At 41.3% G+C, this 72,089-nt stretch overlaps 1 protein-coding gene across 1 annotated transcript; it reads left to right on the top strand.

Annotated features, from left to right (window-relative positions):
* The first annotated feature begins 45,530 nt into the window (after window positions 1-45,530).
* Window positions 45,531-48,865, top strand: LOC113019441 (E3 SUMO-protein ligase ZBED1-like). The gene is made up of 3 exons (XM_026163169.2): window positions 45,531-47,119; window positions 47,305-47,924; window positions 48,012-48,865. The coding sequence occupies exons 1-3, from the start codon at window positions 46,648-46,650 to the stop codon at window positions 48,405-48,407; spliced, it is 1,488 nt and encodes a 495-aa protein (XP_026018954.2). The 5' UTR covers window positions 45,531-46,647; the 3' UTR covers window positions 48,408-48,865.
* Window positions 48,866-72,089: the final 23,224 nt, after the last annotated feature.

Raw genomic sequence — 72,089 nt, 5'->3', positions numbered from 1 at the left:
CTTTTACTTGTTCCCATGTTCTTGTGGGTCCTGTTGTGGCTCTAATGTGAAAGGGGATATAATATAACATATTATAATATAATATAATGCCATATGATATTGGACAATATAGTGTCATATGATAGATCTACCCTACCGCCTACTGGTGTTGGCCAGAGGGGCCGATGGCGCGATATGGCAGCCTGGCTACAACCGTAGCTGCCTCCACCAGTGTGTGAATGTGGGAGTGAATGAATAGTGGTATCGTAAAGCGCTTTGGGTGCCTTGGAAAGCGCTATATGAACCCAATCCATTATTATTAGTATTATTATTAAATTACCTACGAGTTTGATTTGTCAGCAACTTTCTGCCAGCCCTCTCTCCTTGCTTTTGCAGCCTTTGCAGTGTTCTCTTGCGTTTTAATTAAACTCTGAAACTCCTGAAATCCCGCACTCATGAGTTCTTGCTCTGCTGCCGGAAAATACCGAGCACGCCCCTTCGACATTTTCGCCGACCAATCAGCGGGTTGCCGATCAATGTTTCTACTATCGATGCGTAGCCCCTTTTACGACACCCAGTGATGTCACATTACTGCGTCCAGCTGTACTAATCGTCAACAGCAGGCGTGTTCGGGGAACCGGATTAGCGAGCTCACGGTTAGCGCGATGATTTGATCTTGGATGTAGTAAGCGACGTACGAAGAACAGGCCCCTTATCTTCTCTATTGCCTTGTTTTCTTAACCACCATTCACTGTTCTACGTCCTTTTTATCTTCTCTATCTCCTATTTTGCATCTTTACGTACCCTTTTGTTTCCCTAACTCCTTATTTGAATCTTTACCTCCTTGTTTCATTTCCTGCCTCTTTGTTTCCTTCCTCACTTCATTGTTTCCTTTTCTATACATTGCTTCTCTACCCCCTTTTTCTCCTTCAGTATTACCTTTCTGCCTCCTTTTTTAAAACTTTCTTTCTCCGTGTCCTTGTTGGTGTATCATCTTGTAACTAAATGTTATTTTCGTTTAATCTCAGTTAAACTACTTTTAATCTTTAAGATTTCCTTTCTTGCTGTTTTTATGAGTTTGATGTTTTAGTTCTGTCGGCTTTTCACTGCATCATCCTGACGTCTGTATCTGCTGTTCACTGTTTACTGACATCTGTTGTTGCTTTGTTGGCTGACACTCTCTTTTATTTCCAGCTGTTAATTTCCTCTATTTGAAGTGTTGCAAAAGCTTCCAAGATGTTAGAGCTTTTAATATATGCAAAGATTCATAAGACTCATCAAACAACCTGAATATATTTGGATGCTGTATAATAACATTTTTACTGCAAATTAAGAAGTCTGATTGTAAGTTTAGGCTCTAAAAATACTTTGTCAGGTTTAGGACCAGAAAAATACTTAGCATGGATTAAAATACACTATGCAAGTTGGAAGTGACAGCACCTGTTATGTGTGATCCCAGCTGATTTTCAATAACACTTACGGATTATTTTACACCACAGGAATGAGAATGTTTGCAGTGGATTCCTGCTTCACAGGAGTTCAGCTGTAATATCTGCAGCTCCTGAATGTCAGGTTTAGTGCAGAATAGCATTTCCTTTGACACTGGAAAGCTTTGATGGCAACAATAGATGAAGGTGTTTGTGACAGACACAAAGCTACAAACAGCAGACGCTTGTGCCTTTGTGAAAAAGATAACTTGAAGTGCATATAGAGAACTTTTTTTTTTATCCCTCAACCACACCGGTGTTTCTTTTGCCAGAGTTTCCACAGTTCAGTTGTTCACAAAAAATGTTTTTCTTTCTGTTACAGTCAAGTTTTTTCCTAGAACATTTCTTAACGAGTCTCCAATAACTTGTTAAGAAAGTAGCTATTTAATGATGAATATGACGCCTGTGTTGATATGACTGCTTAGGTTAAAACAGCACATAATACGGAGACACCATGAAAAGTAAAGTAAACATCTTCAAATGTCTTTTCTAAAACCTCTGGAAGAACTCAAGAACAGTAGACATCAGACTAAAAGTACTGTTAAATATTTTATTTCAGATGTGTTCTTGCCTTTGCTCCATAGCCAAGAGCACATTTGAAATAAAATAGAAGAGAAATCAACCTGGAAAATAATGTTTTACTAAATGACTATTTAATATTTAGTATTTGCCTTACCTGATGGTCTTACCACCTGCACTCATGTATATATCATGTATATATCTATCCACTTAGCACTTTTAATTCTTATTCTTATTTTTATATTTTTATGACAGTATGTTTGCACTGAAGCACCGCAGCAATTTCCTAATGTTGTAAACCTGCTCAACATTTGGCAATAAAACCCTTTCTGATTCTGATTCTGATTAAATTACTTTGGAAAGTGTATATAAGGGGCGATCGTGGCTCAAGAGTTGGGAGTTCACCTTGTAATCGGAAGGTTTCCAGTTCGAGCCCCGGCAGTCTCGGTCGTTGTGTCCTTGGGCAAGACACTTCACCCGTTGCCTACTGGTGGTGGTTAGAGGGCCCGGTGGCGCCAGTGTCTGGCAGCCTCGCCTCTGTCAGTGCGCCCCAGGGTGACTGTGGCTACAATGTAGCTTGCCGTGAATATGTGTGGGTGGATGACTGGATATGTAAAGCGCTTTGGGGTCCTTAGGGACTAGTAAAGTGCTATATAAATACAGGCCATTTACCATATGAGTGCTAATTATTACTGTCTTTAAATCTATGGATGACAGGAACCCAACATATGAAATCCTTAACATTATCGGAGTAGCCCATATGGTTTTCACTGCCTTATGCATAGCCAAGAAAACTGTCCTCATGAACTGGAAAAATAAAAACAATCTTAATTCTAACATATATAGAAATTATCTATTAGATTACATTAGTCTTGACACAGCCTCTGCCACCACATCAGATCAATTGCTCTGGGCTCCTTTGATCAGCTCCATCACCTAGTGGGGATGGGGGGGTCATTGTTTGGTCCCGTCTTCACTGTTGTGATTGGTGTGGGGGTAGGGACAGGCTTAGGGCGTCGGGGGGTTCCCCGGAGGCATCTTCCTTGGGGGGCTCAACCCGGGGTAGCGGTCATGTCCGGTTGGGGGCTCTTTTGGCTCTCGGGTGACTGTTCTCTGCGGCCTGCTGGAGCGGGGGGGCTAGGAGGAGTTGGCCGTCCGACTGCGGTCTGGAGTGTGGGGCCTCCCTGCTGCTGCGGAGTCGGGGCGGTCTGCCTCTCCCCACCGCAGAGAAAAGGGTAACACCACCTGGGTCTGGGTGCAGTTCCCCCCTCCAGGGGCAAGGGTACCAATCATTTTATTTTTTTGACATTTTACATTTTTATGCTGATTTTCTTTCTTGCTAATTCAGATTAAATGCTTCTGACAGCTTTATTAGTTAAAGGTGTGCAGTAATGGCACTCACCTCTATTTATCATTATGTTTTCACAGATGCTAGACCCGGTTCGTAGAGTACGCTTGGGGAGTGTGATCGTGTGTACAGCGTCTCTTTATGTTTGTCTCCACGTTGGTTGAGTGTGGAGTAAGTGCATATGAGAGCATGAGGGTGGGAATGGATGTTTGTGTCTGTGTGTGCCTGTATGTTTGTGTCTATATGTCAGGTTGGGTGTCAGACGCCACCTCTCTGGGGACATCTCAGGCCCTCCAAGGTTTGGAGGCCTATCTCCACCCACCACCACTTCCCCTGCCAGTGGCGGACTCCCTCAGACATCGGTGCGTTGGTGGTTCTTTGTGTCTGAGGGTGGGCGTCCGGGTACACACCGGCTCACTCCTTGGCGGCCGCTTATCGGGGCCTGGAGCCTGGGGTTCGCTCGGGCCACTTCGGAGGTGGGGTGCCCCCGGCCTCTCGGCCTGGGGCTCGGTCACTCAGGCACAGCTGGCTGCCGGCGGAGCTCACGGGTGCGTCACTGCAACTCCTCCTGGCTTCTGCTCCGCGGCTGCTGAGTGAGCCCTCATCTGGGACTCTCCTCGGCTCTTACTGGGACAGTGGCGTGGCTGCCCCTCTGTTGGTCTTCCTTGGTCTCTTGTGTTCTGGGGGCCTCTGGATGTCTGGAGTTTTGATCTCCTCCATACCTGCTTCATACCCTGGAGGACGGGGCTGTGGCCCCCCCACACACTCCCTAGCAGATTGTTACATGGAGAAACCTTTGGAATGCAAGCATGCTGATCCACACAGGTGTGCACACAGGTGTACACACGGGTATTCACAGACGCGGACTACAGCTTTATTGGCTGCTGCCTCAAAGCACATTGTGCGCTGTCTATCTTGCATGCTGCACAATGTCGTTTATTATTTAGTATCTACTGATATATACTGCTAGCTAGTTTATTGTGATGGTGCCGTTTTTTTTTTTACTATGTTGCTCTTTGTTGTTTGCTTTCTCTTCTGTTTTTTTTCTCCATACAGGTGACCCAGGTGTTTTGTTTTGTCTTTTGTTTATTTTTTTTCCCTTTCTTCCTCCCCTTCTCACCATCTCTTCTCCCCTTTGGTTTTCTTTCTCTCCCTCTCTTTCTTTCATTCTTTCTCCCTGTCCTATCCCCCAGTCATGTCTGTCCCGTTTGTAGCAACTGAAAATAAAATAAATTCATAATTATAATAAAGGTCAATCAAATGGACCAATATGGCAAGGCCATGATGATCCACTTGGTGAAATAAATCTGCTTGGCATCTTTCTTGGCCTTAAGACAACAATTCTGATGGCTAAAGATCCAAACGGGACACAACCCCCCCCCCCAAAAAAAAAAAAAACAAGAAAAACAAAACATTATCGGAGTTCAAGAAAATAACAAAAACAAGAACTTCCAAAGATTGAACAGAAAGAAGGAAAGAAGACTACTGTATTTTCTGCGCTATACGGCGCACTTAAAATCTGTCAAAAATCTTCTCAAAAATTGACAGTGCGCCTTATACTCTGGTCACCTTGTGTATGAAGTCTGGTTGTGCTTACTGACCTAGCTTCCACCTAAATGTAAAATATCATGTTCTGACTGAGAGATTTCTGAGAAAATTAAAATTTACAGCTCTGCTGTCACTTCCAACAGAAATGAAGACAGAAAACTAAACAGCAGTGACATTTGTAGGGTTACTGAAGTTGGGCTAGCTGGTATATAATGATGTGCTACGTGGTCACTAGCAGCACAGCTACAGGTATGTTAGCATAACAACATAAACACAGTGAAGCTGGAGGATGAACGCTAACTTTTTTTTCCACTCGATAAAAGTTAACCTGAAAGTTCCTGATGGTTAGGAACAAATGCAATCGCATGTCAGGATGCTACACACGGACCAAACTTCAGTCAGGAGAACAACTGAGAGAATTCATCCACAATACGAGGTTAGTTATTAATATACTGCAACAACATGGGAATAGAGCAGCTGCCAGAGAATTCAACATTAATGAATCAATGGTATGAAAGTGGAGGAAGCAAGAACAGTTCACTGAGTAAAGTTTGATTTATCTGACTGTTTTGTTTCGCTTATAATTCGGTGAGCCTTATGGTCCAAAAAATACGATACCATAATAACAAACAAAGAGTGTGAGCTGACCATAAAATAAGTCACTCAATTCAGGACTCCCAACTCCACTAATTAAGGAGGGAAACGCAGCACTCCATTATAACTGGACTGACTGCAATCACTCTCAGACAAACTGGTGAAGGTTTGCTGTGTGACTAATAAAAGCAGACAGATTACCAACATGTTGAAATCCATCCAAGTCGGTTTACGCAGATCAGTGCATTAGTTCGTTTGGAATTATTCTCTTTAGAATTGGTGGCAAGATTCAGTTGGAGGGCATCTGGTTGTATCCCGGTCATATTGCAAAGGCTTTTTCATCTCTGTTCGCAAGTTTCTGGATTTCTGTTTTTTTTTAAATAAAACAGACTGAACTTGATTTTTCCATGTTTGGCAATGTTCACATTCTGTTTTAACTTGTTGCTTTTTTGAAGAAGTGCTGCAGACTAATGAAGACGACTAGTGACAAATATTACAAATATTGCAGTTGTTTGAAATGAAAGTTGTCTGAAAACTACTGAAGGATTCATTGTGAATGAGTTTATTATCTAAATAAAGTCACAGATTTAGATGGGGCGTGAAAATATTTCTTCCTGCCATGTGGGGAATGATGTAAAACGTTTGAGAACCACTGGCTTATTATGATCTACCAAACTTAACATTTGTTACCTATTCTACAGTAAATCTGTATTGCCTAATATTGCTTTTCCTTTTATTAGAAAAAACAACAAAACATTGAAAAAATGCTGGCATTTTATATTGAGCAGGTTGGAGTTCATAGTAAGGCCCTGTGAGTAAGTCTGGATAAGGTAGATGTATGTGTATAAATTCTCTTTGGGAGTCATCAATCTATCTCTGCTACAAAACAAGCTCAAAAATGAAGAGTTGTCAAATATTTAGTTTAGAATTTTATAGCCTGAGGCTTAACTTGGAGATAACAACAAAGACATCTGTATTCCAACCCCTGACAAGTCATTTACGAATTGGTGTTGGTGGTGAAATCATGAGTCCGTTGAACCTGCGTTTTATTTTCATCGAGGAAGGGCTCTGATGACTTCCTCTTGTGGGAATCATTCAAGAGTTTAACAAATTAAAAGAATGTTTGCAGTTTCATGGTTTCAAAGAAGAGATTTCATGTTGTTTGCTGTTTCAGGATAAGGCTATTTAACAAGCATTTGTTCTGCTCTACGTACTTTGAGCAAGACACTGAGTCATTCTGTCTGCTAGCTCAGAAATTAGCTTTCATTTTATGGCCGTCTTTGCTGTTTTAATCAGGTTTTATGGATAGTTTGCTCCTCTGTTTCATATTTTTATTGAGTCATAAAATAAGTTTTTTTTCCGTGCCTTGTGGCAAACACAAAAGCCAGTTTTATTTGGAATCATAATAAGCCACTCATGTGAACAGGAGCCATTTTATTCAGCTTCAGGCTGTGAAACTCAAGCAGATTTTAAAGACAGGGAAGAGACTCGTGGAGCAAATATGAAGTTGAAAATAGTGTTAGAGCCTCACATGGATTCGGTTTTGGTAGATTATGAAAATAAGATAATATCTTTTGGCAGAGATAATATTTCCTTAACGCCTTTGCTGTGTTTGCCATCCAAGAACTATGATAAGATGAACTTAAAATTACAGTGATATGGTTTTGTGAGGTCTTTATGATTAGCCAAGAGCTTGTATATAAGGATTTTGAATTTGATTCTAGAGTTAGAAAGAGAAGCCAATGAGGGAGAAATATATTCTCTCTTTATAACCCCTGTTACATCTCTTGTTGTAGCAATGTGGATGAACTGAAGGCTCTTCAGAGAACTTTTAGAAATCCATGATAATATTCAGTGGCGGTCCTAGCCTTTTTGGCGCCCCGGGCGAACACTCCCTCTGGCGCCCCCCCACCACCCCCCACCCACACACACACAAAACATATTAAATATTATACATTAACATAAAACTGTTGTCAGAACCATACTGAATTTCGCCAGAGAAACACACACACACATGAAGAGAGAGAGAGTATGCATTGTATGCAAACAGCTACCAAACAGCCATTATAATTCATCATACATCAACTCAGGGTAGCCAACAACTGACAATCACTAATTAATATTAAAATCTGTAACATAATGTATTGTTTGGAGTTTAGTCTGTTACTGTTACTGTTTTTACCATTTCTTCTTGGAGCAACTGTAATCCATATTATTTCCTTAGTAATAAAGTATTCTGATTCTGGTTGTTTCAGGATGACCTGCCATTATAAAGTGACACATCTGCTTACCTGCATCTTTTGCTCGTTTCTCCTCCTCTTCTTTTCTATTTTTGCTAAACTGAGCTCCTGATGGCTTTGAACTTTTCTTGTCCATCTTCCATTGGTTTTAATTTTGGACTGCAGTATGAACACCCATCCCAAACCCGAGGATCACCACAACATAACCTAACAGACCTACACCTTAGTTCACAGATTCACTTTGTCTAAGGTGTATTTCTGGGATTTCACACAACCCAGGATTCAAATCATGAATGGATAATGGGCTTGGATTTACAACATTATGAATGAAATGTGCTCTATCTGGAAGCAGCAGGGTTCTCCTCCCCTTTCGACGGTTTGTGTGTGAGACTTTAAATCATCAAACTGTAAATTATAAATTTTAAATTGTTATTGATCCCTTTACCCCTGGTCCTAAAGTGTATATTTATTTTCTTCCTCTTCTTATATTTATTGTTTGTTTATTTGCACTGCTGTAACTGGAGCCTCGTCGTCTCGTCTCTCTATATACTGGACTGTATGTAGCGGAGATGACAATAAAGTTTACTTTGACTTCAGCAGCGAGCAGGCGCACCGAGGGTTCTCGCGCTCACTTTTCGTATATAGAATTTCGAAAAAACATCGGTGCAAATTATAAGTCTGTATCATAATGTCTGGTGTTTTCGTGTTTGTTGGTTTGTTTTTATTTTGTTTTATTATTATTGTTGTTATTAGGGTGCTGCTCCAGCCAGCCAGAGAATCCCCCCTCGCCCCGCCCTCTCCTCCGTGTGCCGCAAGCAGCAGGCGCACCTCGCAAACAGAGGGCGCCCTTACTCCCAGCAAATGGGCAATAGAAAACCGATCGGTGCCTATGCCATTCCCAATATGCGCCGGCTGATGTCGGGGCAGCATGAGTACGAGCAATTTTTTTTTTGCCGATGCCCGTGACGCCGCCCCGGGCAACCGCCTGTATCAAAAACCGCTACTGATAATATTGAATTCTGACAGTAGACGTTCTAATACATGAACTAGTTTTTTAGAATCACTCTGAGATGTGATGTTTCTAGTGTTGGAAATATTATGCAAATGTATGAAGGCACCCCTAATTGTTCTTTGATGTGCTCACTGAAGGACATATGTTGGCTTGAAGTGACTCCAAGATTCATCACAGTGTTACTGGAGACAAGATTAGAGTACAATAACCTCAGTTTTTTTTTCAATTTAGAAGCAGGAAATTAGAGGTCATCCAGGTCTTTATGCCTTTAAGACATTCCTGCAATTTAACCAGTGGATGTGTGATGGTTATCTGGTTTCATTGACAGACAGAGGTATTCCATGGGGGGCTGTTCCAGGATAGAAATGAAAATGCATACTATGACTTCAAATGCGGCTTAAGGAAGCATGTATAATATAAAAAGAATTGGTCCTAGCAGAGAACCTTGTGGAACTCCATATTTGATCTTGGTCTGTGAAGAAGACTCCCCATTTACACGAACAAATTGGAGTCTATTTAGCATAAGTGACTTAAAAATTTAACCAATGGGGAAGAGCCAAAAAACTGAAATTCTACAGACAGTTTCCCCCTTCATAACAATAGATGAGTGCTACACTGTAAAACCTGACAAGTTAAGTTAACTCAAATGATTTGGGGAAACCGATTGCACCAATTGATTCAAGTTTTGTAACTTAAACAGTTGTGGGTTATTTAAGTACTTTATTAGAGTCCCAAGAACCCAAAGCAAATATGATAATGTAACTCAAATGCATTATGTTTATTTACTCATTGTTTTTAGTATGTTTTAACTTAAACCATTAAATTTGTTGTACTAAGATGCTGTATTTATTCAAACTTATTTAAAGTGCCAGTCTTGGCAGCCGGGGGTGAGTCCGCCAGGGCCTCCGCTCCTGGCCGCCACCCGGCACACAATGCACCCGACCCCTATGGCGCCTCCTGCGGGTGGTGGGCCTGCGGGAGGATGGGCCCATGTCTCCTCTTCGGGCTGTGCCCGGCCGGGCCCCATGGACTAAGGCCCGGCCACCAGACGCTCGCCCTCGGGCACCCTCCCCGGGCCTGGCTCCAGGGCGGGGCCCCGGTAACCCTATCCCGGGCAGGGTAAACTGTTCCCTCGGTGTCCTTTTCATAAGGGTCTTATGAATCGCTCTTTGTCTGTTCGCGAGTGATGGGAGAAGGGAGCCGGAGATCGACAGACGGATTGGGGCTGCAGCTGCAGTAATGCGGACGCTGCACTGGTCCGTCGTGGTGAAGAGGGAGCTGAGTGTAAAAGCGAAGCTCTCAATTTACCGGTCGATCTACGTCCCTACCCTCACCTATGGCCACGAGCTGTGGGTAGTGACCGAAAGAACGAGATCGCGGATACAAGCGGCGGAAATGAGCTTCCTCCGAAGGGTGGCTGGCCTCTCCCTTAGAGATAGGGTGAGAAGTTCGGCCATCCGGGAGGGGCTCAGAGTAGAGCAGCTGCTGCTCCACATCGAAAGGAGCCAGCTGAGGTGGTTCGGGCATCTGACAAGGATGCCCCCTGGGCGCCTCCTGGGTGAGGTGTTCCAGGCATGTCCCACCGGGAGGAGGCCCCGGGGCAGACCCAGGACACGCTGGAGAGATTATATCTCTCGGCTGGCCTGGGAACGCCTTGGTATTCCCCCGGATAAGCTGGAGGAGGTGGCTGGGGAGAGGGAGGTCTGGGCCTCTTTGCTTAGGCTGCTGCCCCCGCGACCCGGCCCCGGATAAAGCGGATGAAGATGGATGGATGGATGGATTATTTAAAGTGTTACATGCTCATATTCAAATTAAGTTAAATTAACTTAAATAGTTGTATTTAAACAACTTAATCCAATTGGGGAAACCGATTGCACCAAATGGTTCAAGTACTATTAACACAAAACCAAGCTATTATTCTTTCCATTCAGTCTTTATTAACTTTAACTGCAGAGAAAATACAGAATGAATACAACCATACTTTCAGTCATAACCTATGACTGCTAAAGCCATTATCAAATAACAAATAATTAGGCATTTTAAAACTTGCGCTTTTAGGGAATTCTGAATGTTTTTTGTAGCATTTTGAAAATCGATTAAATGTACAAAACACAAATTTAGTAATGTAGACCTGATACATAGGTGCACATAAAAAACAATAGTCTAGAGGCAATTAGAGCCATAACAATTACAATTTTAAGTAACATTTAGTATAATAATGAAATCGCATGCACTACAGCAATGCAACTATAGAAAACAGCTGAACTAAGGATGTCACTAACAAAAAGTATTCTCAAAGGTATTTGTGGCTTCGCAACAGTTTTGCCCAGACCTCGAATCAAGTGAACTGGCACTCATCATACAATTAAAAAATAAAGCATGAAAGTATACTGTACATATTGACTAATTATCAGTTATCTCGCAAAAGATTTCCATGTAACTAAAATGTGTTTTTAGAAATAAGCTTAAGATTACACACTATGTGAAGATTTTTTTCAATCACAAACAAAACGTCAAATATGGATTGTCTCCTTATTCTTAGCTTTCTCCACATTGCCTTTTAGAAAGCTAATTACCCAGAACAAATAAAACTATTGAAGCCATTCACAGATAACTGAAAAAGCACAAATATAGTGACCAGTGAAAAACAAACATCATCTGCACAAGCTCATTTTTTAGTGTCTGCAATTTTGGTTTTAGTTGCTTTCTCTCATCGTCTAGCTTCAGCAACACTACTTGAATGAACTCAAAAAAGCCAGTACACTTCTTAGGATAGCTCAGATTAGCCCAAACAAACACACCAGAGCATCAGTCCATGAGTGATGAGTCATAACAACCTGATCTTCAATTTCTATGAACACTTGGCGTGGTGAGAAAGGAACTCCTCCAGGCACCTCCTCTTCATCAACATCAGCAACCAGAGCAATTGTGGCTTCATAGAACTCAATTTCACCCTAAGATATAATACAGAGTGCACAATTATTCATCTGTAATATCTCTGTTAAAAGCATAAATACAAATGGTCAGGCACCTTTCTTCAGTTTTTCAAATTCTATATATCATAACATGTTTTAAGTTGACAGTGAAGGTTCATTTTTCATTCATCCAGGTAGTCAAATCAAGGATGAAAGAAGTTTATAAGTCATTCAACTTCACGTCTTCAACTTTCAACCCAAGTCTAGATGACTTATAAACTCCTTTCAACCTTTTTTAAATTCAAATGTGCAAATTATTGTAATACCAAAGTACCTTGCATGTTTTGAAAATCTCTGAAGAATCCTCTTTGAGGTACATTGGTAGGCCGGCCAGAACTGCTGTTCTAGTTGCATAGATGTCATTTTTGTCCTAAAAAATAAATAAATAAATGTATATATATATATATATGTATGTATATATATATATATATATATATATATATATATATATATATATATACATACACATACACACACATATATACTGGGCAGGGATAGCTCAGTAGGTAGAGTGGTGGCCCCATGATCGGAAGGCTACCTTGGCTACCCTGAGGTACCCCTGAGCAAGGTACCGTCCCTACACACTGCTCCCCGTGTAGCAGAAGCAGTGGGTGAATGGGTTAAATGCAGAGGAACTGTTTCCCTATGGGGACTAACACGCACACATTACATTACATTATAGCAGCTGGATAGCGTAGTGGAACACAGGAACATCTGTGCTGAGTATAACCTGGAAGTCCCGAGGTCAAAATGGGAGACGCCCCCAAGGGTGGTGGAGAATGACCGAGCTAAGATCCTGTGGGACTTCCAGATACAGACGGACAAAATGGTGGTGGCTAACCAACCGGACATAGTGGTGGTAGACAAACAGAAGAAGACGGCCGTAGTGATCGATGTAGCGGTTCCGAATGACAGCAACATCAGGAAGAAGGAACACGAGAAGCTGGAGAAATACCAAGGGCTCAGAGAAGAGCTCGAGAGGATGTGGAGGGTGAAGGTAACGGTGGTCCCTGTGGTAATCGGAGCACTAGGTGCGGTGACTCCCAAGCTAGACGAGTGGCTCCAGCAGATCCCGGGAATAACATCAGAGATCTCTGTCCAGAAGAGCGCAGTCCTGGGAACAGCTAAGATACTGCGCAGGACACTCAAGCTCCCAGGCCTCTGGTAGAGGACCCGAGCTTGAAGGATAAACCGCCCGCAGGGGCGTGCTGGGTGTTAAAAAAAAACATGTTGTCTCGTGTTTTTATATATGTATTTGTATATGTATATGTATGTTTTTATATATGTGTATATATATATATATATATATATATATATATATATATATATATATATATATATAAACATAACAATGGCAACTGCCAAGCAAGCAGAATAATAATTAGTATTTTTTAAATACCTGTTTTCCATATGCCAACAAAAGCTTCTCCATCCTTTCACCGACCCGTCCAGTTTTCCTCTTTTTGTAAAGTCCAATCAGCTGAGGAGCATAATCATCCAGCGCAGCATAAAACACATGTGGTAGATTCTTATTGGTGATCCGATGAAATTCAAAGTAGAGCTGAAGAGAATTCCAAAAATATTATAAGCAAAACACAGCATACTATATGAACAGCAAATGTTATATATGTAGTTGTACTTACCTGTGTCTCATGAAAGAGTGCTGGCCATGGTCCCTCGCCTGGCAAAATTTGAGGTTATTGGATGAGGGCGATTAACTTTGTCAGAATGTTGGTATGGAAAGCGCAGAATTGCTCTGTTTAAGTCTTCTAAGTTAAAATATCTCTTAGAAATCAAACCTTTACACAATGTGCCAACTCCACTGAAACAACACCTTCAAACAGGTCGTGTAGGAAGTCAGGTGGGAAGCCTGTGACAGGATGAAAGAAAGAGAGATGGTCAGAAGGATAACAAAAACAATTGATCAATATGCTCAATAATCTCCTGTGTTGCTCTCTGGGACACATGGAGAAGGGTCTGCATTTTCAAGAAAAATCCAGCCAGATTGTATTGCAACTGCTCTTCTAAACCCTCAATTCCACTGATTTCACTGGTGGATGCCACTTGATTGTCATCTGATGACTCTATTGAATCAAGCTGCATGTCATCTTTTTGTTCTACATTTATAACACTTTGCACAATGCCTTCATCGTAACTTGTTGAATTTTGGTGGTCTCTGCATTTGTGGGCATTGAAGGTTGAATAGACATTGATTTTAAAATTGCAGTTCTTGAAAGGACATGGGACAGTTTCTTTTTGTTTTAAATGCCCCCTCAGATGGATAAACATTTGGCTTTCAATAAATGGCTGCTTAAAATTACACATAGAGCAACAAAATCCATAATTATTCAAATCTAGATAAGAACCGTCTTTTCTTTGCGTGGGAGTGTGCATTGTTGACATGTATATCTTTAATGAATTAAATGTACTAAATGTACACATGCATGTGTTGTAGAGACAGGGTAAGGGTGAAATTGTGGAGTACTGACCATGGTTGAGCCGATAATGCTTCAACAACATGACTTTTATGACAGTAGAAAAACTAGACAAACTACACAACTTGCAATTCCACATTTTGATACCAAATTGTTTTAAAATCACCTTTACTGGCTGTCTTTAGTGCCGTGCTGGATGATCTCTTGGCATGCTACTGCTCCTTCAATCGTCAGACTGTAATAACACAAAAGCCATGAGGACAGAAAGCTAGCAGAACAGTTTTTACTTTTAGACTTTTACTTCACTTAAAAACAGTCAATCTGAATAACACAAGCTTGGAAAACAGTAAGATTTATTCTTGCACTACAGTTCATTTTCAATTCAGGTTGGTCAACTACTCTATACGTTATAAAATAATAAAGCAATTTTACACAAGTGAAGTACACAATAGGCTAACCCTTGGAAAGTACAGAGTCAGAAACGTTTAGGTTTGGTGCAGTGCAGCTTTGAAAAGGTAAATTATTTCACGACTAAAATGCCACTAACCATCATATTCAAAATTTGTGAAGGCGAACTTGTCCACTAGACTCTTAAAATTAACACTAAATAAATTTTCTACTATTTTCACTGTGTCAAAAGTAGGCTACATTTGAACTTGATAAAGGTCAGAGTCAGAAAAGTCTAAACACTGATTTTACCAAAGGTTTTGTGGCATGCAGTTTGCAAAAATTAGACTACTTACCAACTATTGATTGAAACAAGCCACCAACCGTTAATTTTTTAAATTGTGAAGGCAGACTTCATATAGCGCTAGGCGGGAATTGTGTGCTGGCAAGCTAAGTTACGAGCTACTACAACAAAGTAGTCTGATAAATTACAACGAAGTACAACTAAAACAAAGCAGTCTGATAAATGTACGTTTTGTATGCTAGAAGTAAGCATTAACAAAAAAACATAAAAATAGCTTTATCTTGTACTTTCCACTCTCTTGACGAGGCTCCTGTCTCATGGCCGACAAGTCCAGGCAAAACACTGGGGGCGGGGCTGTGGATGATGAATTAGCATAACTTAAACAGTTTAAAGCAACAGTACTTAAAACGTTACAAAAACATAATGTGTACTTATTACAATAAAGTTATTATATCATATGTATACTTTTGGGTCTACCTAACACACTTCATGAAAGTTACTTTAACTATTTTTCAGAACTGAGTAAGAACAACTTACTTCTTTTAGTAAGATGCACTGTTGGGTTTTACAGTGTAGGCTTCATTTCATCAGATTGGACTCACTGAGCTGGACCTCTCAACCTTATTTGTTCTTTTGTTGTCACATGTAGGATTTTTAATGGTAAAAAATGGCTTGAGGTTTGAAAATGTGCAGTCAAACCCAAAAGGTGACACCATCTTTTATATACTACCTGTGGTTGTTCCACAAAATAGCTCAGTTAGTGTACACAGCCACAATTAATGGGTTTTTGTGATGAACATTTAGCAGGCTGTTATGTCTCTTTCACAGTCATTGCTCAGGCTTGTTTGAAAGTCTTTCTGAACTTCACATTAAATGCCAGCGGCAGAGCTCAGAGTAAGTCTGTTTACTCTTACTGTCTGACATGAAACTGTGCTTGTTTGTGCTGTTTGTGGTTTGAGTGACTGCTCGCTGAGTGTCCAGCTCATTACTGATGCTCAGAGGCTTTAATTTACCCCATTTCAGTCTGACTAACCTCCCCCCGTCTGCACACCCAGTATGGAGCATCTGTCTGAGTGCCATCATTAGCTCCGTCTCCATTTACTCTGTGGTGGTTCTCAACCTGACGATTCATAAAATAAGAAAAATTTAAAAACCACATACAGAGCAGTGATTTCTTTTTTTCATCACCCCACGCTGCCACCTTTTATTGTTTTTTCTTTTTCCCTTCATGGGAACATTCAGATGAGAAATAACATTTTGCTCCGCACCAAAATGGAAAGGTGACACCTGGGGTTACATAATGATTGGTGACAGGAAATTGAAGTCAGACTGGTGTAGACGATTTTTATTTTATTTTTTATTTTTTAAATTATTAAGATAAACACAGCTGGCATTTTTAAACTCTTATTTACTGGAAAAACAGAAAGTATATTTTATTAAAAGTTAGTTCCTGTTTTTGTTATCGATAATTAGCTCCAGAAAACAAGCCTCCAGTTATAAAGTCTGACAAATATTCTGCATTAGAGTATATTTATCCATCCATCCATCCATCTTCAACCGCTTATCCGAGGCCGGGTCGCGGGGGCAGCAGCCTAAGCAAAGAGGCCCAGACCTCCCTCTCCCCAGCCACCTCCTCCAGCTTATCCGGGGGAATACCAAGGCGTTCCCAGGCCAGCCGAGAGATATAATCTCTCCAGCGTGTCCTGGGTCTTCCCCGGGGCCTCCTCCTGGTCTATCCTTTTTCTTAACCACTGATCCAATTCAGGGTGCTCCCCCACAGTGGGGCTGGAGCCTATCTCAGGTCATCAGACTATCACAGGACTAACAACAAGAGACAATCAGTCTCAGTCAGAGTCAAAACTACAGCCAGTTTTGAAAAACCAAGCATGTCTTTGGACCTTATACTCACAAAAAAGGGAATCATTCTCACAACACATAACCTGTCTATATATCTGCGTTTGTGTGTATATATATATATATATATATATATATATATATATATATATATATATATATATATATATATATATATTAGCAGCACAGGAACAAGCTCTGAGCACAAGATCCATAGAGGCAGGAGTCTATCACACCAGGCAAGACCCCAGGTGCAATCTGTGGTGAAGGTGGTGGTAAAGATACACTTTTCATTTTTCTGTGTGACTTTGTCTCACACATCATTGTGGAGGAATTCTAACCAACTCTTCTTTGGAGGTTTTAAACCCAGAACTTTCCAAAGAGATTATATATCTCATGTGGCCTGCGAGTGTTTCTTGTTTGCCCAGGAGAACAGAAAAATATTTTTTGGGAAAAAGGTCATTTTGACTGCACTGTTACAACCAAAGTGACCCACCTTTACATGAGTGGGAAAAAAGGATGCTTTTATTCAATCAGGTTAAAAGATTAGGATAAAAAAATGAGGAAGGACTTAATATTTACCAACTTTTTCATATAAAGTTCTATTGTAAGATGCTTTCCAACGAATTAGTCGAAAAATGTTTTGTTGAAGGTAAAAATAATGAGCCTCACGAAAAAGGATCAATAACATTATATTTGTGTTGGGATGAGGGTTTTTTCTGGAGAAACAATCAGTGCCACTATAGATATGTGAGTTTTAAGCATAAAAGCAGAAGATCTAAAATGTAGATAATTGTCAAAAACCAACAGATGATATCACACTGGATACATCCATGTTTGCTATATAGTCACTGTTTTTGACTCATTTTGCTGGGAGCCTAGAGCCTTGCATATATGGTGTGTGTGCATATGCTTGAGTCTTACTGCCATCTCTTTAAAAAAAAGTGTGTTTGTGTGTAGCTGATTTCCATTAAAAGTGCTTCTTCCTCTCTTAAGGGAAAGTCCATCTTTCAGAAACAAAAGGTCACACACCTTAAAAACCTTGGCAATAAAAACACACACATGCACACGCACACACACCTCCACACACAGAGTGGGTGAGCTGTGACATTAAGACAGCAGTGAAAGCTGCCTTTGCCCTCATGAATGCTAACCACTCTTAATCCTCCTCCTCAAGAATCCAGCTGTGCCTGAGTTTCACGATGAAACAAACATTTTTGGATTTAATTTTCCACAGTGTCTATTTTTGAGAGAAAAGGAAATTAAGGCCGTTATACAGATTTGCAAGCTGAATTAAATTTCATGTGTTAATATTGCAGGTAAACAAACATTTTAATTATAAGTATTTATAGTTTTTTTTTTTGTTTGATTGTTTTTTTGTAGGCTATAATTTCATGTTTAAATATAAAAACTAACATAGTGTGATCCTGCTTGGTTTAGAGGACTGTCTGTACTAATGAAAATTAGTGTCTTGGTGTCAGTATGTTGACATGCCACCAAACTCTGGAGATTCAGGCAGGTTTAACAGAAAATGCTGAACTGTTTTGAGAGATGACACGATTGTGATGACACAACTTGCACACTGAATCCAGTCCTCACCCAGTGCTTCAGTCAACTGACAGAATCCAATTCTGGATACACACAGTTGAAAGAGGAATTCTGGCTAACCCTTAGAGATTGGATAGGGAGTTAAGCCATTCAGGATGCTCCTTCACATTGGAAGAAGTCAGATAAAGTATTTAGCGCATGTCAAACTAAAAGGAGATCTTGGGGTAGATTTTGGGAAATGCTGAAGAGATGTCTTTCACCTTGCTTGGGAAGGTCTTAGTATGCACCAGAAGAGCTGGAGAAGGTGTTCAGGCAAAGGAAGGGCTGGGGACTTCTGCTTAGATTGCTCATTGACACTAAGAGAAATACGGTGCAGTGGCTAAATAACTGCCCCTAAACCTAAAAACTTGGTTGTGCTGCCCCTGGGAGAAAGAACTGCAATCAAGCATTTGTGATAATTGGCAGTAAATGTTTCACATCACTGTGGAAGAATTTTGGTCGATATTGGAGGTTTTTCAAGTATGAATTGTCTGAACGGTTAAAAAAATGCTTTGACATGACCTTAAGCAAAGGTGGACTTGCTGGTGTCCCGCTAGATAACCCAAGTATGCTTGAGCTTCAGGGCATGAATTGAGTACAATGATGTCCTTGACGTAGCCGTAGATTCTCCTTCAGGATTTTCTGACAGAGAGCAGAATGAAGTCATTCAGGTCATGAAGCAGCAAAACAGCCCCAGACCATCACAGTATCACCAACATGTTTGCCTGTTGGTATGATTTTCATGAAATGGTGTGTTAGTTTCATGTCTGATGTAACGGGACTCAAACCTTCCCAAGTGTTCTTTACAGACTGATAGATATCAGTTATTTTGTTTCTCAGGTGTCTTTTTAGATCGAAACATGATGTGTTGCTTTTTGAAATCTTTTAGCCTGCTCAAGTTTTTCAGACAGGTTCTATATTTCTTCTTTCAACAGGTCCAACGATAATGAGGCCTGGGTGTGGCTAGTGACATCAAACTCACAACACCGTATCTTTAGACAAACACTCCTTTTGGCATCGAGAAATTCACATGCAGACTTATATTCTAAATTCTTGAAGTGTCTTTGCCATGTTATGCCTCTGAGATGCCCATAAATGAAACAGTGTTAGTTCTGACTGGTGGAGATAACTACAGGCAGGCATGTTGACAGCAAACAAAAATATAACCAGCAGAATAAAAGAATTAGTAAGGACTTCAGGTATGGGCAGAAATCTGTGCCATCAGAAACTGAATTTGAATACCGTATTTCCCGGACTACAAAGCGCACCTGAATATTAGCCGCACAAGCTAAAATCAGGGGAAAAATCCTGTTTTGTACATACATTAGCCGCACCTGACTAAAAGCCGCAGGTGTTTCAATGTTGACTTATCATATGTAAGAGAATATGCACAAAGGGAATTGTCAGGAAAGAGATGGCTGTTTGGAGACACATCCCTTTTATTTAAATTTTGAAAAACAAGTTATGGGTACATATTTGCATAACTTTTTAGGTATATGTACAAGTAGCGGTAATTACAAGTAGGAAACATGTGCTGTGCTTCATAAATGAGTAACAAATGTAGTACATAACAATAACCTACAGCACGCCAGAAAAATAGATTGGACTACCTTTTAGGCTCAGGTGCAGTGACACGGCTTTAACAAGAAGAAAAGTCAGTCATTCACCACCATCTTTCTCTTCTTCCTGCACACTAAAACCACCAAAGTCCTCTTCTCCAGTGTCGGATACGAACAGGCTCAGGATGGCTACGTCATCCACTCTCAGCTCCTTTCCTTTGTTGTCAGTGTCAGAGTCGAACACCCTCAGAAGGGCCGTGGCGGTGTCCTCCTCTCCATCATGCAGCAGTCCAGCCCTTCGAAATCCGTTGGTGATCATGGATGTTTTCACACTTTTCCACGCTGTCAGATTCCACCGGTGGAGTTGAGCATAACTTGCTTTTCGCACGTTTATCGCCGCACATCATCCACGACTCATATTTGCACATATTCAACTCTGTATATTTTATATATTTTATTATTATTATTATTATTATTATTTTATTTTATTTTTTTACTATTTAATTTGTAAAAATGTGTACACACACACACACACACACACACACACACACACACACACACACACACACACACACACACACGTAGGAAAATATTTAGTATACACATCCTATTATATATTGTACATATATTTATTAGTTTCAGGTTGGCCATTCTTGTATTTTGCTCGTTTGTGTTGTTGTGTTTGCACATCTCTGTTGCTTGTGGGGCTCGCACACAAGAATTTCACTCGCATGTGCTGTGCCAGTGTGCCTGCACATGTGATGTGACAATAAAAAGTGATTTGATTTGATTTGACTCCCGCTGAACGCATAGCGCTACTTTGAAGTTTGTTTTTCGCGCTACTTGTACGGCACTATGTTGCCTGGCGGATGGACATGTGACCACTCTTGAACCCGATACTGTGTGTCTGATCACATGCCCTTCCGCCAGGCAACGTAGTGCCGTACAACACCGGAACAAACAAAACAAATCGTCTTACGATATGACAAAAATCACGGACAATCCATAGAAAAGCCGCACCTGACTAAAAGCCGCAGGGTTCAAAGCTTGTGCAAAAAGTAGCGGCTTATAGCCCGACAATTACGGTAAGTTCAATTTGAATTTGAATTGCTCAGATTGAATCTGAATTGTAACTTGAATAAATGCTTTTGAAAACTGAATTTGAATTAGTCTAATTTGAAATTGAATTTATGGTTTGAAAATGATCATCACTAAATTGAAATTGAAATTTATATTTTGAAAATGAATTGATTTGCTTTGAAACTGCATTTTATCCTTTAAAAATTCAGCTCTCAAATAATTTCAGTTTCACTTCTCACCATTCAGTTTCAGTTCTACAATTCAGTTTTTTGGAACTTACATCCGGTTCCGGTTCAAGAGCAGATTAATAGAACTAGGTTTTACTAGCGGACCGAAAGTGTTACTGACGGGAATCTACAGCGTCTTGAGCTGAATTAAGACTTCAGAAGTCATTCGTCATGTCGAATGACCAGCGGATAAACTCTCAGGTTGGTAATAAATGTATTACATGTATAAGAACAAGCGTCATGTTAACAAAAGATAGCCGTACAGTAACTGTTATGCTTATTGTAGCTGTTAGCTAAAAACGCTAATTTAGCGTAGTTTGCCCTGAATTCAGCTTTGACAAACAAATATGATCGACTGTTTCTAGTAGAATTCCAAAGTTGTCATCTTGGACTCTCTCAGAGTACCCCCTCTGTATGCTTGCAGAGACCCCTACAGTAGGGAAACATGCAAAACGGTGTCCAAACCTTTGTATTTTAGCTTTATTTATGCCTTACACAGCATCCCAACTCTTTCGCTAAAGTGAATAGTTAGTCTAATTCATTAGTTCAGCATTACTGGATCACCTCTGTTTGAAGTGATATAATGTGATATACAACTATCACTGTGTTTAACTACTATAATAATTCTTAGGGTACTCAGTGCATGCTTAATTAGATTTTTTTTTAAAGCATACTGCTCCATTACTATGTTTGACAGGCTGAAGTTGTCGGGTCACCTCCTAAATCGACCATCTTTTACAGGTGTTTTGTGCCAGAAATGGAGTGTCCACTGAAGACTGAAGATACTGAATCTCTACGCCTTGCCATTGATCCCTCTTGTGCCTTCATCTAGACAAGAGACATTAACTTAACCACTCTCATATGCTCTGTACCTACATCACCTTCCCTGACAGTCGTAGCTTGGCTCATCTGAGGGTGAAATTATAAGAATGTGTTATTTTGCAAAGTGTTCTCTAGGGTTCCTAAATAAAATATGGCATTGAGGTCATTTCTTTTGAATTAATCCCTTCTTCTGAAATATAAGAACCTCTCCTGGTTTTAATGGCACTTTGGATTTCTTTACTTTCTGTTCCACTTTCAAACCCAAATAGATGCTGACAAGCTGACACAGTAACATGGAAGAGGGAAAGACGTTGGAAAGGACTACTACAAATAAACCTAATACCTAACAATGAAAAGTGTAAAATAAGAACAATAATAATAATAATAAAGACAACAGATGAAGTAACAAGTTTTTAGTTTTTTGTTTATTCCAAATGATCATCCAGATGTCTGTGACATGTGATGACAAACACCATAATGGAAGGCCTTAGTCATCACATGCTTAAACTCATCATATATTTTTGCATATGCTGAACAGGAAGTCAGACATGCTGTAACTGTGGGGTAGAAAACAGCATGAACACCATACGGCAGGGGTCTCAAACTCCAGTCCTCGAGGGCATGGAAAAGTTGCATGACACTTTGACCCTTGAGGACTGGAGTTTGAGACCCCTGTCATATGGAATATGACAGGTGTGGTTGAACTGAATAGAATAGCCTTTATTGTCATTGTACAGAGTACAACAAAATTGGAGTGCCGCTCTCTTGGTGCAAGTTTCAATAATAAATATAAATGTAAAATATAAAAAGTACAAGAAAAAAACAAAAAAAACAATCGTAAGTACTCAAACAATAGTATGTACAATATATATATTGGTTTAAAATGGAGCACTGTAACAAAAAATAATTTCCCCCAGGGATCAATAAAGTATTCTGATTCTGATTCTGATTCTGATATACAGGATAGCAGCATTAATATAATGACAGTATGAATAGCAGCATAATATAATGACAGTGACGGTATGGAATAGGTTCAATTGTTTTTGTGCTTATTTACTACGGTGATAGCTCTGGGAAAGAAGCTATCCCTGAATCTGTTTGTCCTGGTTTTATGTGACCTGTACCGTCGGCCTGACGGTAATAGTTCAAACAGTTGATTGCTGGGGTGAGAGTGGTCCTTGATGATATTGCCAGCTCTGCTGAGGTACCGAGAGTTTGCAGTGACCTCCAGGCTGGGCAGAGAGCAGCCAGTGATCTTCTGGGCTGTGTTGATGACCCTCTGCAGTACTTTCCTGTCCGCAGCTGAGCACCCTGCATACCATGTTGTTATGCCGTACGTTAGGATGCTCTCTATGGTGGCTCTGTAAAATGTCACCAGCAGCCTCTCCTCCACGTTGTTCCTCATGAGCACTCTCAGAAAGTGGAGACGCTGCTGGGCCTTTTTAACCACCGCCGTGGTATTTGCAGTCCAGGAGAGGTCATCAGAGATGTGCACGCCCAGAAACCTCATGGAGTGTACCCTCTCCACACAGTTCCCGTGAATGTAAAGTGGGGCCGGGTCTGCTCTGCCCTTCCTGAAGTCCAAGATAAGTTCTTTAGTTTTCGTGGTGTTCAGTTGGAGGTTGTTAACTGAACACCACTCAGTCAGTCTGTTGACCTCATCTCTGTAGTCCGACTCATCCCCCCTTGAGATGAGTCCAACCACTGTGGTGTCATCCGCGAACTTTATGATGGTGTTTGAGAGATGGGTAGGGGAGCAGTCGGATGTGTAGAGCGTAAACAGCAGGGGACTCAAAACACATCCTTGTGGAGACCCGGTGCTGAGTGTGATGGTGCTGGACAGGTGGGGGCCGAGTCTGACAGACTGGTCTATTTGTCAGGAAGTCCTTGATCCAGAGGCAGATGCATGAAGACTCTGAAGTTTCTCTTCTCTTCTGGCAGGACAGGAATGTAGCCTTGTCCTGTGAGCCACTGTAAGGATGTACTTAGAGTAGAACTGGACTGTCTCAGGCTCTTCACCCTTTTCAAAGACAAAGCAGTCATTTAGATAAAATATTAGATATTGTTTACCTGTAAATGCACAAAGTAAATTTAGAAATGTTATTATTGTCAAGAGTGAACAAGCGCTGATAGTGTAATCTACAGCTGTGGCCAAACGTTTAGAGAATGAGAAGTGTTGTTTGCTTATTTACAAAGTTTGCTGTTTCAGTGATAGTTGTATATCATATTATATCACTTCAAACAGAGGTGATCCAGTAATGCTGCACTAATGAATTAGACTAACTATTCACTTTAGCTAAAGTTATTAAGTTAGCGAAAGAGTTGGATGCTGTGTAAGACATAAATAAAGCTAAAATACAAAGGTTTGGGCACCGTTTTGCATGTTTCCCTACTGTATGCAAGCATACAGAGGGGGTACTCTGAGAGGGTACAAGATGACAACTTTGGAATTCTACTAGAAACAGTCGATCATATTTGTTGTCAAAGCCGAATTCAGGGCAAACTACGCTAAATTAGCGTTTTTAGCTAACAGCTACAATAAGCATAACAGTTACTGTACGGCTATCATTTGTTAACACGACGCTTGTTCTTATACATGTAGTACATTTATTACCAACCTGAGAGTTCATCCGCTGGTCATTCGACATGACGAATGACTTCTGAAGTCTTAATTCAGCTCAAGACGCTGTAGATTCCCGTCGGTAACACTTTCGGTCCGCTAGTAAAACCTAGTTCTATTAATCTGCTCTTGAACCGGAACCGGATGTAAGTTCCAAAAAACTGAATTGTAGAACTGAAACTGAATGGTGAGAAGTGAAACTGAAATTATTCGAGAGCTGAATTTTTAAAGGATAAAATGCAGTTTCAAAGCAAATCAATTCATTTTCAAAATATAAATTTCAATTTCAATTTAGTGATGATCATTTTCAAACCATAAATTCAATTTCAAATTAGACTAATTCAAATTCAGTTTTCAAAAGCATTTATTCAAGTTACAATTCAGATTCAATCTGAGCAATTCAAATTCAAATTGAACTTATTCAAATTCAGTTTCTGATGGCACAGATTTCTGCCCATATTCAGGGCTGGGATGACGCAGAGTAAACCCTTTAGAAGCTGACTCTGTGCCAGGCAGGAGGAAAAGAGGAAGACTACAAAGAAGATTTGCTGATGTAATGAAGAGATTTGGTGTGACAGAGAAGGATACTAAGGACAGGGTGTGATGGAGGAAGATCATCGACTGTGGCGACCCCTAAAGGGACCAGCTGAAAGAGGAAGACATTGTTTGGGGTGAAACACTGGTTACCCAATATTGGACTATATTACTACCGATAGTTTGGTTCTTTTAAATAGTCTTTCACATTATACTAAATTAACAAACATAATCTAGATGCTGGTTGAAAGTGCAGACCAGATGCTGTGCACAGATAGATCTGGAATTGTCCACATCAGAACATCTTCTAAAAAAGCAAGTATTAACAGCTGGCTCTTGATCTTAAGCAACACGATTCTTCCTCAAAGAGACACAAAGGAAATACATTTCTGATGCCTCTCTGCAGGTACTGAAGCACTTTGATTGTTACACAGACATGAAGGGGAGTCAGGGGGGAAGACTTCAGTGTGTCTGACTGTGTGGAAAGGTTTCTTTAGCAGATGTGTATGGTACCTCCTCTCCTTCATCCTCAAGTAACCCTAATACTCAAGAAAGATAAATCCTAATTTGTTCTCTGGTTTCTTCTTTTTATCTCCCCTTTTATTTTATTTTCTTCTTCTTTAGCTCAAGCATTCGGCTCTACGGAGCTTACTAAATCTATTTCCACATCTATTTTGATGGGGAATAGGTTTTCTGTTAACATTCAAACTTCCCATTATATCAGTAAATGTACTGCCTGCAGGTCTGAGTGGTATGTTTGTCACCAAGTGTAGCAGAAGATCACATCCAATCCACTATTGTTATTGTTAATAATAATGTCAAGGCAATACAAGGTTTCACTTGACGCACTGTTTAGTGCTACAGCACTTTATGAAAAGCAGAACAATAAGCACGTATTGTTTCCAAACAGAGAGGAGAATGCATTCAGCTGGATTTAATATAGGCACTGACCTTCTGGAAATTGTTTGTTGCTGTTTTATTTAGATCCAATCCTTTTTTGTTTAAGTCAAAAGAGGATATCATTGACATTCAGTGGGCTTGTGTTTTGAAGCAGGAACTTTTTATACAAGCAAAACCATTTTAGTGCCTCATGTTTTCTTTAATGGTTTATGTTAGGTATTTTAGTACCATGGTAGCATTTACTGGATATTGTTTTATAGTGACATTATGCAGGAAAACTCTGTCATTCAATAAGGCCCCTTTGTTTTAGTTATTTTTCTCTTTGACCCAAGAATTGATGTGTGAGAATCACAGGCTGGTACAAGGTTGAAATACCACAGAGATCACTCCCTCAGCTACATTAGTTTCTTAATCTCTTAGGAGACGCCTGTTGAAGGCCAAATGGTTTGTTTCAGATTTCACTAATGTAAGAACTCTTTGTTTTGTGCCTTGAAAATATGTCGCTGAGATAATCACAATTGTAGCTGAACTGATACACTACACAAAGGATGCTTCTTCACCCAAGGGCAGGAAGACGCTGCCTTATCTTGGTCTGTACTGGTTTAAACTGATAAATCTGCTGTCTCATGAATTTTACCCTCTATATAAACTGTTGTACTTGTGAATAAAGTTGAGTCACTTTGGGAAGACAATCTGAAGCAGTCTCTGTTTTCTTGTTCTCCCAAGCTGCTCCCGAGCTCGTACTAACACGCTGAATGGCATGCTTGAATATTACTTGAGAATATATTTGACTGTGTTACAGACTAAGGGACATTCTCTGCTGATAGGTGAAGGTACATTCTCTGCTGATAGACGTCCACGCCTCGAAGGAAGTCGATCCACGGATTAGGCCCTGGAAACCGTTTCCTTCAGTTTACTTTTGTTGGGCTTTAGCCTTGATTTTTTGCTTATGTCCATCAAATCCTCCATCATTTACTACAATTATACCTAACTTAGTCACCAACTATCACATCCAGACTTGAGTGAACATTAAGGTGTAAAAATTATGAATTAAAAATGAAAAAAAGCTCAGTACAGAATATAAATGAACACTAATCTGCAGTAAAAAAAACAAAACTGTGCCGGTGAGAAACTGTAGAAATTAATCCCTGATGAAATGAATCTGATTGGAAGGCGGGTTAAAGATTGTGTTAGCCAGAAGGATGCTGCAAAAGAGGCAATGTGTCTGTTGAGGAAAATTTTCATATGCTCTAATGTAGTTCAAGCCACACTTGACATGAGTTGATGAACCCAGTTAACGCTGAGAGGCAAAACGTCTTTATTTTCTCAATTACTGTATGTTTCATAATGAAGGTCGTTCTGCAACATCTCATTTACTCTTGCACACCCTGGAGATAGATGGAGAAATGCTGCTGACCCAAATAAGGATTGCTGCTGAAAATGCGCAATTTCCTCCTCTGCTTTGTTAAAATGTCAGCGACTATTTGCTTTTCTCCTTTTTAAACAAAAAGGGAATTTCATAATAGTTTTCAAAGATTTATATCTTTATATCTTTAGTATCAATAACTGTTTGGGGCCTTTAAGCACCACAGAAAGCCAGAGAGGTCTTGGATAATGATATCAAGTTGTGACATTTACCACCAAGGCTCATGGGAAATTATGTTTGCTGAAGGTCATTGTGTATATATAAATAAAAATGCAAGTGGTGTCAGACTTGGCTACATGTGAGTAAGTTATTGATTTCTGTTTTACAAACAGGTCTATAGTACAGTTAGTCATTGTTATCTATCCATTCTCTTCCACTTATCAGGGTTGGCTCGCCCTTTGGAGCCTATGCCAGCTATCAAAGGTATTCCGTAAGCCGAACAAGGCAGTCGAGTCGAACTCAGGTAAGAGTGCTAACCATAGCACCACTGTGCTACCCTAGCTGTTGTAACGTGGGCATAAATTGGAGAGCTTCAGCTTTAATTTGAGAGTTTATTTGATCAATTTATGGAGAATTAATTTGTAGGCTGTTAGCTCGGTTGTACTGTGGTCAACACCGTTTGTTCACAGCAAGGACATCCCATTTTTAACTGTCTTTGATTTTGCATGGGTCCTCTCTGGGTACTCTGGCATGCATTTGGTTAAGTAAGTGATTCAAAATTGGTTGTAGTTGTGAATGGTTTTCTGTTACTCTGTGTTAGCCCTGCAACAGTTTGCAAACCTGTCCAGTGTGTGTACCCTGGCTCTTAGCCTCTGACAGTTGGGATAGACTCTAAACCAGGGATGGGCAATCTCAGTCCACGAGGGCCGGTGTCCCTGCAGGTTTTAGATGTGTCCTCGAACCAACACAGCTGATTTACAGTTTTTTCTGAATGCTTAAACCCTAACTGTGATTCCTGTAGCACAATTTCTAAAACTATTCAGACTTATAGCAAAACCACTCACTGAGTTTGCAAAACTAAAAGCACAAAAACTGCTTTGCACTCAGTTTGCAATTTTGTAACACACACTTTGCAAAACTGTAGGCACAATTCACTGCACAACACTCAATTACCAAATTTCCAACACACTCCTAGCAAAAGTATACACATGTATGTCTATCATTAACACTAATTTGCCAACTGTCTGGCACACTTTCACATGTGAAAACTGTTTTAGATAATTAGTCCACTTTGCAATCAGCCTAAGCACTATAATACAGGTAAGCTGTGTGTGCGGAGTACAATGGAGGGAGCAGTAAGAGTGAGAAGAGTGAGAATCAGAGGAGGCCGAGGGAGAGGACGTGGAGGTGAAGAAGTTGGAGGAAAAGGACGTGGAGGTGAAGAAGTTGGAGGAAGAGGACGTGGAGGTGAAGAAGTTCGAGGAAAAGGACGTGGAGGAGCAAGAAGAGGACGGGGAGGGGAAAGAGGAAGGGTAAGAAGAGTAAGAAACAGAATAACTGATGACACCAGAGCTACAATAGTGGACCATGTCATCAACCGTGGGATGACCCTGAGGGAAGCTGGCCAACGTGTTCAGCCTAAACTGAGCCGCTACACTGTGGCAAGCATCATTAGGACATTTCGAAATGAGAATCGGTAAGTACTTTGTAGCACTGCCATACTCTAATGGGAAACACAACAGTACCATACATGCAAAAATACAGAAATTGTTACTTTACAGAATTGCTAGACGTCCAGATGTTGGGGGCAGAGGCAGAATGTTCACTCCAGAGCAAGAGACCCATATAGTGAACATGGTGATTGCCAATAATGCAATAAGACTGCGTGAAATACAGCAGCGCATAATGGATGATGACACCATCTTTCAAAATATACACAGTGCAAGCATTTCTACACTAAGTCGTGTACTTGCGCGCCACAGAATAAGAATGAAGCAAATTTACAGAGTTCCTTTCGACAGAAACACAGAACGTGTAAAGCAACTGCGATATGACTATGTGCAGGTAAGCTAGTGTCATTGGTTCTGAATTTGGAAGTGCATACTGTAGTGTTGTGCATGGGCCTGATGTGTTGCATTTGTTTTGTCTTGTCCAGAGAGTGATGGAACTAGAAGCAGATGCGATGGGACATGAGCTACTTTTTGTAGATGAGGCCGGTTTTAACCTCAGTAAAACCAGGAGACGTGGCAGGAACATTATTGGACACCGTGCCATCATCAATGTCCCAGGACAACGTGGTGGTAACATAACCATGTGTGCAGCTATAAGCCAAAATGGTGTTGTTCACCATCATGCAACCATAGGCCCATACAACACTGCACACATTATTGCATTCCTGGACACCTTGCATGACATGCTCACTGTTCAGAGACCAGAGCAGACCTGATATGTCATCATATGGGACAATGTTAGTTTCCATAGGGTTGCTTTGGTCCGCAACTGGTTTACAGACCATCCATCCTTCATGGCACTCAACCTCCCTCCATACTCTCCATTCTTGAATCCCATCGAGGAGTTCTTCTCTGCCTGGTGCTGGAAAGTGTACGACCGTCATCCTCATCAACAGGTAGCCCTTTTACAGGCAATGGAGGAGGCATGTGGAGATATTGACCAGGCATCATGTCAGGCCTGGATACGGCATTCAAGGAGATATTTTCCCCGGTGCCTTGGACTGGAGGATATCGCATGCGATGTGGACGAAATTTTGTGGCCGGACCCAGAAAGACGACATGATGTAGGCTGATTGTCTTTTTTTTTTCCTTTTATTTGTGGAATTCCTATTTTGTGTTCTGACTTTGTCTTGGTTTTGATGAGTGTGAATAAACACCAATACTTGACGTTTGGTTCCTTGTATGTTTACATGACACTATGACAAAGGTGTGACCTCAAATTGACATCTGTACACAGAGAAAGCAAAAGCCAGATGTGTTTTGTATTCATACCATCAGTGTGCAGTTGGCGCATTGTGTGCTTAGTAGATGATGGCTTGTGTGTACTGTTTGATACGAAAACACCATTTTTATAAAGGTGTGAAGAGTTAATCTAGCTGTGTTCACTTTTGCAAGAGAACTAAAATGTTTTGATAATTGGGTGACAGGTTTTTTTTATTTGTGTGTAGAGTTTTGCAAAATTAGCCAATAGTTACAAAAAATGTGCTTAAGCAATCAGAAAAAACTGTAAATGGCTAAATTAGCTCCTCAACATGTCCTGAAGTTCTTCAGAGGCCTGGTAACGAACTAATCATGTGATTCCGGTGTGTTGACCCAAGGTGAGATCTAAAACCTGCAGGATACCGGCCCTCGTGGACTGAGACTGCCCACCCCTGCTCTAAACCCACCACCCCTCAGCTGACGGGTTCCTTAGTCTAGAACCCAAAAATTAGTTTCAAGTTCTGTCTTTATTGGTGAAATGTAGCTCCATCAAGCTGAAGTTAGGAACTTTCTTTAGCTCTTAAAGGACTTTATGATCATGCACCACTAGAAAATATTCCCACTGTCTAAAGGTTTGCCTTCACCAGTGCAGTGCAGCTGTATTGGGTTGTGGTCAGCGGGTTTTCATTTGCCATCACACACCACTGCAAAATATTCTTGTCACTTATTTTCTCTCAAAATTTCCTGGATTGTTTTCACTCAGTGTCCATTTTAACTGGTAAACACTGTCATTTCTACTTTATTTGGCTTAAAGCTAAAGGAGAATATGATTCAATACATTTAAGGATCATCTGAATCATCAGTAAGGCACCAGCGTACAACATTGTTTCCAATGTATTTTATGTCTTCATGGCTTTTTTCTTCCAGTTATCCTGGCATAAGGTGATGTCACTTATATCTGCCTATCTGGCGTTTCTGTTTTTCCGGCTAATGAATGTTCTTTTGCAACTTGTGCTAAACCCTCAGAATTTCACCTGAGGTCTTGTTTATATGACAGGATTGGATAATTGTATGCCTTCCTCCTGGGTATTGTTCAAAATATGTTGTCTTTTCTTTACCATGACAAGGATCCTGCAATCATCCATCACTTGTGCCTTTTGTTTATTTTTCGCTGAAGTCTTTTTCTGCTGATGAGCTCACAAATGTTTTCTTTGTCTCAGTGTACAAAGAAAACAAGCTTCCAAATTTAAATGCCACGAATGGAACTTTTGTTTAACTAATTGATAAATAGATTATGAAGAACTGACCCACGTCTGTACATTAAACACCTGATGAGTGAATTAAACAGATACATTTGAGCTCTTAAAAAACAAAATGAAATTCTGCAATTTCCCAATGATAAAACCAAATATTTTATTCAACACCCCCAAATAAACCTGAATGTAATACATGTAACTATAGTTTGAAGGTTTAGATAGACAACTATACACATTATCCACACCATAAAGAACTACTGACCTCATTTTGGGTTGCCATTTTGAATAAATAATGAATCCATCAACCAAGAAAACAAAACCAAATCCCCAAAGCAGGAACCTCATTAGAAATCTTTCCAAACAATTCTTAGCAGAATGACAAACGTGCCACCACTGGACTACTAATGATTCCTTAATTAAGAGCCACCACACGAGCAGGTTCATCAGCTCCCTTTTTCACCTTATCTTGATGCCTGCGGTCCCAGGCTTTAATCTATCCAGCGGGCAAAGCAATGTAGAAGCTGTTTGCTTTCTACAAAGAGCCTGAGAATCTCTCACATTGCTGAATATGTATTCAAGGCACGATTGTGGAAAATGGAATTGAGAGACCTGAACGAGGTGAAGAATTCACACAATCAGCGAGGCACTGTTGGTTTATATTACTTTGACACACCCACAAACTCACACATAGAAATGTTAGATGCCTGAGTCCATCCTGAAAAAGTAAGAAGTAATCATAATTTTTTGTTATGCATGTGTTGTTGGCTTCAGAATATAAAACTATTAAAATGTTCAGAGGTTATGAAGATGGACAAGTTTAAATACCCAGGGTCAAAAGAGTGTAGGCAAGAGTGAAAGGGAATGTTTCCATGGTGTTAGTGAGACCTGCTATGCCATATGGCAGACCTGGGCATATTGCGGCCCGGGGGCCACATCTGGCCCTTTGTGTATCCTTTTCAGGTCCGCGTGAGGTCAATAATAAATTACCACTAGATAGATTATGTAAATATATGTAGTGCGTGCAATACAACGGTACTGCTTTTATTGTCTGATGCATTGCTAGCAAAACTGCAAACCCAACAAGGACTTTTCACCAAACTTCACACCACCAGAGAAGCAGCTGTTCAGACAAGTTATGTAATATCTCACAAAATCGCCAGGAAAAATAAGGCCTTTTCTGATGGAGAGTTTATTAAGGAGTGCTTATTGGACTCAGTTGCACTGATATGCCCAGAGAAAAAGGACGCGTTTGAGAACGTCTCACTCTCCCGACGTACTGTGACGAGGCGGGTTGAGGACATCGCTGAGAACTGCAGACTTTGAATGTTTTTCTCTGGCTTTGGATGAGAGCTGCGGAGTCACGGAGGAGCGGGCTGCCATGCAGTCAGCTAAAATAAGAATGATAGAACAGGTAATTGTTTTCTTAATTTATACATGCTTGTGTATCTGCTTGAAATAAATAGAAGCAGTAGCGTTAACAACATTAACTTCTATAATTATTGCATAGAAACCTGGCTAAATTGGTTCGCCAGCTGATCTTTATCTTGCTGTATGCTTTTGATAATTTGGAGTGTCTTTTCAGTCATGTTAAAATCCAAAACCCATTAATGTGTCAGAACTTAGAGCTGTGCCATGTGAAATTTCTTTTAATGCATGTAAATGTAATATGTTAATATATTTATATATTCCATATATCTATTTGACTATTGGACCTTTTTCTGCCCCCGCAGCCGCTTCACTCAGCCCTCATGTCGTTTCTAATCTGAATGAACCCAATTTCCCCTCCACAACTGAAACCATCTCAATTTAACTTTCCTTCCGTTTCTGCTCTGCTGGCTCTTTATTCTATCTTCTCCTGCCTTCCCTGGTTGTCAAACTTGATAATCTGTCACGATCTGGTACAGGGATTCAACGCAGAGCGGTAAGGTATCTCCAAGGTGTGGTTTATTTACAGTGCAGTGCAATATATGTACAGTGAAGGGATCCAAAAACTCCGGGGGGAATCACAGGGTAACTCGCTCACATCTTCTCCGCTCACACTCACACACTTTCCCGTAGCAGGGAGGTCGCAGGTCCGGGGGGGGGGGGGGATCTGAAGCAGACGAGAAGGCAGGTCACCAACAAATCACAAGTCACGGATATGAAGCACAAGAGCTGTGAGAACACTAACGTTAGGGGTACAATCATCCAGCGACGAGAGGATCTGTGTTCCAGCCTCAAATAGTGCTCCCGGTGATGATGGGTGAGTGTTGTCAGGTGTGTGTGTGGGCCAAGGGCGGGAGCCCACAGTGAGCTCCGCCCAGGCAGAGAGGGAGAAAACAGCAACAGCAATTGTAGCCTTGTGGGGCCGACCGGGCAGGCACGGAGACCATGACAGTACCCCCCCCTCAACGGGAGCCTCCCGGTGACCCACCAGGCTTACCTGGATGCCTGCGGTGGAAGTCCCGGAGCATGGCAACATCCAGGACAGCAGCTCGAGGCACCCAGGAGCGTTCCTCTATCCCGTAGCCCTCCCAGTCAACCAGGTACTGAAAACCCCGACCCCGGCGCCGGGAGTCCATGATGCGGGTGATATTGTAGACCAGCTGACCATCCACGAGCCGGGGGGGCGGCGGGGCCCTGGAGGGAGGGCACAACGGGCTGGAGAGCACCGGCTTGACCTGAGACACATGAAAGACATTGTGAATGCGCATGTTGCGCGGCAGCTTGAGGCGGACAGACACAGGGTTCACAATGGCCTCAACGGGAAAAGGGCCAATAAACTGAGGAGACAGCTTCTTCGACTCAGTCCGTAGCGGCACAAAACGGGTAGCCAGCCATACTTGTTGACCGATGGTGTACACGGGGGCCGGTGTCCGGCGACGGTCAGCAAGGGTCTTGTTCCGCTCCTTAGTACGGAGCAGGGCAGCCCGAGTCGTCCGCCAGGCACGACGGCACCCGCGGAGGTGAGCCTGTACAGAAGGAACGGAGTGCTCACCTTCGATGGCCGGGAGCAAAGGTGGTTGATAGCCCAGGGACGCTTCGAAGGGAGACTTGCCCGTGGCGGAGGATGTGTGGCTGTTGTGGGCGTATTCGATCCATGGAAGCTGTTCACTCCAGGTCGATTGGTTGTGCGAAGTGACACAGCGGAGGGCAGCTTCCAGCTCCTGGTTGGCCCGCTCCGATTGCCCGTTACTCTGTGGATGGAAACCGGAGGACAGACTGACCTTGGCCCCCAGTGCGGAGCAGAACTCCCTCCAAACACGGGACGTGAATTGCGGCCCCCTATCCGAGACGATGTCCTCGGGGATCCCGTGAAGACGGAACACATGGGAGGTGAGGAGCCGGGCCGTCTCCAAGGCCGAGGGGAGCTTCGGGAGGGCGACGAAGTGTCCCTTCGGGACCGCGCCCGATCCTTACAAAAAACATCCCGCAGATCATGATAAACCCGCGGAACCATCGAGAGGTCCGGGGCGTCCGACGGCGAGGCCGTGGGTGGGAGCGAAACGGGGGAAGCCGCAGCCCGGAGGCAGTTCATATGGCAGGCCACACTCCAACCTAGTACGGCACCCTTCTCCCAGTCGATATGCGGGTTGTGGAGGACAAGCCAGGGGTGACCCAGAACCAGCGGAGTGAGAGGAGCCTTAAACAAAAAAAAAACAAATCCTTTCTGTGTGATTGCCAGAGAGAGATAATGAAAGGAATTCAGAAACATGAGTGATGTCAGGCAGGCGCTGGCCCGACAGTGCGTGAACGCGGAGGGGGCGTGACAGAGGCTCCAAGGCGATGTTCAGTTTGGCGGCGAGTGAGGTGTCAATAAAGTTCTGCTCAGCCCCAGAGTCAATGAGAACGGAGAGAGAATGAGAAACAGTCCGAACACGCAGAGTAGCCGGTAAAAGAAGTCTGGTGAGAGGGCTTTCACTCGACAGATCGCCCACCAGCACCCTCACGATCACTGGTGAGCGCGCCCTTTTGCCAGCGTTGGGCAGGAGGAGACAGAGTGGCCTTTACGGCTGCAGTAGACCATGACATAATCACTTCTCTCTAAATCTTTTCTTCATCATTTACACTCATGCCCATTTCAGCTTTCTTCTGACCATGGTCACTGCTCTTCATGTCGTTATCTTGGTGAGATCTTTTTACTCTTTCTGATTAATTTCCACACCCTATCTCTCCCTTTCCCTTCTTATTGTGATCTTTCTTTTTTTTTTAGCTGCTTACTCAGAAGCTCACAGTTCTTATCTATTATCCTCATCCTTAGCTTTCATTTCTTTTCGTCTGTATCCAACTTTTAAATCCGTCACATCCTCCTTCTCACGCTTATTACATTTTTTTGATCTCTCTCCAATGTGGTAATGTTCACGATATATCAGTGATTTCTTACAATGCAAAAAAAAAAGAAAGAAAAAGAAATAATGAACAGAAACATAAACAAAACGTTGTGGTTACTGAATATGGCTTGTGCAAGTTTGTGTAAATTTATGTAAATTCCCCAACTTCCCGATGGAGAGTATAGATGCCATATGGAAATTTTCTATTCATACTCATCCTTCTGCACTTAGAGGGCAGATTATTGGATTCAACAAAAAGAAAATCCCCACAAAAATCTGCTCAAGCATATCTCGAAACAGTTATTTTACAGCCTGTCTAATCCTTTTTGCCAGCCTGTGGGCTGCTTGGACAATTTTTTAATACATTTTTATTGCCATTATGGGAATTAATCATAGTGTAACTTAAGAAAGAGACCCTGAACTGACACTCTCTGTTGCAGGTAAACTAATGTCTAAGTCAATTCTTTTGTGAAAATCTAGGATGTGAGTCATACTGTATGCTCGCTGTCGAGCGTCTCTTCTGCTCTCAGCATCAACAGTAAGCAACAGAAGCTAATGCTAGCTTGAAAGAAAAGCAAATACTGACATGTCTCTCGTATTCACTATTTTTATTGTAAAAATCATTAGCAAGCAAGGAGAATAAGTTCATCCAGCCAGCTGCTACATCACTGTAAAATCGTTTTTTTTTTTTGCCTGTCCCGTTTGGCTCTTTTGCCATCAGAATTATTGTCTAAAGGCGAAGAAAGATGCCCAACGGATTTACTTTACCAAATTGACCATCCCAGCATTGCCATAATGGTCTATTTGATTCACCTTTTATTGTTTATTTTATTTTCACTTGCTGAATACGGGAAACACATGACTGGGGAAAAGAAAGGGGAAAAAGAAAGAGGGAAAGAAAAACAGCGGGGATAAAGGGCAAAAAACAAAAACCAACAAAATAAGCAGACAAAAAATGCATATATCAATCACCTGGATCACCTGTTGAGAAAAAAAAAGAGAAAACAAGCAGAAGAAAAAAAAGAACAACATAATAAACAACATCACAATGATATATGGGAATATAACAGTAAATACTAAATATTAAACATTATTATGCAGCACATAAGATCGACAGCGCACAGTGTGCTTTGAGGTAGGAGCCAAAAAGGGTGTAGTTTGTGTGTGAGCACCCGTGTGTACACCTGTGAGCATGAACGCGCTTGTTTTTAAAAGGTTCCTTCATGTAATGATCTGCTAGAGGGTGTGGGGGAGCCACAGCCCCGTCCTCCAGGGCATGAAACAGGTATGGAGGAGATCAAAACTCCAGACATCCAGAGGCCCCCAGAACACAAGAGACCAAGAAAGACCAACAGAGGGGCAGCCGCGCCACTGTCCCAGAAAGAGCTGAGGAGAGTCCCAGATGAGGGCTCACTCAGCAGCCGCGGAGTATCACTGTAAAAAGTCTAATATTGTGTTTAATTATAAATATTAGGTAGGCTGAACTCAATTTTTATCAATTTGTTATTAGAACAAATAACTTGTGGGGATAGGTTAATTGGATAATTCAAATTGCCACTAGGTGTGAATGTGCGAGTGAATCTGAGTGTGAATGGTTGTCTGTCCCTATGTGTTAGCCCTGCGACAGACTGGCGACCTGTCCAGGGTGTACCCCGCCTCTCGCCCCATGACAGCTGGGATAGGCTCCAGCGCCCCCCGCGACCCTGAAAAGGATAAGCGGTAGCGAATGGATGGATGGATATTAGAACTCAATTTAAGTACGTTACCAGTACTTTTTATGCAAAAACTCTAATCAACTCAATTTATTTGAGTTGTCTTAACTGAGAAAAACTAAGCTGGAAATGTTGCTTCTCAGTGCGGAAGGATGAAAGATGTGTTTTGAAAATGCCCCATCACTACCGTCCTCCTCCCTCGCACGGATCAGTCCTCGTGTTCATGGTGCCAGCATTTTTTTCTAGAATATGTTGAGCAAACCTGGAGAAGCTTCAGCTCAAGAGGTTATTATTGTCATTGCTGTGGATCTTTACCTGATACACTGACTTGGTGAGTACATGTTTACTCTTATTCAAACTGATTTTGTGGCTTCTCTTAGTTTAGCACCAGGTTTATAATCTTGCTAGCTAGTTAGTGTTAGCCTAGCGTTGCTGCTGCCGCTGGGCTCATGTTACTTAAAAATTAACACCACAGCCTTAAAAACCTTACATGAAAATATGTCTGAAATTTTCTGTTGAATGTTTGAAAATAAAGTGAGATAAGAGCCCAGACAAAATTCTTCGGGAGGTGCAGCCATTAGGGGTGGGGTGTGGGGGGTATTTTCAATCCATAGCCATAACTAACTAACTATATATATCATGTTTGACCTGAGTAGACCGCAGGGGGGTTGAAAACAATACCCCAGGAGTTAGCTGTGCTCGCCGTCTCCAGCAAGCCTTGACCTCCCGGTCAGCTATCACGCTGGTGGAGCTCTCCGGAAACGTCGAAGCAGTTTCGCAAATATGTGATATTTTGGTAAATTAAGTAGATATTTAAGCATTACACAGCTACAGTCTCGCCTAAAAATATCTTAAAAGTTTATTTTGTGACCCAGAAAGGGTAATCTGGGGAAAAGGAGGATCACATTTCTCGCCGCAGTTGTCGGAGCCTGTGTATCTGTACTTGTGTGTACTTGTGGTCTTGTGATACGTCGGAGACCAAGTGCTGCTCCAATTCAAAATACACATGAAGCTAAGAACGCCAAAAATTACGGGATGTGTTTTTGCTCCTCCCGTTTTATCAAGCATGTATCGGTGGTGACTTGTGTGGACTTCGAGGGACTTGGTACAGCTAAATATCCCAGAATGCATTTCGTCCAAAACTCAAACGCGGCAATGGCGGAGGAGCGCAGTTAAAAAACCTTTAAATATTACTTTTTCTGGGTCACAAAATAAACTTTTAAGATATTTTCAGGCGAGAATGTAGCTATGTAAAGTTCAAATATCTGCTCGATTTGTCAAGACATCACATATTTGCAAAAATGCACCGACGTTTTCAGAGATGTCTTTTTTTTTTAACACTTTGTGGCAGCTTTTGTACATCTGTAGCATCTATTAATGTCAAATCTAGCCTTTCTTTAACAACATAAGCAAACTGTTTTTATATTTAACCAACTTTTCTGTTTAATTACATTTTAAATGATGATAATAACAATAGCATTTGTTTTGTTAAAAACAATAGCTTTCACAACAAAAAAGTTTTGTTGTGAAAGCTATAATCCAGATTAGTGGCCTGTTAAATGGTTAAAGTCTAGGTTGGCTTTATAATTGAGAATAAAGTAATATAGCTTGTCCTTCTATAGAATTAAGTTAAATTCCACAGTTGAATCATAAGAAACATGTTACATATAAACCCTGCCATATGTTAAATCTGGTCATTTTGCTTATTAGAAACTTTATATATTGGAAGTTAACTTTTAACAAGGATGTAATGATTACATTTAAATTAGGTGGTATTATTTTAAACACACATCTCTTTAGGCCTAAACTGACAGTGCCAATACCACACATTCAGACACAGTAGTAGATGGTGTTTTTAATACTATATGTGTTAGTCTAATTTGGTTGTATGGGGTCTACATTGCCTCTCCGTAAATCATGGTGGAGGGGTTTGTGTGTCCCAGGGATCCCAGGGGCTATGTTGTCTGGGGGCTTTTGCCCCCTGGTAGGGTCTCGCATGGCAAATTGGTCCTGGGTGAGGAACCAGAGAAAGAGCGATTCAGAAGACCGTTATGAGAAAAACAGAGGGAACAGTTTCCCCTGCCTGGGATAGGGTTACCAGGGCCCTGCCCTGGGGCCAGGCCCAGGGAGGGTGCCCGAGGGCAAGCACCTGGTGGCCGGGCACAGCCCGAAAAGGGGACATGGGCCCATCCTCCCGCAGGCCCACCACCCGCAGGAGGTGCCATAGGGGTCGGGTGCAGGAGCGGAGGCCTTGGCGGACTGATCCCCGGCTGCCAAGATTGGCAATTGGGACATGGAATGTCACCTGACTGGTGGGGAAGGAGCCTGAGTTAGTGAGTGAGGTTGAGAGGTACCGGATCTTCAACACACACCTCCGGCAGAGCTTCAACAGCATTCCGAGGGAGACTGGGGACATTGAGTCTGAATGGACCATGTTCAGCGTCTGCATTGCCGAAGCTGCTGCATTGAGCTGCGGCCGCAAGGTGGTTGGTGCCTGCCGTGGTGGTAATCCCTGAGCCAAATCAAGGTTCAAGGTTCTTTATTTGTCACATGCATAGTTATACAAGTATAACACACAGTGAAATGTAGCCTGACACGCTCCTCGGCATGTGCATAAATTGGGGGGGGGTGTAGAGGAAGAACATTATATACATATATATATATATATATATATATATATATATATATATATATATATATATATATAGTATATACACTGGGTGAATGTGCAGTAGTAGCAGCAAGCAGGTGAATTCTGTACATTAATATGAATAGACATCTGACTATTTTACAGGATAGACAATATAAACATATTTAAAATTAAAGGAATTTGAAATGTACATTGTGCCTTGGTTTAGAGTGTCTGGAAGAGTCCTGTCTCAGTCAATTATAGATGATGTGAGAGGGAGGGTGTGTGTGTTTAGGGCACGGATGGCTTGGGGATAGAAGCTCCTCTTGAGTCTCTCTGTCCTTGCCCGGAAGATGCGGAACCTTCTACCAGATTGCAGAAGTTGGAACAGTTTGTTGCCAGGATGGGACGGGTCCTTCAGTATCTGCGCTGCTCTAGTCCGGCATCTCCTGGTGTAGGTGTCCTGAAGCGGGGGGAGAGCAATCCTGCAGCAGCGTTCTGCTGTACGGATCACTCTCTGGAGAGCTTTTTGGTCCTTCACACAGCTGTTCCCAAACCACGATGTCATGTTCTGTGTGAGGATGCTCTCCACAGCGCCTGTATAGAAAATCCTGAGGATCTTTGGAGAGACCCTGAACTTCCTCAGTTGTCGTAGGTGATACAGGCGCTGCCTAGCCTTTTTGGTCTGGACCTGAATGTGGGCAGCCCATGTCAGGTCTGAGGAGATGTGGACACCAAGATACTTGAAGGACTGCACCCTCTCCACTGGAGCTCCATTGATGATAATAGGCTTGTAGTCTCTGTGCTGACCCCTTCTGAAGTCCACCACCAGCTCCTTGGTCTTGCTGACGTTCAGCTGGAGGTTGTTGTCCTGGCACCACTATGCCAGATTCTTCACTTCATCCATGTAGGCCGCCTCATCGTTGTTGGAGATGGCACCCAACACCACTGTGTCGTCAGCAAACTTCACAATGGTGTTGGAGCCATGGGTGGCCACACAGTCTGAAGTGTAGAGGGAGTAGAGCAGTGGCGAGAGGACACATCCCTGAGGTGCTCCTATGTTGATGGTGATGCTGTTGGAGAAGCACCTGCCCACCCTCACCACCTGAGTTCTGCCAGTGAGGAAGTCCAACACCCATGCACACAGACAGCTGTTAAGTCCCAGATCCCTCAGCTTTGTGAACAGTCTGCAGGGCACTATTGTGTTAAACGCTGAACTGTAATCAACAAACAGCATTCGCACATAGTTACCCTGTTTCTTGTCCACGTGGCTGAGAGTGGTGTGTAGGACGTGGGCGATGGCATCCTCTGTGGATCTGTTGGATCTGTAGGCAAACTGCAGCGGATCTGTGGTGTCTGGGATGGAGGAGGAGATGATGTTCTTCAGCAGCCTCTCAAACACCTTCATTACTACCGAGGTCAGTGCAACTGGCCGGTAATCGTTCAGGGATGAGGGTTTGCTGTTCTTGGGCACAGGGATGATGGTGGATCTTTTGAAGCATGTGGGGACCACAGACTTCGCCAGGGACTCGTTGAAGATGTAAGTGAACACACCTGCTAGCTGGTCAGCACAGCAGACGGCCGGTGATGCCGTCTGGCCCCGCCGCTTTCCTTGTGTTCACTCTCCTCAGTGCCGAGCGGCACTGAGGTGGACACCAGAGGTGAAGGGAGCCACCAGGCTGAAGAAGGAGTCCTATCGGGCTTGGTTAGCCTGTCGGACTCCGGAGGCAGCCGACAGGCCAAGCGGAATGCGGCTCGGGCAGTGGCTGAAGCAAAAACTCAGGTGTGGGAGGAGTTCGGAGAGGCCATGGAAAAAGACTTTCGGACTGCCTCGAAGAGATTCTGGCAAACCGTCAGGCGTCTCAGGAGGGGAAAGCGGTGCTCTACCTGCACTGTGTATAGTACTGGCGGAGCGCTGCTGACTTCGACTGAGAAAATTGTCAGGCGGTGGAAGGAATACTTCGAGGACCTCCTTAATCCCACTGACATGTCTTCCGAGGAGGAAGCAGAGTCTGGGGATGAGGGGAATGACCCGCCAATTTCTGGAGGCGAGGTCACTGAGGCAGTTAAACAACTCCTTGGTGGCAGAGCCCCTGGTGTTGATGAGGTCCGCCCCGAGTTCCTGAAGGCTCTGGACATTTTAAGGCTGTCCTGGTTGACATGCCTCTACAATGTTGCATGGAGATCAGGGGCAGTACCCCTGGACTGGTGATCCCCATCATTAAGAAGGGGGACCGGAGGGTGTGTTCCAACTACAGGGGGATTACACTCCTCAGCCTCCCTGGGAAAGTCTATGCCAGGTTGCTGGAAAGGAGAGTTCATCTGCTAGTCGAACCTCAGATACAGGAGGAACAATGCAGTTTTCGTCCTGGTCGCAGAACACTGGACCAGCTCTTTATCCTCTCAAGGATACTTGAGGGTAGGGCTGGGCCATATCATACCGTTCACAGTAATACTGGTATAATGTTGGGCAACGATAAGAAAATGAAATATCGCGATAGAATATGGATAAAACGCACAGTGCCTTTGTTTTCATACGCACATCGCGGAAAACGGAGAATGAGAAGGGCGAAAGCGGATTGTTAAATGAAACGGATGAACCAGAATTGGTTTGTAAAAATGCTGCAACTTCAGTGGTGTGGAACTGGTTTAGCCTTCGTCCGTCAGATACACAACAAAGCACTATTTTTGGTAGAGCATGCTAGCAGGCCATCGTTATTACCGTGTTTTTTGGAAAATACGGCACACTTAAAATCAGTCCTTTGATTTTTCTGAAAATCGACAGTGCCCCTTGTAATCCCATGTGCCTTATGTATGAATTCTGGTTGTGTTTACTGACCTCGAAACGATTTTATGTCGTACACGGTGCTCTGTCAAATGTTTTAGTACGACTTTGCTAAGCTACGAACCCGCACCGCTTGATGGATTGTCGGAGCATTACGGCTATCGTAGGCAGGAGCCTCGCGGAGTGATACGTACTGTGCTTCAACATAATATTACCGTATTGTGTGTATAAGCTCTTTTTAAGTTTTGTGGGTATTATACATGGTTATGCTGAGGATATGTCGGCCAATTTCCACTGGAAATACCTTTTGGTTAAACTGTTAGCAAGGAATTTGCATTTGCACTATTACATTTTTATATAACTTTAATGGACATAAAACAGCTGCTTGTTTAAGTGAAAATACATTGATGGGTTGTGTTTTTTTGCACTAATAAAGTTGTAAAGTATTTTTTCAAGTGTCAATTATATCATCAGTTATATCGTTATTGCAAATTTTCAAATGTATATCGTGATAAATATTTTTGGTCATATCGCCCTGCTCTACTTGAGGGTGAATGGGAGTTTGCCCAACCAGTCTACATGTGTTTTGTGGACTTGGAGAAGGCATTCGACCGTGTCCCTCGGGGTGTCCTGTGGGAGGTGTTGCGGGAGTATGGGGTGGCTGGCCCATTGCTACGGGCCATTCGATCCCTATACAACCGTTGCAAGAGCTTGGTTCGCATTGCCGGCAATAAGTTGGACTCCCAGTGGGTGATGGGCTCCGCCAGGGCTGCCCTTTGTCACCGATTCTATTGCTAATTTTTATGGACACGATTTCTAGGTGCAGCCAAGTGGCGGAGGGCTTTCACTTCGGTGGCCTCAGAATCTCATCTCTGATTTTTGCGGATGATGTGGTTCTGTTGGCTTCATCGGGTGAGGGCCTCCAGCTCACACTGGAACGGTTCGCAGCCGAGTGTGAAGCAGCGGGAATGAGGATCAGCACCTCCAAATCTGAGGCCATGGTTCTCAGCCGGAAAAGGGTGGAGTGCCCACTCCGGGTCGGGGATGAGTTCCTGCCTCAAGTGGAGGAGTTCAAGTATCTTGGGCTCTTGTTCGCGAGTGATGGGAGAAGGGAGCCGGAGATCGACAGACGGATTGGGGCTGCAGCTGCAGTAATGCGGACGCTGCACCGGTCCGTCGTGGTGAAGACTGAGCTGAGTGTAAAAGCGAAGCTCTCAATTTACCGGTCGATCTACGTCCCTACCCTCACCTACGGCCACGAGCTGTGGGTAGTGACCGAAAGAACGAGATCGCGGATACAAGCGGCGGAAATGAGCTTCCTCCGAAGGGTGGCTGGCCTCTCCTTTAGAGATAAGGTGAGAAGTTCAGTCATGCGGGAGGGGCTCAGAGTAGAGCAGCTGCTGCTCCACACCGAAAGGAGCCAACTGAGGTGGTTTGGGCATCTGACAAGGATGCCTTCTGGGCGCCTCCTGGGTGAGGTGTTCCAGGCATGTACCACCGGGAGGAGGCCCCGGGGGAGACCCAGGACACGCTGGAGAGATTATATCTCTTGGCTGGCCTGGGAACGCCTTGGTGTTCCCCCGGATAAGCTGGAGGAGGTGGCTGGGGAGAGGGAGGTCTGGGCTTCTCTGCTTAGGCTGCTGCTCCCGCGACCCGGCCCCGGATAAAGCGGAAGAAGATGGATGGATGGATGGATACATTGACCTTCTGTCTTGTAAGTTATAATGATTGCACAGCCATTAAAAAGGGCTATGCAAACATGGCCAATAACTTTCATTCTAATGATGTGCAAAATGATTTGGGCACAAAACTAATTTTGCTATTAGAAAATTTGCAGACTTCACTATATACAGTGTAGACCCTTTAAACTAAGTTTGGGGGATGTGATCATTCAAGAAATGCAGACCAAACTGTTGCTGTTTGTTTACTTACACAGCATGCCTTGTAGAATTAACTTGAGTCACCAGCAACAGCATAGTGCAGTCATATCTCAAGTCTAATAACAGAAGACAGAAAAAGACGAGTAAAGAAACAACTTCCCCAAACCAAAGCACAAATAAAACAATAAGTAAAACAGGCTGATCTAAAGTATGATTAAAGTTCAGCCTGATTAATATAAATGTCACTGACAATTTTCCAATATATCAATGCTAATATATTGGAAAACCAAAATACTTACCACAAAATACACCACTCAGTTAACAACCTCCAACTGAACACCACGAAAACTAAAGAACTTATCTTGGACTTCAGGAAGGGCAGAGCAGACCCGGCCCCACTTTACATTCACGGGAGCTGTGTGGAGAGGGTACACTCCATGAGGTTTCTGGGCGTGCAGATATCTGATGACCTCTCCTGGACTGCAAATACTACAGCGGTGGTTAAAAAGGCCCAGCAGCGTCTCCACTTTCTGAGAGTGCTCAGGAGGAACAACCTGGAGGAGAGTCTGCTGGTGACATTTTACAGAGCCACCATAGAGAGCATCCTAACGTACGGCATAACAACATGGTATGCAGGGTGCTCAGCTGCAGACAGGAAAGTACTGCAGAGGGTCATCAACACAGCCCAGAAGATCACTGGCTGCTCTCTGCCCAGCCTGGAGGTCACTGCAAACTCTCGGTACCTCAGCAGAGCTGGCAATATCATCAAGGACCACTCTCACCCCAGCAATCAACTGTTTGAACTATTACCGTCAGGCCGACGGTACAGGTCACATAAAACCAGGACAAACAGATTCAGGGATAGCTTCTTTCCCAGAGCTATCACCGTAGTAAATAAGCACAAAAACAATTGAACCTATTCCATACCGTCACTGTCATTATATTATGCTGCTATTCATACTGTCATTATATTAATGCTGCTATCCTGTATATATTGTACATACTATTGTTTGAGTACTTACGATTGTTTTGTTTTTTTTGTACTTTTTATATTTTACATTTATATTTATTATTGAAACTTGCACCAAGGGAGTGGCACTCCAATTAGGGCTGCACGATAAATCGAAAATTTATTGTCATCGCGATATCAGCCTGCGCGATGGGCCCATCGCAAAAGACGGCGTAAACTGCGATAATTGGGTACCTTAAAATGTTTACACACGTGCTGTAAAGAATTTACCAATCAAAGAAATCCATTTACACATTTGACCAGTCGAATAGAGCCCTTCACGGCATTAACCAATCAAATGGATTAGAGGCCCGCCTCCTACGCAGGTCGGGCGCGAACAACGCTGCAGCAACGAGTCAGAGTTGTAATGGCTGAGAGCGAGACGCGTGACGAGAATGCTACTGAACTCGTGGCTAAAAAAAAAATAGTACCTCACTTATTTGGAGGTACTTTGGATTTGATAAAGACGACGTTCTCCAAACACAGGTACTCTGCAAAACTTGCCGAACACTCGTGGCAACCACCAGAGGAAACACGACTAATCTCCACCATCATCTTCAATACAACCACAGAGAACTGTTTGAAGAGTTCCAGAAAGATAGGGCTAGCCAAACAAAGGTTGCTAATGTTAAGACAAAGAGCGCAGCAGTCCAACAGCCGTCTCTGTATCAGAGTTTTTCAAGTGGAATTCCTTATGAGAAAACGTCGAAGCGGTACAAAGAAATAACAGAGGCCATTACACATTTTTTGGCTAAAGACATGATGCCTATAAATACAGTTAGCAGAGAGGGCTTCACCAGTCTGATACATAAAGTGGACCAGAGATACCGCATCCCCTCACGAAACTACTTTTCACATGTCGCCATTCCACAAATGTATGAAACATGCCGCAAGACCGTCATGTTTGAACTGAGCCAAGCTGAAAACTACGCAAGCACTACAGACCTATGGTCAAGTCGTACAACGGAACCATATATGAGTTTCACAGTGCACTTCCTCACCGAAGACTTTGAACTGAAAACACGGTGTCTAGAGACTGTGTATTTTCCAGACTCCCACACTAGTGAAAATATAGCCCATGTATTACGTGAGGTGTTAGCCAGCTGGGATCTTAAAGAAGATCGACAAGTGTGCATCACCACAGACAACGGTGCCAATGTTGTGAGAGCCACGGAGCTAAACAACTGGGTCAGACTTCAGTGTTTTGGACACAGGCTGCACCTTGCAATCGGTAAGTTTTATTCAAGGCAGATCTTTTTAGCAATGAAAATGTGCTATACATTATTATCAAATTGATATTGATAAGGATAATGTTACCTTTTTAGACAACTTTAGTTATAAATTTCAATTAGTTTTTTTAAAAAAAAAAAAAGGTTTTAAACATGACAGTTTTTTTGTTTCCTCTTATTTCTCCAGAAAATTCTATCAAAGATGATGCCCGCATTGCCCGAGCCATTGGACTTTGCAAAAAGTTAGTTGGACATTTTTGCCACAGCTGGAAAGCAAAGATGGCTCTGAAAAAAGCACAGCAGAAGCTCAACCTCCCAGAGCACACACTGATCACAGAATGCCCAACCAGGTGGGGTTCCAGGCAGAAGATGATTGAGAGAGTCCTGGAGCAGCAGTGGGCCATTTCTGATGTCATCTCAGCAGACAAGAAATCAAGACACTTGATTCCTACTTGGCAGGATCTTGAGGTACTGGAGTCTGTCAACCAGGCATTACACCCCCTGCAAGACTTTACAGATGCCCTGTCTGGTGAGAGCTACGTTAGTGTTTCATATGTAAAACCAGTCCTTCATCTGATGAAGACGTCGGTGCTTGCAGAGAAGGAAGAAGACAGTGATTTGACAAAATCAATTAAGAAGAAAATCCTCGAGTACCTGATTACTAAATATGAAAATCCAGCTACCCAGGAACTTATGGACATGGCGTGCTTCATGGATCCCAGATTTAAAGTCAGCTACACCAGCACTGATCGAGTCTCAGACATCAAGACCAGAGTGATGTCAGAAATGGAAGCAGTGGCACAGAAGGTATTCATGCATGCTTATATATAAAACCTTTCAATTCATATTTAGTCCAAAATGTTTACTTTTCTTATAATCTGCTTTCTGTTCCAGGAGAGAAGCTCCGCTGAACCAGAGGCCCAGACAGATGATCCACCCAGTCGTCCCCTGAAGAAGGCAAAAAAGTCCCTGGGCAGTTTCTTCAAGGCAGCTCCAATCCCTACCTCCTCTTTTATGCATCTCTCACAAGCTGTTGAAGCTGAGCTTAACAGCTACTTGCTATCCACGGCCATAGACAGTGAGGAAGACCCCTTGGCATGGTGGAAACTCCACAAAATGACATTCCCACAGCTAAGCAAGCTTGCAAGGAAGTATCTCTGCATACCTGCAAGTAGCTCACCTTCAGAGAGACTTTTTAGTACATCAGGAAACATAGTAACATGTCAGCGCACATGTTTAAAACCTTGGAGAGTAAACATGTTGGTTTTCCTTAACAAGAACTTGCCATAAAAAACATTCACTCAGGAAGGATGAATGCAAGATAGAGAAACCTTTTTTTTTTTTCAAAAAATTACAAAAATACACTACCTACATTGTTCTTAATTGTTGATAATATTAGTCTTGGCCAGTACGACCACAAAGGTAGACAATTGTTCTTTGGTGTGTTCCCACAGCAGACAAGTTCTTACCTATAGTTTAATCTAGTAAAGTTTCCACTCCAGTTTTGACTTGCATCATAACTACTTGGTGAGTGGTAAAATGATGAACAACTGCATAGAGATAATTTGCAGTATAATTTAAGTTATGTTTATTTAAAACTAATTATAGAGACCGGGAAGGATGTCTTTCAGAATTCAAGCCTCAGAAATTTTTTTATGGGGGCAATGTTTCAATGTTTGACTGCACTTTGTTGTTACACTGCTAATACTGCAGCTTTCATTAAATAAAACTGTGCAGTAAAACGGAAATTATGTATTTGTTTTTTGTTTTTTTTTTGCTATTTATTTTATCGCAAGTCATATCGTTATCGCAGTATTGATCACAGTTATCGCACATCGCAGGTTTTCCTAATATCGTGCAGCCCTAACTCCAATTTCGTTGTACTCTGTACAATGACAATAAAGGCTATTCTATTCTATTCTATTCACTGAGTTGATGTCTTTCTGTCCAACAGCAGTAGTGCTAGTCCCGAGCTTCAAAGACAGTAAGAAGCAAAGAGGGAAAAAACGGAAAATTCTTTAGAAGCTGATTTGATCCTTAAAATGATGCTTTCATGACATTATTCTATGTTGGGTGGGACTGACAAGTGGGACATTGAATGTCACCTCTCCGGTGGGGAGGGGGCCTGAGACTGTCTAAATTGGAGTCTGTTCTATACCAAATGCAGAAAAAAATGTTTTAAGAAAGTAATTAAGTTTGTGTTCCAAAAAATATGATTGTTTGCTTGCAGGACACCAGGAGAGATGAGTCCTCCGTCACAGATGGTGTGGTCAGTGAAGATGGTCACCTGCAGGTTCAAGCTCATTGCATCTCTAACCCACATCCACTGCCACTGTACTTAAGGGAAGTTAAAGACTTTCTTCTGCACTTACATTTGGATCACCTCGATCCATGACAGTCATTCAGGCAGTAATGCCTGGACTGGAAACAAGCCATCCTTAAAACATTACAAAATTCCAGCTCCTGTGTTGGAATGAAAAACAAATGTGTTGTTTAAATCAAAGACTGCACTTGTGACAGAACAATAAATATTTTATTTTGATTATATAAGTAATGTAAGTGCAAAACAAACTTGTGGTAGGCCTAAGCTTATTTTCAGAATAATTACATCTGAGACTTTGTTTCATTATAAGATTATAACAGTGATGGCAATATAATTGTTTGTTGTTCAGCAGAACAGTGTCCAGTATGTTGGCTGTTATACTTTGTTGTGTTTGAAAATAAACATTGGGCTGATTTTAACATCATTACAAAAAGTGTTGTTAATTATTTTTAATCATATTCAGGTTACCACAAATTGTTTTTTCATTTAGTTGAACTTAAAATGTTTGTCAGTAGGTAAACAATTAGTATTGTACAGCCAGAAATATCAAGTTATTCTTAATACTGCAGACTTGCAATGAATAAGTTGTCCTAACAGTCATCTTAAGTACCGTAGTTTTCGGGTCATAAGCCGCTACTTTTCCCCCCCACACTGTGAACACTGCGGCTTATACTGACGTGCGGCTAATGCATATTTTTTTTCATGCGACCAATCAAAATGATAAGTAGTGTATATATTTTTATCGGTTGTTAAGAGACGTTGTAATGTTGTTTGTGCACTGTTTCGTAAAAAAACCATAAGCAACGTAATTTGTGTGTTACCGATACGTACGTATACTTAAAGGTAGCCGTGTTACAGGCGCTGTTCGAGGAAAAAAAGTATTTGCAGTATGTATTTTTGTATGTTACCATGTTTATGTTACCTTACAGATTAAATTAAACGTTAAAAATCCTCACGTGTAGTATTTCTGTGTGAATATCTCATATTACAGGTGAAACGCATACGGCTTAAAATCCGGTGCGGCCTGTATAAGTACAAAATTGATTTTCTTTCTACAATTAGAGCATGCGGCTTTTAATCAGGTGCGCTCTGTAGTCCGGGATTTACGGTAAGCTTTTGCGAGTTTGCATAGTTTTTTTGAGTTCTGGAAACTTAATAGGCTTTTACTCTGTACTAGAGATGGCACGATACCACGAAACTACTACGAAAACTGAACTTGGGTTTTAAAGTTCTGATTTCTGTTCTGGAAAACTCTATGCACTCACATTTAGATAAATTTGACCTCATTTGTACACCTCAATAAAAGTGAAAAATAAAATATTTTACAGAAAATAATTATCTTAATATAGGGCATCAGAGAAGCGCAGTGGTGATAGCTGTTAGTTAGAACTAGAGATGGCACGATACGACTTTTTTATGTCCGATACCAATACCATAAATTTGGATATCGGCCGATACCGATATGAATCCGATACAGTGTGTTTTAATCAATAAAACTGTTTTTTTGACATCTTGCTACATTTTGTATAAGTTCAAACTCAAGTTTTTTTTTTAAAAACCCACTAAAGCTATTCTGTTATACCTGTATGCAAAAAATACACTGCACCCAAAATATTCCATAGTTCAGCAATACTGATCAATCTAATAAACTTAAACCTACTCCATCCTCCCTATTCTGGTATTTTAAAGAGTAAACAACCTAACTAATAGGGTTGCAAACTCCCAGCAAAAAAAAAAAAAAAAGGGAACCACTGACCACCGCGTGATGCTTAATAGACGTAATCAACTTTAATTTGATGCAGTGTGAAAAAAAAATGCACAGAGATCAATTATCTTTCAAGAATAACTAAATAGATTCAACATCTTTCTTAAACAGAACTGCAGACTGCACAGATGGTACCTTCCCAAAGGAAAAAGTACCAGTTTACTATATTAGACAGAAAAAATCCAAAAAATTAGACAAGCAATTGGTACATCAACAGCAGATCCAGGATATGTACTGTGTCCACCAAAAAACTGTTTAAACACCATGAAACAGTTTCACCCGATTAACAGCAAAGACCTGGAGGACATCTTAGGTCAACTGAACTCCTCCTCCTGCTGTTTAGATGTCCTGCCAACAAGTTTTTTCAAAAAGGTCTCAAAGACTTTAGAGTCAGACCTGTTACAGATCGTCAACTTTTCTTTATTATCAGGTGTGTTTCCAGAATCACTAAAAACTGCTGTAATAAAACCTATACTGAAAAAGGACAATCTTGAAAAGACACAAATGAACAACTACAGGCCGATCTCAAATCTCCCATTTTTAAGTAAGATCATTGAAAAAGCAGTTTCTCAACAGCTCAGTTACTTCTTAAAAAAGAATAATTGCTACGATGCCTTCCAGTCAGGTTTTAGACAGAACCACAGCACTGAAACCGCTCTGACCAAAGTGTTTAATGACATACGTCTGAATACAGACAGTGGAAAAATGTCAGTCTTAGTTTTACTGGATCTCAGTGCAGCATTTGATACAGTTGACCACAACATATTACTCAAACGACTGGAGAACTGGACAGGTCTTTCAGGAACTGTACTAAACTGGTTCAAAACATACTTAGAAAACAGGAAATATTTTGTATCAATAGGTAACTTCACATCTGAGCAGACAAGTGTCACATGTGGAGTTCCCCAAGGTTCCATCTTGGGACCCCTTCTGTTTAACATCTACATGCTCCCACTGGCACAGATTATAAAGAACAACAAAATAAACTACCACAGCTATGCAGATGACACACAAATATATATCACAATGTCACCAGGAGACCGAGGCCCTGTACAGGCCCTTGGTAAATGCATTGAGGAAATTAATGACTGGTTGTGCCACAATTTTCTCCAGCTAAACAAAAACAAAACTGAAGTAATAGTCTTTGGCGCCAAAGAAAAACGATTACAGGTCACCAGAGAACTTCAATCTATACACCTAAAAACCACAAACCAGGCGAGAAATTTGGGTGTAGTGATGGATGCAGACCTAAACTTAGAAAAACACATTAAGACAATAACAAAGTCAGCTTACTATCACCTCAAGAATATATCAAGGATAAAAGATCTGATGTCTCAACAGGACCTGGAAAAACTAGTCCATGCATTCATCTTTAGTAGGCTTGATTACTGTAACAGCATCTTTACAGGTCTACCTAAAAAATCAGTCAGACAACTACAGCTCATTCAGAACTCTGCTGCTCGAGCCCTCACTAAGACCAAAAAAGTGGACCACATCAGTCCAGCTCTGAGGTCTTTACACTGGCTGCCTGTCCGTCAGAGGATAGACTTTAAAGTTCTGATGCTGGTCTATAAAGCTCTGAATGGTTTAGGACCAAAATACATCAGTGACCTTCTGACCCAGTATGAACCTTCCAGATCCCTTAGGTCATCTGGATCCGGTCTTTTATCAGTTCCCAGAGTCAGAACCAGACACGGAGAAGCTGCATTCAGCTTTTATGCTCCTTATATCTGGAACAAACTCCCAGAAAGCCTCAGATCAACTGAAACACTCAGTTTATTTAAATCCAGGTTGAAGACTCACCTGTTCTCAGCTGCATTTGAATAAAGCACCAAATCCACACTTTTAAGCTTAAATTTCAAAACTTACATTAACTACTGATTTTATCTGTTTTGATTTTATCTGTTTTGATTTTATATACTGTTTTGTTTGTTTGTTTGTTTGTTTGTTAATTAGTTAGTTTGTTTGTTTGCTTGTTTTAATAAATTTTAAATCATGCTTTTTATTTGTTTTTGTTTCTAATGTCTCTGTAAAGCACTTTGAATCACCTTGTTGTTGAATTGTGCTATACAAATAAACTTGCCTTGCCTTAATAGTTACTCTATACAGTAATGGACTTCTATACATTTTACATCAGATTAAAACTTTGGGTGTGAGATTCAGATAATTAATTATTAACTCATTCACTGCCAGCCATTGGCAGTGAATGAGTTAAACCCATTGACTCATACACTGCAATTGACGGCTATAGACGTCAATGGCAGTGAATGAGTTAAAAGCTAGATATTTTAAATGAGAATAAGAAAGAAAAGTATGTCTTTGTGCCCCCTTTCCCCTGTTCATGCTCTATCTGCCCCCCTGGCTAAAATTTGCTAGATCCGCCCCTGCACAGTTACCAGCCGTCAGCTGCGTAGAAAAAGATCCTGGTGTAGAAAGTAATATTAAAAAAGTTCTAACAACAGATTATCAAGCTTAAACGTGCTGCTGTTGTTCAGGCGCTGGTTTCTTCTTTCTGGCGCAAAGTGGGTCAAAAACAAACAAGAGAGACAGACTTGCGACAGAAAAGCCGATCAGCTGATCATTAATCAGTTTCACAATTGAAGTAGCAGCAGGAGAGGGAGGGAGAGAGAAGAGTCAGTCGCTCCATATATCGGTTGTTAAGCTTAACACTGGAATGCTTTACAAACATTCAGAGATGAACTTACACACTTGCTTTACTTCTCTCTGGGATAACTTTCTCAGAGATGAAATACCGGTTTGGTAGCGAGGCTCCAAATACTCAACCAGACCGCTGACAGGTCCAGCACGCCACAGCCGTTCTATCACATGATGCATACTGCTCCGATGTGCTACGGTTATGAGCTGAGTTATGCCATGTCGCAAGTTTTGTGAGGTGCGTTTTTGATATTTAATTGATCGATTACATTTTTTATTTCTCTCCGATCCAGTAATTTAGGTCAGTATCGGACTGATAACGATACGTAATATCGGATCGGTCCATCTCTACTCTGTACTCAAAGTGAATAAGTTGCCTTAACTTAGTCATCTCAAGTAAACTTTACTCATTTTTTTGAGGCAACGAGTTTGCATAGTTTTTTTGAGTTCTGGGAACTAACGAGGTTGTACAGTGTACTCAAAATGAGCAAGTTGCCCTAGCTTAATCATCTTAAGTAAAATTTTATTCAATTTTTTGAAATTGGACAGTTTTACATCAGATGTAGCTACCGCAAGGTCAGAGTAAGTTTTCTGAAATTCTTGTGAATGGGAACTTGAGAGCAAGACAACATTGAATTTTGAAACTGATGCCACAGGTCTGTCTACTAGTGGATTGATGGGTAGCACTGGCAGTTGCCAGTGTTTTTTACTTTTCACTTTAGGTTTAGCAACAGTTCATGGTTTGGATTAAAGACATACCTTAAACCTTCATTCCTTCCATTGGCCAAATCCCATAACTTAGATGTTATAGAAGTCTATCCAAAAACACCTTGATTTCTTGCTCTCAGTCTTATTAACTGCAAAATTACATTTATTTTTTAAATGATAATCCTTCAATAGAGGAAAGGCCTGATAAAATCTTAAAAAATACCAAAGTGTCATCTGAGGGGGGGGGGGAATCCCTCTAAGCATTTGTACAAAAGGCAATTTAGTGGCATGGGACCATACACCATTTTAGTGATTGTGTTTAGACATAATAAGGACAGCTTCCAGGTGTATCAGCTGCTCTCCTATGGTATGTCCTGTGTGGCTGTTGTAACTGTTTACACTTCAGCACCATTAAGATTCACTGAATATTCACATCAGTGAAATTGTTTGTGTGCATGAGTGGCCATGACGCTTAGCCGTATTAAAGGATGGGATTATGTGCCTGTGGATAATTGTTGCATCATTGATGGGGTTTACAGAGATGAGCGAGAGCAGCTGTCACGCCTTGTCTATTTTTTTTTCATCCATTCATCATTTATCTTCACCCTCCATCCTTTCCTTTTTCTCATTTTGTTTTTGTGTACCCAACTATGTACCACAGCTCATCTTTTACACATGTCACTTCCAACCAAATTCACTTTGTCCAATGAAAGTCATCACAGGTCACCTGGCAAACACATCAGGTGTCACCGTGGAGGGCCAGTGGAGAATTAGCTGTGTTTGAATGAACACTAGTGCTGCAAACAAAGGGGAAGCTGAAGTGACCTGTTGTGTCTGCAGACTTGATTACCTCAATTAGTTTCCAGGAAGCAAACAAAATCAACACAGTAATTAACATTTGCATCCGCTTACTGGAGTTCACAGACTACAGCTCACAGAAGTAATGTGTCTTGAGAATAGTTGTTAGGGGGTTTCTTTAAAAAACACAATTTCAAAAAACAAATTTGCAAGTAATTCGATTATACTCGTGCCAGAGTTCTGGTGTCTCTTAGTGAGAGTAATGACCACAATCTGAGGAACCAAGAATTGGCCAGATTTAACCGTTCACAAGTACAAGTCTCTTAAGTACACATTACACTGTTGTATGAGCATTTGACTTTTGGGAATTGACTGTTTATATTTTACAGTGTTGTAAAACACAATTATTATTTATTTCAGTTGCATCGCATTGTGTGTTGCTTGTTAGGGCTGTGCGCTATGACCAGTATCTCATATCCCCGATATAAGATATCTATCGTCCCGATAACGATATAAATCACAAAAATGTAACATTTTCTGTAAATTCTGTGAATCTCGGGCAGCTCGACCTGCGTGAAGTGTTTCCAGCTGCGCGTCATGTAGCTGGAGTCGAGTGTTTTAACATTGTATGAAACGATACATTTTTAGACATAAATTGTAACAGCCGCCGTTTTCTTTGTAAGTATTTATTACACGGTGTACTGTGGGGAAAAGCCTGTTCTAACGTTTGTGTCTAAGGTTTATTTTTTAGCACCTGGCAGCTTTGTTGCTTCTCATCTGTAAACACTCTGCATTCTCTTACACATGATTCAGTTTATTTTGAAAAGTCTCAACAGGATCTTGAGCTTTATTGTGAAAGGTTTATGTGGAAAATAAACAAGCGGACACGCGATGGTTTTACCGTCATTGTTGCTAACCACAACGCATAAAAAATAGGCGCTTGTCCATCCGTAGTGTGGTTATATTAAATATAAGCGAAAGAGAGAACTTTAAGAAATTAATATAGCCACTACAGTGACCATCAAAACGATGAAAAAATATTGCCGTAAACTGTTTATTTTGTGACACCACGAAACAAATGATAGCATAAAATGAAACAGATGTTTTTATATCGTCATCCGATATATATCGTTATATTGAACAGCCCTATTGCTTGTTGTTCTTTTGTACATTGTAGGATTTCTGCGAACCACTTGTGGAGAGTTGCCCAAGACCCAGATCCTTTTATGGGGTGGATGGTGATAAATAAAATATAAATGTTTGCCAAACTGTGATTCAAGGTGCTGCTGGCAAGATTTTCCATTGGGTACTCAAGGCAGGCAAAAATCCAATCCCACCTGTAGCCTTAGACCAAGAACGTGACCTGTTAGTTTTTGAGAAGCTAAAGCTAGTGTTAAAAAACTGTTTTAGGGAATTCAACTTAAGACTAGGTGAAAGAAACAGAGGCGTGTTTGGGCGAAAACACAAAAAGTTTACATCTTTTCTGGAAATAATGGCCTCTGAAGGGACTGTGCTACACCAGAATACTCTCGATCTAGCCTTTTTAAAAATCTCACCTTTATCTGTGTATCTCCATATTTGTTCCCTTCATCTTATCTTTCAGTTTTCCTCCCTCCCTCTTTCTGTTTTCCTGGCTCTGCAGTTTGACAGCTTGTTGTGCAACAGAAGCTGACAGGGAGGGCATAGAAGACGAAGGTTGCTGTAAAAGTGAGACAAACAGATAAAGGGAGGATGAGATTAAAAGAAACATACTGAAACACAAGCAGAGAAATGTAGAGAGAGAGAAAACCATTATCTAATCTTTATGTTTCAAAAATAGCACCATAGGGGACCACATGTGAACAGTCTTAAAGGCCAGGTAATTACATTTTGTTACTATAGCAGCATAAAAATGCAACACGGTGGATTGCTACGTCTTTCTGGTGGCTTGGGAACATCTTGGTGATAGGCTGAAAGAGGTCGGCAGGATGTGGGGATGGATGGATGGAACTGCAAACTCACATACATAAACTACAGAGCACTTCCCTTGAAATAAACTTGAAATAACTATATATGTAACTCACAAGTGTGTATTTATTCTAATCAAATATTTACATGGATATTAAATATTTAGAGTTAGCCAACTAATAGACTTGGTTAACATTACAGGAAATTTAATTTTAGAAATAACAATAATAAAGCAAACATACCGCAGGTCAACACTGTATCTTAACTTATTAACAGTCTTGATGATTTGAGCCATTTACTGTCACTTGACCAGTTCCTTGTTTACTAAATGATCTCAGATGTTACTTTTTTATTTGACCAACAAGAACCTGAGAGCACAATCCACTGCCAATGCCATCACCTGCAGTGTTAAAAGATCTGTGTAGGCATAAAACTTTACTGGCTTCCCTCTTCCCATATGGACAAGATATATAAATCTTATAAAGTTTTTATCTGTCTTGTGTGAAACTTGTATGAAAAGCATACAAGAGTGAAAACAGATATAAGGTCCCTTGAAAAATTATATAATTAAACTTGTATGTTTTGGATACTTACTAAAACAATATATGAAAGTAATGAGAAAGTGGCCACTTTCATGAGTAAATCATATAGGTTTTTACTATTTCTTTTCCATATGGGTTTGCCCATACTTCATCTGTCCATTGAGTTTCATTTAAGTAGGTTTGATAGTTTTTCTACAATCCCGTCAGAAAGAAAAGAAGATAGCCCTGGAAATACCCATTTCCCTTTGCTTCCGCTCTTTGATTTGCCATCAGAAAAAAAGGACACGAAAAAGAAATAATTTCTCAGATTTGTGAAAGTGGACACACCAAAATCTAGTGACATGCATGGACCTCATATCAGCGAAAGCCTTTAATATAAAGTACAAAAATGTCCATAAATGATGGATTTATTCATCCATACTACAACTACTGTTAAACATACTATTATTACTATTGTTATTATTATTTTTACCCTTTTGTTTTGAACATTACAAGGTATTAAATTCAAGAAAAAAAGAGCCTTGAAAAACTTGGATTGCTAAGACATTGTATAAATAAATGTTGCTTCTTTGAACTATGATCAGCTTTCCTCTTAGATATTAACTGTAATTTCATCTTGACAAGTCAAAGAATAAACATGAAAGAAGCAGATCACAAACTGTAACTATTGTAAACATGAGCACTTGAAAAATCTTTCTGATAGGTGAATATCTATGTTTGTTTTCAGCTTGAAGCTGTATAGAATTTAAATATTTTCCTGTGTTATTTGAGATTTCATTTTTTTCAGTCCTCCTGTCAGGGCTCTGTGTGCGGGCAGGGGGAGTTGAGGATCCAAATGCAGGACTCGTGGAGACAGGATTTCAACTCAAAAAACCACAGCTTTATTGCTGGTAATGAACAAAACAAACAGAACAATGAACGCTGAGAAACGGAAACACACAGGCAGGATCTGAGGGGTACAACGCGACACTGACACAAAGAAACACGGGGCGTAAATACAATGAGGGAGTCATCAAGGAATGGGAAACAGGAGGGAGACACAGCTGGGACTCTGAGAGATTAGGGCTAACGAGACAGGGGGAGCAAAGCGAGACACACTGACATGAGACAAACCTTCACAATAAAACAGGAAACAAGAAACAGAGATGCAGACTTGACACTGAACTAAACCTATATTAAACACAAGACAACCTAAGAACTAATCCCTCACCAAGAATACCTGAAACATAGATTTATAATAATAATAATAATAATAATAATAATAATAATAATAATGATTCACAAAGCACCAGACAATCAGAAAATAATCCATAATGCAAAAAGTAAACCAAAACATAAGAAACTCAAAATGCTGGGTCAAAATGACCCAGAACCATGACACCTGCAGTGCTGTTTTTCCTTTTTATACACGTCTGTTGTAAGGAGTGCGAAAAATCCATTATGTGGTAGAAGCAAGAAGCGGCTCCATTTAATTTAGCATTTTTATTTGTACTGGCTCACACACAAACACGACCCTAGGCATGCTCATTTCATTATACAGTACATTTAGATAAGATGGTCTCTAATGTCCAAAAAAAAACAACACAAAGGCACAGACATACAGTACACACATTAAATTGTGTAGCTGCAGATAAATGAACGAGGCAGAGTTTGATGGGATGAAAGTTTACATCATCATGCAGGCACAAATGAAGCTGCAGGCTGAAGATAAAATGCACAGGGAGGAAAACAAACTGTATTTGTTTATATCCTCACATCTATTTCAATGTGATAATGAATTATGTGAGTAGTAGTATGAATGAAATGATGGGTGATTAGGGTGTCAGCCAGAAAACTGTAAAAAACAAAAACACAAAACAGGAGAAAAACAAAAAACAAAAAGGTACACATCAAGTAATAAACAGAAAGCAGCTGCTGACAGCTGTTCGTGGCAAACCAGTGTAGAGACTCACAGATCTGCCATCGATGCCTGTTGTATACAACTTTCTTTTTTTTAAAAATTAACATATAGGGCTTTGGAGTTGACGTCACGCCGCAATGCATTGTGGGAGCGCAGCGCCATTTTCGGGGTCTACGAATCAAAACAAACACACTGTGTTGGAACGACGACTACAAGAAAGATGCTTAAAAGCAGCTCAAAAGAGAATGAACCGTATAGAGACCGATTTCGTCCAGAGGCGAAGCAGCGGTACTTGCAGAAAATCGCGTGCATTGGAAATGTGACCCGTATGAAATACGGCCGTGGAGTAAAGACCCAGACGACTTACCGCCACTGTCCTACCCCGATATCTTCACCTACAGTGGGGCAAAAAAGTATTTAGTCAGCCACCGATTGTGCAAGTTCCCCCACTTAAAATGATGACAGAGGTCAGTAATTTGCACCAGAGGTACACTTCAACTGTGAGAGACAGAATGTGAAAAAAAAATCCATGAATTCACATGGTAGGATTTGTAAAGAATTTATTCGTAAATCAGGGTGGAAAATAAGTATTTGGTCACCTCAAACAAGGAAAATCTCTGGCTCTCACAGACCTGTAACGTCTTCTGTAAGACGCTTTTCTGTCCCCCACTCGTTACCTGTATGAATGGCACCTGTTTGAACTCATCATCTGTATAAAAGACACCTGTCCACAGCCTCAAACAGTCAGACTCCAAACTCCGCCATGGCCAAGACCAAAGAGCTTTCGAAGGACACCAGGAAAAGTATTGTAGACCTGCACCAGACTGGGAAGAGTGAATCTACAATAGGCAAGCAGCTTGGTGTGAAAAAAATCAACTGTGGGAGCAAGCATCAGTAAATGGAAGACATACAAGACCACTGATAATCTCCCTCGATCTGGGGCTCCACGCAAGATCTCATCCCGTGGGGTCAAAATGATCATGAGAACGGTGAGCAAAGATCCCAGAACCACACGGGGGGACCTGGTGAATGACCTGCAGAGAGCTGGGACCAAAGTAACAAAGGTCACCATCAGTAACACACTACAACGGCAGGGAATCAAATCCCGCAGTGCCAGACGTGTTCCGCTGCTGAAGCCAGTGCATGTCCAGGCCCGTCTGAAGTTTGCCAGAGAGCACATGGATGATACAGCAGAGGATTGGGAGAATGTCATGTGGTCAGATGAAACCAAAGTAGAACCTTTTGGTATTAACTCAACTCGTCATGTTTGGAGGAAGAAGAATACTGAGTTGCATCCCAAGAACACCATACCTACTGTGAAGCATGGGGGTGGAAACATCATGCTATGGGGCTGTTTTTCTGCCAAGGGGACAGGACGACTGATCCGTGTTAAGGACAGAATGAATGGGGCCATGTATCGTGAGATTTTGAGCCAAAACCTCCTTCCATCAGTGAGAACTTTGAAGATGAAACGAGGCTGGGTCTTCCAACATGACAATGATCCAAAACACACCGCCCGGGCAACAAAGGAGTGGCTCCGTAAGAAGCATTTGAAAGTCCTGGAGTGGCCTAGCCAGTCTCCAGACCTCAACCCCATAGAAAATCTGTGGCGGGAGTTGAAAGTCCGTGTTGCTCGGCGACAGCCCCAAAACATCACTGCTCTCGAGAAGATCTGCATGGAGGAATGGGCCAAAATACCAGCTACTGTGTGTGCAAACCTGGTAAAGACCTATAGTAAACGTTTGACCTCTGTTATTGCCAACAAAGGTTATGTTACAAAGTATTGAGTTGTATTTTTGTTATTGACCAAATACTTATTTTCCACCCTGATTTACGAATAAATTCTTTACAAATCCTACCATGTGGATTCATGGATTTTTTTTTCACATTCTGTCTCTCACAGTTGAAGTGTACCTCTGGTGCAAGTTACTGACCTCTGTCATCATTTTAGGTGGGGGAACTTGCACAATCGGTGGCTGACTAAATACTTTTTTGCCCCACTGTATCTTGTTTGTGGAGTAACCGCTATTGACGTAGCCTGACATATTTTCGTACCTTGTCTGTGGAGTCAGCGCGTACAAGTCGTCATTCAAACAAAGGTAAGTCAGCTCGAGTACTGCGAGTGAAATGCGTTTGATTTCCCTGCAAACATTCACATTAGTGCAGCATAAATTCATTCATGAGGGGAAATTACAGTGAGAACATGTGGAGGCTGTTAGGTGGATAACATAGTGAGTTCAGTGCATTGATGTGACATTGTCCTGAAAGATTTAGTTATTATTTATGGTTAAAGAAATTGCACTAATTTATTCATATTTATTATAAATAATCCTAATTATACATCTTGCTTCCATGTTTGTATCCTGTATCACTAAAAATACATTTTATTTTAATTTTATACATTGATTAATGACCTGCAGAATCTCCTTATCATATTAAGTGATTCATAATTGTCACTTTACGCTTTCTCCATCTCTAAAGTGATGACATCCTTGCATTACATACTTTAGGTTCATTTTCTGCAGGCAGGTTTCTGACAGAGAACAGGCAGATTTACACTATAGCATGCAGCGTTCTATAGATGGACACATAAAGAAATGAAAAATTACATGTATGTGCTAACTTTCTAAACACTTTGTTACATTTATGATAAAGTAGATTAAACACATTTATGTCGGCCTTGGCTCATCGTTCTTGTCTTTAAATGAACTTTGTCTGTGTGTGTTTCAGGTCTTGCACTCTTAAAGAATGAATTGCAGCATTGCAGCCATGGGTCACTGTGAGCATCACAGGGAAGGTTGAAGCTGCCCACTGCACCTGTATGGCCGGAGTTACAGAGACCTGCAGCCATGTCGCTGCTCTTCTGTTTAATGTAGAAGCAACAGTGTTGATCTGTGGCACAAGGACTGTTACAGATGAACCTGCATACTGGGTTTTGCTGGGTAATATGACCAAGATACAGCCAGAGGTTGGCTATAAGAGACTTCTCCTCTTCAGCTGCCCAAAAAAAGGCTCTCAATCAAAACATAAACAGACCATCTGTAGTGACAGGTAAAAGGAGCCGTCCTCAAAACAGAAAAATCCCACCGGCTACTTTGGAGGAGTTGTCACTGCTATTGGATACTTTGCTGGAACACAGTAAAGCTGTGGGTTGTGGGAATGACCCATAATGTTTTATCTAGGGGTCTAGATTTATGCCTGTAGTGCACTGCCGTGTAAATAATTTGCATTTACTGAATATATACTGACTGAGTACCACTGTTCAAAAGTTGAATAAAGAAACAAACTAATTTTTGCCTCTTTTTTTTATTAAAACCACCTTATAGAACAGCACATCTGTTACAATGTAGAATCAATGTCATTTATAGTTTACAAATGACAAAATGTTTACACCAAATCATGAGCGTTTACCTGACATCACCCACGACTAACATTACTTTATTTACTGTATCTTTTGAAAAAAATACAGCAATTTTAACAGCACAAGACTTAAGAATATTTAACAGGAGCAGGTTTCATTCTTCCCTGGTTTTATTATCACACTGTTCAACAAAACGCAGCAAACCTTCACCATCTTATCCAGGAGGGTCACCTCTTCACCCTCACATGGAAGAAGTAATGATTGGCATGGTGGTTTGTTTGAAGCAGGTCCCTTGTGTAGCGCTGGAACTCAGTCATGATGGGTTTCATCCATTTCATAGGCTGGTTTGCTGCAATAATGCCAAATAATTAGCAACTCTATAAATAGAAGGTAGTTCTGCAAAATCACTCAGTAGGATGTTTGTTCTAATTTGCTATGAGCTCAGAGCGCATAGAAAATAAAACTAATAGGCTATAAAGAGTGATATGAACATATTTAGAACTTACCGGAATGAAAATGTCTGGAGCACCAACAGATATTTGGAGATGGAAGAGAACTACACGTCAGCTCGTCTCACAGCTGCTATCCAGGCTAGACGCCTTCGTTTGGTAACATCGATACACGAGCTGCCTCATGTTGCTTCCAGGTTGGGAAAGAATGAAAAGATAAACCCTTTTTAAGCTTATTCTCTTGCCGGTCGTGTGATCGAACATTGCAGCCGACCACACAGCAAATACGAACCATGGCTGTTGTGTGTGCCTTCGCTCCCTTTTCACTTGCGCTAGACCCCCAAAGTTGCGGATCGGGCCAAAATCCTTTCCACGCCCACCCCCGTGACATCACGCTCCAAAGCCCTATAGGAATCACTGTACAGTACCATCAACTTCAACAATTTGTTACATGTATTTTTTTTTTTTAAAAAACAACAAAAATATCCATTCAAAAGGGGGAAAAGAAAGAAAAAAGAAAACAAAATTTGTATTTAATTATTGGGAGCAATTATGGAGTTTTGTGTTTTATAACAAATTCAACTTGTCCAATGTTTAAATTTATTAATAAATAAATGAAGCAAAAAAAAAAAATGTTGGCATGTAAAGTTCTTACACAGTTCTTTTCTAGATATTTTCCACCTTGTGGACTTTTTGTAAATTGAAGATGTGGAAATTTTTTGCTTTTTTTTAAGTCATGACTTAAAAAAAATTGAGGACCGTAGACAAATTGCACAGTTTTACAAAGGAAATGTATTGTACAAGATATGCCATTTTTTAAATTTGTTATCTTTTTTTTTTCTCTCAAAATATGAATGTCGGTGCTTTTTTTTTTTTTTTTACAATGAGACATTTTACAAAGTGAAGAAATTGTCTGTTTGGACATCAAGCACAGTTTTGTAAAGTGAATACATTCTTTACAAAGTTCCATCCATCCATCCATTCGCTTCCGCTTATCCTTTTCAGGGTCGCGGGGGGCGCTGGAGCCTATCCCAGCTGTCATGGGGCGAGAGGCGGGGTACACCCTGGACAGGTCGCCAGTCTGTTGCAGGGCCAACACACAGGGACAGACAACCATTCACACTCACATTCACACCTAGTGGCAATTTGGATTATCCAATTAACCTATCCCCACAAGCTGCATGTCTTTGGACGGTGGGAGGAAGCCGGAGTACCCGGAGGGAACCCACGCAAACACGGGGAGAACATGCAAACTCCTCCTTACAAAGTTACATTTTATTATTTAATTATTTTTTTTAACTGAGGTAATTTGTGTCATATCCACAGTTTTAAACGTTGGATACAAAGAAATGTGAAGAAACGTTCTCAAATATAAAGCCACAACTAATAAGCCTGGGTATGTCCCGAGGCAACAAGGCAACTTTATATGTTATGGCCTGTAATATACCATACTTTTCGGACCATAAGGCGCACTGGATTATAAGGCACACTGTCGATGAGTGGGTCTGTTTTCATACATAAGGCGCACTAAGCGAAACCAAACAGTCAGATAAGCCAAACTTTACTCAACTCATTCTTAATTCCTCCGCTTCTGTACCATTGATTCATTAATGTTGAATTCTCTGGCAGCTGCTCTATTTCAATATTGTTGCAGTATATTAATGACTAACCTCGTATTGTGGATGAATTATCTCAGTTGTTCTCCTGACTGAAGTTTGGTCCAGTTACAACATCCTGTCATGCGATTGCATTTGTCCACAACTACCGGGGACATTCAAGTTGACTTTTATCGAGTAGAAAAAAGTTGGCGTTCATCCTCCAGCTTCACTGTGCTAATGTTATGCTAACATAGCTGTGTCACTTACGATCACTTAACACAGTGGTTCCCAAACTTTTTTCGCTGAGCCCCCCTTTGTTTTACAGAAAAATGCTCGTGCCCCTTCCTCGCGCGCACACACGCACTAACACATCCTCCAACCACACACACCCATATTTTGCTCAATTGCGGTTTATTTCACACCTCAAACATTTAGTAAACAATTAAGCAAATACAAGTAACCTGCAATAAATTACAGGTAGTAAGAAAATAAACTACTAACTCTTTTATGCTACGTCTGCACCTACACGGGTATTTTTGAAAACGCAGCTGGTTTGTCCACACGTAAACGGCGTTTCGAATCACCGAAAATGGAGATTTTTTAAAACTCCTTTTTTGTGTTTTCGTGTGGACGAAGAATACGGAGTTCGTCACACAACGTCAAAGGTATGTGCCTTTTTCACGTCAGCTGTGCACCGCGTTATTGCTTACATGAAAGGAATTGCAGATAGAGACGAAATACTGTTAATCTGACTATCCTCAGGTTTTACAGGCTTACATATTAACATGCAGTTACTGTCCCTCTATTTAGAAAGGCAGAGGCGTCACGGTGCGATTATTTTACATGTAGTTGTTTTTTCCCTGTGTAATAATATTCAACATTGCTATCAATAAATTAACAAAAAATGCCTTTGTGTGCAAAATGGGTTTAAAAACAAACAGCTGTGACATACTGTTTGTCCGTGATTTAGACAGGGGGAACAAATCATGGCAGGATCAGCCTGATATTATTTGTATCCCACTGTAACGTTACTGTATAAAGAGCAAACATCTCCAAAATGTCAGGAGTAGTTAGTCATTGCAACAAGTGTTGGTGAACTAAAAATCAAGAATGTGGGATACTGTTTGTCCGTGATTTGGAGAGCCCAGCGTGTGCTCCCGACGAAGGAAAGACCAACTATGCAGGGGAGACCTACCTTGGCACTTGTGCAGGTGAAACCAAAGGGCAGATATGCTTCACCATATTTTCTAGTCTTTGGCTTAGAATGAAGTTGGTTTGGAAAAATATTCAGCGATGCTTCATCTCCTGCTTTGCGTTTCTGTGGGCGCCCCATGCTAGCAGTGTCCAAGGGTTGTTGTTTTTTTCTGTTTTTTTCTCCTTTTCATGCCGCGCCCCCTCTGCAATGGCTCTGCGCCCCCCCCCCCCCCTAGGGGGCGGGCCCCACTCTTTGGGAAGGTCTGACTTAACACATCATTATATAGCTAGCCCAACTTCAGTAACCCTACACTGCTGTTTAGTTTTCTGTCTTCATTTATGTTGGAAGTGATAGCAGAGCGCTAAGTTCAAATTTTTTTAGAAATCTCTCAGTCAGATCATGATATATCATGTTTAGGTGGAAACTAGCGAGCTAACTTCCTGCTAACTTCTAACTCCGTTAAATTTAATAAATTCTGTTTTCATGGATGCCTGGATGCTCAACCTAATTGTTACACCTGGTAGAGCAGCAACACTGATCATTTTATCAAAGATGAAAGACTTTAGACAGTTTAACTCTCAGTGATGCCGTAGTGTTCGTTTGACTTTGGGACCTGAAGAGGGCGGGGTTTAGGACCCAGATTACTCCGCGAGGCTCCTGATTACAGCAGCCGTAATGCTCCGATAATCCATCAAGCCGTTTGTAGCTTATCAAAGTCGTACTAAAACATCTTTTACAGATTTGAGCGTCATGTACCCCATAAAATCAGATCGATGTCAGTAAGCACAACCAGAATTCTTACATAAGGCGCACAGGATTATAAGGCGCACGGTCGATTTTTGAGAAAATTAAAAGATTTTAAGTGCAACTTATAGTGAGGAAAATATGGAAATATGAATGTATAAGGACTCTTTGGCTTTCAAAACCTGCAGCTGCCTTGACCTCATGAGGTTGTCATTGACGACACAGCGAGTCAGGCTTAAGTCAAGAATAAAAGTAACTGGCATACTTTCTGCTGGATTGAATAAGCCTGATAACCTGCAGGTGAGTGATGTGGCTGTTTAAATACTAAGTAAAGAACAGGAACAGCAGAGCACAGCAGCAGAATCAAAAGAGTTTGTCACAGATTCGACCTTTGAAGCTATTATGTTTTCTAAAGGGTGAGTTTCCCTCACTGATCCCCAACATTAAACTCTCTTTCTCCGTAGGCGATCCCCTCATGGCCAACTCAGCTCGATTCATGTTCGGCCATCAGCCCTCTGACATTTCCAGTCGCTAAGCAGATTATGGAGACATATCCGGGTATTCAGAGCTTCCTTGAACTGGGCTGAGTCGACTCTGTGAGCCTTTCTATTTAGGATGAAGGGGAGGCTTCGGTACTCCCATGATTTAAATATTCTAGAGCTGAGGGTTGAAGACTTTTCATCATACATACTGAAACCAATGGTCAGTTCATTTTTGGTTAAGAGGTACTAATATCTAATTAATCAGCAAATGCAGTTTGCAGGAGCGTAACATTACTGAAATCATATTGTAAAAAAAAAAAAATATAGACGTTACAGCAAAGTGATGACACTTGAAAAATTTTGGTAGCTTTGATTAATAAAAAAAAAAAGAAAAAAAAAAGCAATACCTAATACACCTAGCTTTGCCCAATGGTTAATTTACAGCCTGAAGACATTTTAAGAGAGACTTCTGGAAAGTTTCTACGTATCTAATTTGCAAATCTGCAACCTTCCCTGTGGTCAACGACAAACACACATTATGCCCCTATCGTGGACTAAACCAATCGGAGATAGTAAGGGGCGGAACCTCTCTGATTGGCCATGGTCCAGTTGAAAGTGCAGGTGAGTATCTTGAATAAAGCGATATCAATTCATTAAATCCTGAATCGACTTTTAAATATAACTGCGTTTTGCCAGAAACGCCAGATTCTCAGATTAGAGCTCACAAAACCATTTCAACAACAACCAAACAGCAAATGAGAGCAGGTACACGGATTCCACGCAAAGACGTAACACAGACCGGACGCATCAGAATCAACTTTGTCTTTCTCGGCTTTCTCACCCGACGGCCCGTAGACGGACACGCTGTTGGAGCTTAGCGATCCTGATGCGTCCAGTCCGCGCTGTGATTACGTCTTATTGCGCTGCAGGTTTTGTCTCTCTCCAACCAAAATTCACCGAGCCAGCAGCAAAAGAAGTAGCAAACTGCGCTTCACATTTGATCAATGTCGCCATGAATTTTGCTGTTTTGCTTCCACGACTATTAAAATCACACTTCATGCACAGCTAGCTCTCTCTCTCTCTCTCTCTGTACTTCAAGAACAGTTTCCCGTCTCCAATCTCTGTTTTCTGTATTATTCATTCGCTTATTACCCACCAGTCTACCGTTGTTTACAGCGCTGTGGCTGCTGTCTTTTTCTTTTCTTTTTCTCTTTTTTCACTTAAATGACCTCGGACAAGAAAGCCTATTTTTTCTGTTGTTCAATACTGAAGAAATTTAAACTTTATATGCAGAACATTGTAGAATATTTTTAAGGTTATCTGCTATAAAAAGCCAGACCAGGAAAATCTCCTTCATGTTTTTTTGTTTTATTCTCAGTTACTTTCACACAAAGGCATCTGCTGTGATGTTCACAATTCTGATGAAGTCAGTACTGATAAATGATCAGAATTATAATATTTCTGACTGTCTGAGGCTAAGTTGAATCGAATCGGGACTTTGAAAACCGGAATTGAATGGATTATAGAAATCAGTGATGATACCCAGCCCTATGAGCAGCCTAGGCACGACAGAAGCTGTAATAGGAAAAGAACTATTGCTAACTTTTCTGTTAAGTTAAGGCCTGATCCTTCTGAAATTCATAGCCAGAGGGCTGACACGGTGTCATCAATCTTTGAATGCTGAAAAAGCACAGTGTATCCAGAAAAACACATATTATATAAATTATTATATAATTTGTGTACGCCTAACTTTTGGGCCGGTACGCCTAACTTTAAAAAGTTAGGCGTACCGGTACGCCCACGGCAATAAGTTAGACTACAGCCCTGCATTATATTTATTATATTTATTGTCGCTGTTATTTTTGCTATCAGTATAATTTCTGTCATCTTTTCATCTGCTACTCTTTTATTTTTGGTTTTAATCTTGCAAAACACCTTTAACGATTTACATAAACATTTCTGCATTTATAACATGACATACTGTCTGTTACTGTTACACCATGTGCATCTATCACTGCCACTAGATCACTGCTAGAAATAACCATAATACTATATCTGTATCTATAAATGGCATAATAAGGTGAAGTAATCATATATAAATGATGAATTAGGCACTTGCTAGTATCTTAATAAAGCTTAATAGTGTGGCATTATTATAAAGTGCTACCTTCATATCTTATACTTGTGCCATAGTGAGTGTCTCAGGGGAAACAATATTCATCACCCTTGTCACTTCAGCCTGAGCGCACAATTTTTGTTTTTCAACCACTGGAAAGCTTCTGGTTTCCTCATTTGGCACTATTGTTTCACTGCGTTTTGTCGCTCTTGTGTTTTTTTCCCCACGTGCCCAGAAACTGAATACTTTTTCACCATCATCACTGGTTTCTCTACTCTGCATCAAGGTAAACGAGTTTCCTTATATAGGGAAATGGGAGTGTGGCAGTACAAGCACAAGCTCATTTATTAAGAATGATTCTGATTCATGTTGGTAAAAACAAAAATTGCCGGTACACGTTTCACAAATCTGACAGTAATTTTGTTCAGGATAACATTCATGCCCACGCATTAGTGAATGCACTTTAACAAACTAAGGACATCTTTTTGAAGTGAGATTTGTTTTACAGTATAAAAGAGTGGGGAAAATCTCATCACACTTTCAAGAATTAGGCAACATTTTGGAAAAGCATCCATCCATCCAGCCATCTTCTTTCGCCTATCCGTAGCTGGGTTGCGGGAGCAGCACCCTAAGCAGAGATTCTCAGACCTCCCTCTCCCCATCCACCTCCTCCAGCCTTTCTGGGGAAACACCAAGGTGTTCCCAGGCTGAGAAATATAAACTGTGTCTCAATTCAGGGGCTGCATCCTTTGGAGGACCCGGCCTTTGTGGTATATGTGGGCCGGGTCTTGAAGACTGAGAAGACCAGAAGTGCAAGGTTGTAACATTGGACGGTCTAGCCTTCAGGTTTGCATCCCCGCCGTCTTGGTGGAGTTTAATAAACTCAGCCGTTTCAGCCAAACCGATTTACCCAGGAACAAATAAAACACTGAAAAAAAACAAACAGGAAGGAAGCTCATTTTTTCCTGCTTGTTCTTTCAGTCACTAGCCACAGCTCGTGACCATAGGTGAGAGTAGGGACGTAGATCAACCGGTAAATTGAGAGCTTTTACACTCAGCTCTCTTTCTCACCACGACAGACCTGTACAGCGACTGCATCACTGCAGCCACAGCACCAATCCGTCTGTCGATCTCCAGCTCCCTTCTCCCATCACTCATGAACAAGACGCCAAGATACTTAAACTCCACTTGGGGCAGGAACTTGTCCCTGACCCGGCGTGGGCACTGCACCCTTTTTTGGCTGAGGACGATGGCCTCAGATTTGGAGGTGCTGATTTTCATTCCCACCGCTCCAATGCAAGCTGAAACACATCACCCGATGATGTCAAGATAACCACATCATCTGCAAAAAGGAGAGATGAGATTCTGAGACCACACATATAAGCATAATTTTGCAAACTCAAAAACTGCTTTTCCACCTCGTCAAAACTTAAAAATAGAAATATTCTCAAACTTTGATAAGTAAAACAATGACATGGCTCAGCCTAAAAAAGACAAAAACAAAAACAGCTTGTTCTTGCACTGTTTAACTTTCATCAAGAAAAAAAAGAAAAATAGACAAACCATACTAAACCATAACTACATTCTCCTTCCTGGAGAAAATCAACTAGACGTAGGCTGACTCAATCTGCCACTCAGTGTTTTCCAGCAGTTGCAGTGAAAATCAATGGCGGGGGGGAAAAAAAAAAGAAGAAAAAAAAAAGAAAAAAGATCAGACTGTAAATGTCAAGATTTGCAGTCTGTCTTGCAGAAAGTCAGAAGTCATTCTAGGTGAAAATTAGGAGATGAGGCAGAAACAGGCAAGCCCAGCTCGGTTTAATGGTAACGTCCATCTTTACTCTTAAAGAACTTCTTGATCACAGAAAATATCTCTTATGATTATTTATTATTTTATCTTTTTCTCCAGAGTCCTTTTTTACCAGTTCATATGGCATCATATTTATGTCAACCAGCTCTGGCTTTTACTCTGATGTTTAAATCCATTGGTCCGTGAGCAGCAGTCTCAACTCTGCCCACTGTGGAAATGTTTCCACATCATTTCTTTTTGTAATCTCTGTCTCTTCAGGGTGGATTCAGTGAACATGCTCAGTCAGCTCTGCTCACTTCCTCCCTCTTCTGAAGGGAGTGCCTAAGAAAAACCCCACTATGTGCATTATTGCATTTGTATCTTTCTGAGGTTCAGATTTGTGCTTTAGAGTGACGGTTCTTCCAAAATGTGGATATTTTTAACAAAAACAGGGCAGATTAGAAAGTAGAAACCTTTTTATTCTGACCTTTTGGAGGAGAAACATGATGGACCGTGCAATCAGATTTGAAAAGTACAAGATTTTCAATTAATTATATTTCTGAGTACCATTTAAGAAAATGAACAGAATTTGGCTTCTTCTCC

The sequence above is a fragment of the Astatotilapia calliptera genome, chromosome 3 (assembly GCF_964374335.1).
Source record: "Astatotilapia calliptera chromosome 3, fAstCal68.1, whole genome shotgun sequence".
Lineage (NCBI taxonomy): Eukaryota > Metazoa > Chordata > Actinopteri > Cichliformes > Cichlidae > Astatotilapia > Astatotilapia calliptera.
Note: the sequence above shows the minus strand (reverse complement) of the source record. Positions and strands in the feature narration are given on the sequence as shown.

What these genes read in the sequence shown, in the direction of transcription:
- LOC113019441 (XM_026163169.2), top strand. Translation starts at nt 46,648, where the DNA reads ATGATGCCTATAAATACAGTTAGCAGAGAGGGCTTCACCAGTCTGATA. An exon ending in CAGGCTGCACCTTGCAATCG is followed by an intron (nt 47,120 to 47,304) that starts GTAAGTTTTATT and finishes TTATTTCTCCAG; the next exon opens with AAAATTCTATCAAAGATGAT. An exon ending in TGGAAGCAGTGGCACAGAAG is followed by an intron (nt 47,925 to 48,011) that starts GTATTCATGCAT and finishes TTTCTGTTCCAG; the next exon opens with GAGAGAAGCTCCGCTGAACC.